This window comes from Bombus vancouverensis, unplaced genomic scaffold, assembly GCF_051014615.1.
Source record: "Bombus vancouverensis nearcticus unplaced genomic scaffold, iyBomVanc1_principal scaffold0060, whole genome shotgun sequence".
NCBI lineage: Eukaryota > Metazoa > Arthropoda > Insecta > Hymenoptera > Apidae > Bombus > Bombus vancouverensis.
In genome coordinates this window covers 172,886-244,974 of record NW_027468951.1, presented here as the reverse complement: position 1 = coordinate 244,974, position 72,089 = coordinate 172,886, and the positions used below count along the sequence as shown (strand labels likewise).

General features: G+C 39.1%; 1 protein-coding gene, 1 long non-coding RNA gene and 1 other non-coding gene across 3 annotated transcripts; 1 reads left to right on the top strand and 2 right to left on the bottom strand.

Moving 5' to 3' along the window:
• Positions 1 to 12,030: 12,030 nt before the first annotated feature.
• On the top strand, positions 12,031 to 71,416 carry LOC143304855 (uncharacterized). The gene is made up of 2 exons (XR_013061486.1): positions 12,031 to 12,207; positions 70,362 to 71,416. It is a non-coding gene; the product is annotated as an uncharacterized LOC143304855 (long non-coding RNA).
• On the bottom strand, positions 38,498 to 38,604 carry LOC117165257 (U6 spliceosomal RNA). The gene has a single exon (XR_004465858.2). It is a non-coding gene; the product is annotated as a U6 spliceosomal RNA (small nuclear RNA).
• On the bottom strand, positions 59,556 to 63,499 carry LOC143304856 (translation machinery-associated protein 16 homolog). The gene is made up of 4 exons (XM_076627329.1): positions 63,226 to 63,499; positions 60,381 to 60,472; positions 60,119 to 60,263; positions 59,556 to 60,034 (listed from the first exon to the last, which is right to left on the bottom strand). The coding sequence occupies exons 1-4, from the start codon at positions 63,268 to 63,270 to the stop codon at positions 60,017 to 60,019; spliced, it is 300 nt and encodes a 99-aa protein (XP_076483444.1). The 5' UTR covers positions 63,271 to 63,499; the 3' UTR covers positions 59,556 to 60,016.
• Positions 71,417 to 72,089: the final 673 nt, after the last annotated feature.

Here is a 72,089-nt window from a genome sequence, read left to right as displayed (position 1 = left end):
GGAAATTGGCGTTGTTGCTAATTGGTCAATCTCCATATCGGTGGTTAGAAAAAGATGCTAGCCGCCCTTGAGGGAAAGTTGCTAGTGGGAGACGCCGCTCGTTGAAAAATAGGTCTCCCCTATTTTCCCGTAGGTGGGACAAAGACTGTTTGTCTGTTTGAAGGACTTTAGTTGACTAAATCTTAAGATTTATAACGGGCCTTCAGGCTAGCCGAACATGTACTGCGGAGACGCATCGACATCTGGCAATCATCTTACTCGAAGAATAGGGTCTGCGTGTGGCGAGCTACGGGACAGAGACCGTTGGAATGCTTACTGTCGAGTGTTACAACTATTTCCTTTTTAAGGAGAGCTATAGAATTATTCCATGCCTTTGTTAGACAAAGCGTTTATCCCGTGATCGCGGCTACGTTCGGCGACTGACTGTCGCCTCGAACCCAAGCTCATTATCACAACCCTCGAACAATTACAATCGGATTGAATAACTACAATTGTTCAATTACAGCTATAGTAGACTCTAGGTTACAATATTGCAGGATTATCAAAAATTCCAAAGGCTCCGATGTTCTTTCATCTCCGACACATATATTGTTCCTAATCCTAGGACTACGATTCCTAATATTTGTAGTGTGGATATGCCATATTCCTTCAGTGAATTTATGCGTCGCTCAAATTGAAGGGTACTGATTTGTGTTTGTAATGCATCGAGGTTGGCTTTATATCGATTAAAATCGTGAGTTACCTTTGGAGCTGTTTCTAATATTTTCTCTAATATTGGAACATCTGTTTCTTCGAAGCTGTATATACTATTCTTAAATTTGGTTTCGTAAGAGATATTTTTACGCGATCCTCCTATTTTCATGATATTATGATCGTATGTGATTATGCACCCGGTTTTACTGCTAATTAAGCTTGGTTGTCTAATTTCTAGGATTTTATGTGTCTTACATAACACGTCGATTTGTACATTTTTCGCAGGAATAATAATATAATGGTTTTCCTGTTTTGATGTCTAAGGTATATGAGATATAATTATCCTTTCGCTGCATTCCCACGGTCACCGTGACACTGACGACCTTTCTCGGACACCGTGCACTATTTTGGCACGGCGGCACGTTCAGTGGGATTGCCGCGCCGAAGAGGCCGTCCGTAGCGAAAGGGCTAGTACACTTTGCCAATGATCTTCCGGAAATGCTCGCGTTTATAACACGCTCGACTATTGAGCACACGATGGACATAGAAAATGAAATGCATTATTACAATTATTGGAAAGATGCCGTCAGAAATACTAATGTCCTGATTCTAAAACAGTCTCTTATGTTCGGAAGTATATGTCATAAAATTGCTTATGAAAATCCTCGCGTATTTATTCTTTTGGACGAAACGTAAATGAAACGACTTTTACAGCTTACAATTTTTTATGTACAGTAAAATGAGTAAAATTGAATATTTATATATTTGTCGGGTTATCATTAGGATTTAAGGCGCGTAATTTGGCTTCAGGTTCCCCCGATGAATTTCCTAACGAAGATGTCGGCTGATCGTTGTAAGGAAGAACTCTCATTTCATCATAAAATTGGTCCTCCGTCTTGATATTATTTGCGAGCGTTAGTCGTCGAAAGCGTTGATCTTGTGAGCTTGGCATATAAAGGGCAAAGGCATTGATTACTTCGGGCATCGTTAGATCTTGCAACTTCATCTGCAATATGGAACGGAGGCGACTACCATAAGCTCCTGGGGTTTCGGTCTCCGACGGTCGTTCTCTGGATATCCTTATTAACGCCGAGGCGGCTGTCTCTCTGCCACCAAAACGCGAAAGGAATTGTTCCTTAAACGTTGGCCAGGAAAGCTTTCCACCGCGCACTATTTGTGAAAGCCAATGCGCAGCAGACCCCTTTAGGGCGCGATTTAGAGCAGAAAGTAACGCACTATCTTGTATCGGGTAGTCTTTCAAAATCACATCTGTATATGAGCACCACGCGGATGGATCAGCGCCCGTGCCTTCAGGGTCAAAACGTGGTAACGTTACATCCTTAGGTTCCGTACTCGGTCTTTGCTCCCTCGGCTGAGTAATCCGGTCCATGATTTTCATGAGTTGTTCCAAGGTGACACATGGGCTTGATCCCACTTCTGATATCGGGTTATCATTAGGATTTAAGGCGCGTAACAATTCTTCGTTTGAATTAGCCATTGTTTTACGAAACAGAGAATATATTTACGCGAATAAACAAGATTTTACAAAATATTATGAATAATGAGTTTAATAAATGATAAGATTAACAAACGATAAGTTTAACTAATAATTAGATTAAAGAATAATAAGTTTAACGAACAATAAGAGGAACGAATAATATGTCTTACGAATAATAAATTTAACGAATAATGAGATTAACGATTGATAGGTTTTACGAATAATGAATTTAATTAACGCTATTAACAATGTTCCGGGGTTCAAACGAATCCACGGTCAATGGGATAACTCTTTACTATGCGTAGAATAATTTTAAACACAAAAATACGATTGCTGAGACACTCGGTAAATTGCTCGATGTATCACTTTCCAAGGCGATCACACGAATGAATATCTGATGAAAATCTTTTTCGCTATACGACTGCATTTGTTTGTTATATGCCCGCTGGAGGCATCGAGAAGGTTCCAATCGTCGTTGCTAGGCAGTTTCTGTCAAAAGTTTGTTGTATACTCTTTGGAAACATCGAGAAAGATCCAAACGCCGTTACTAGGCAGTTTCTGTCTGGAGATTGATTCCTAATACAACGTGTGTCCCATTATATCGACATCTCTAAAGTACAATTCTATGTGATTTCTAGGGAGAACAATACAACCGATCCATACCTTCGTCAGGCAAAACGTTTATCCCGTGACCGTGGCTACGTTCGGCGACCAGTTGTCACCTCGAACCCATTTTCGCTTTCACAAATATCAAACAATTACAAATGACAATTGCTTAATTACAGTTATGATAAAATCTAGGCTAAAGCATTAGAAGGCTTCCTCAAAATTGCAAAAGGAAGGCTCCAGTTTTCCTTTCACCTCCGACATATTATTTTAGTGCAGTAGTGATAGTACAATTTTTGTCTATCACAAAATGTACATAAAATATTTCGCATATTTCTGCATATTTCTGCATATTTTTGCATATTTTTTTTATTTAAGTATAAATTAATATTTCAAAACATAAGTAAAGCTAATAATAAGTGAGTTATCGTGTGCCCATATCTTTCATAACAAAATAACTCTGATACATAGATACTTGTTGACACGTTTTCAAACTCTTCTGCTAGTTATATTTTTCTCACTTTTATACACCTTTTTACACTTCTATTAGTTACCATATATACTGCTGCGAATAATTATAAACTCAACCCTATATTCAAATTTTTTATGATACTAAAACAAAAGTTGAAAGGATCGTTTGTATAATTTTATATTATAATATAAAACAAATCTGAAGATAGAACAAACAAAAATTGTCTTCTTTCTGGAAAAAATTAAATTTTCTCTTAAAATTGTGTTTTTGGCTGTGAAACAATATAAATTCAATGTTAATTTTGTTATCCTTTTATTTAATATTTAGTGGATGTTCCCTTATTTTTTATTTCTTCTATGAATCTGTGAGGTACACTATGCACTGATTTATTTAAAAAACAGGAGAGGTATTATCCAAACAAATTATTGCTTTTTTTTAGAATTTAATGTATATATTAATTTACATTATGCTGCTTTTGTAACATTCATGCTGCTTTTACGAGCCAATAATCATCTGGAAAATTGAAACCACTAGCTGTTCTTGCATACAATAAAGTGTAGTATAGATTATTCGAATTAAGTGGTTTCTTATGCCACTACAATCAGAAAAGCACTCAAACGGAAACTTGGCATTCAGCTTCTTTTGGGAATTACAGAAAAACGCTTTAACAGTTTATAAGACTACGACAAAGAAGAATACAAACATCAGAAAATTTAGAGAATTATTAGTTATGAAATTATTAAGGCTGACTGCTTATGTAATGAAATCTTCTATTTAACGTAGATATCATAATATTGTCATCCGAAAAAGTGCTTCTGGACTGTTGAAGTTATCTGATAGAGGAACGCATGGATAAATTTATAATAGAAATATATATTGAAGTAAGCTGAAGTAGAGGTATAGTATATGCTGATCCAGATCCTCACTCTAGCAGTGATACAGTATAATAAAATATAATAGGGAGCAGGTTGATACATTGACAGCAAAGGACATTACCAAAAAATTAACCTTGGTGTGTAACTCTAGCTGAAAGTTACAAGAAACAGCAATAAAGGTCTACTTATAGCTCTTTTGTTTCTAGACCTTGTGACCCAAAAACAACATTTATATTCAAGGACACAATAATATGGACCTCTCCTTTTCGTTAACATTTTTGCTTCACTAAGTTCTATTTTCACCGTAACAGCGGTGTCCAGGTCACGAGTATACAAAAGAAAAAGATATAGATTTTTTCTAGAAGTAAATACTTCATCATGGACAAAACATTACATTGAAAATAATTTTTAAATAAACCATGTTTCTATATTACTTTTATAACAGTTTAATAGTCTTATTATTGTTGAGAATTGTGGATCTTAGTCGCCGAAATAAACGTATAGCAACACTCACATTACACGTAGAAATGATATTAAAATAGTTTCATATTTATTTAATATGTGATTTACAAGATATTCGTAGATACACACTGAACGTGTCTCAGTACTCTTTTTGTCTCACCATCATTTTCTCCGTTCTTTTGTTCTACGAGACGCTGCGCACGCACATCCTCCCACACACACTCATACTCACATATATGTGTCACTATTACGCGGCTAATTTGTGTGTAACACACAAAATTACACATATCTCAAAAATTATATCCTGTGAAATATCCTTCCAAATAACTTTCCCACTAACTTATCTCGTAAGTACTTAAATAAGCGTTGTTCGGGATTTTGATGGTAGGGAACACGTCACTCGCATACGAAGAATTATCCACTAAACTGATAGCAATTGAGGCGAGTTTTGTCCGTATAAAAAGTATTGGTGGAGTAGATGGGATAAAGAATATTCTTTCAACCGACTAATGATTAGGAAAAAATGGGATCAGCATGGCGCAACAAATTCCAAGGAAAGCATGATGGCCGTATCAAGGGACGACAACACGACAATGCCAGTATTCGCCCTAAGTAGCCTCCTATCCACTCATAACAGCAAACGAAGTAATTCGTCATTCGACTTGCCGATATTTCTGACTCTGCCATTTATTTTCCGACTAGATTTAATACATTGTTACATTTCATTTTTGTTAGGGAAGTGATACATTTACACTGTACATGAGAGTGTGTGTGTAAGGGTTAGAGGGCGTCAAGGACTCAGTGGAGACAAAAGACTGTTGTCAGATGTTAGAAGAAAAACAATAGACAACGTTAGATCAGAAGGACGGTTTCAAGGTGGGACGACCGAAAGGTCAGAGTGTGCGAGTCGAAAAGTGTGTGTGTTGCGAGAGACAGAGCTAATCGAGTCGTCGAAGAGTAGAGTCGTTAGAGTTAATCGAAAAACCGAAGAGTAGAGTCGGTTGGCAACCAGCGTGCGTGCAAGACGTTCTTAGAGAGGAATATAGATGTATAACTGTTGTATGGAAATATAGCCAATAATTTGTATTCCCAAATCCTCGAATTTCCTTAACATGGTAGCAGAGCGTGGTTACTAGTTTTGCAAGATATTTAGTGCGTGGTTACGATCTTGCGAGTGAGTTTTCAGTAAAGAAAAAAAAGCTTTCAGAAAAAAAAAAAAATTTCGGGCACGTAGGAACGCTTGAGTAAGAAAAGAAAAAAAAGAAGTATCAATTAAAATGGAGAGATCGGAAATCATGATACCTATATTCGATGGTGAGGATTATGGAATGTGGAAGCAAAGAATCACGATGTTTCTCAAATATAAGGAATGCGAGGTTGTTACAACTAGAATGAAGAACGAAAGAGACGATGAAGACTGGGACAAAAAGGATTTGAAGGCGATTAATATAATTTATAGTGCAATATCGAACAGACAATTGGAGTATGTTAGGGAAGGAAAAACGGCGTATGATATAATAAAAAGGTTCGATGAAATGTACTTGAAAGAGTCGACGGCACTGCAGATCGTATGCAGAAGGAGATTGGAAAACATAAGACTGGAGAACTACAGTGATTCAGCATCATTCTTTAACGATTTCGAAAAATTAATCAATGAATTAAAAAGTGCGGGCGCACAAGTAAGTGAGAGGGAAAAGCTGAATTACATGCTGAATACGTTACCCGAAGAATACAGCTACATAGCGGACATAATAGACGCATTGAAAGAAGAGAATCAAACGGTAGCGTATGTGAAAAATAAAATAGAGATAGCAGAGAAGAAAAATAAATCCAATCGAGGAGAAAGGCAAACCAACGCCTTTTCTGCAAAAAAGGAAGGATGCTTCAGATGTGGAAGATTAGGACACTTTGCGAGAGAGTGTCAAAATGGCGTCCAAGCGGGAAGCAGTAACGGCTATTGGCATGGGCCAACACGTGGTCGAAACAGAGGAAGAGGGAACAAAGGCAATACGAGCAGAGGACGTGGAAACTTTCATCGTCAATCAACAACCGGCACGGGCGAGCATGGAAACTCAAGAGCAGGCATATGGATAGCAACGGCGCACGCAGCAAACAGCAGTGAGACGAATGAAATAAGTAAGAACGAAATAGTGTGGCTATTAGATAGCGGTTGTACCGATCACATAATTAATAATATAAATTATTTCGATAAATCTATCGACCTAAAAGAACCGGTAAATATATATTTAGGCGATAATAGACCGATAAAAGCGACAAAAGTTGGGAATGTTATAAGTTATTTTGAAGCATTCGGAAAACAAAATGAAATAAATATGAGGAAAGTATTTTACGCGAAAGAAATGTCCGCAAATTTGATTAGTTTAGGTAAACTAACAGACAATAAGAATACGGTTATTTCCAAAGGAAATATTGCGAAAGTAATAGATGAGGATAATAAACTTACAGCTGTAGCGTTCAAAGAAAATGGGACATATAGAATAAAAAGTATATTGAAAGGGAAGAAGCACTTAGTAAACAGCGCCGAACGTAGTGGTATGAGTAAAAAGGAAAGATGGCATAGGATGCTAGGACACGTAAATTTTAAATATTTAGAGTTTTTGGGTAAAGAGCAGCTAGTGACTGGCATACCGAATGAATTTGAAAAGGAATTTTTGAAATGTAGGGTGTGTATAGAAAGCAAAATGCATAACTTACCTTTCAAAAATAATCGAACTAAGGCTAGGGAAATAATGGAAATTATTCATACGGACGTATGTGGTCCCTTTAAGACCACCGGATTCAATGGAGAAAAATATTTCATTTCATTTATCGATGATTATAGTAAAATAGCTAGGATCTATTGTATAAAATCAAAAGATGAGGTCTTTGATTCTTTCGTACAGTTCGTAAATGAAGCCGAAAATTTAACGGGCAAAAGGTTAAAAATATTAAGATGCGATAATGGTAAAGAATATTTAAATAATCGAATTTATAAATTTGCTAGGGATTAAGGTATAAGAATAAATAATTGCCCAACATACGTACATGAATTAAACGGGACAGCGGAAAGGTATAATAGAACAGTGATGGACATGGCGCGTTGCTTGTTAGCGGAAGCGAAAGTACATAAAAGGTACTGGCCGGAAATAGTTTGTACAGCGGCATACTTGAAAAATCGAATATTAGCGAATACTATAGAAAGAAAGACACCTTTTGAAATATTCTTCGGGAGAAAACCAAGTGTTAAAAATCTACATCTATATGGAAGTAAAGTTTTTGTAAGAAGGCCAGAACAAAAAAGAGTTTCCAAATGGGACAAGAAGGCAGATATGGGAATTCTATTAGGATATAGTGAAGTAGGATACAGAGTCTTATTAGGTGGGAAAATAACAATAGCTAGACATGTAGAGGTCATAGAGACAGACACTAAATGTATAAGTTTTGAGGAAAATTCATTAGAGGCAGATAGAAATGATAGCGAAGATAACTATTCATTGGATGGTATGGATAAGGAAGAGTTAGAAGGTAGGAAAGATGAAAATAATAGTAGTATTGAAAGCTCAAACACTCCTAGGAGATCTACACGTATTAAGAAAACTCCAGTAAGGTATCCAGAAAAGGAAAATATTTGCGAGATTCATGCAAATTATTGTAAAGTAGATATCCCTCGTACATTTGAGGAGGCGATTTGTTGCGAAAATAATGAAGTTTGGAAACAGGCTATGGATAAGGAAATAGAATGTCTCTATAAGAATAAAACTTGGAAATTGGTAGAAAGGGTAAAAGGCAAAGAAGTATTAGATGTAAAATGGGTTTACACGAAAAAATCAGAGGACAGGTATAAGGCTAGATTAGTGGTAAGGGGATTTCAACAAAGAAACGTAGCCGATGACATATATTCTCCAGTGGCGAGTAATCAGACCTTTAAGATATTGCTATCATATTGTTGTCAAAATGGATTAATAATTGAGCAAATGGATGTAGAAACTGCCTTTTTAAATGGTGAAGTAACCTCGGAGGTATATGTAAATCAACCAAAGGGATATGCGGACGGAACGAATAGAGTTTGTAAATTATCGAAAGCGCTTTATGGGTTAAAAGAAAGTCCGAGGGACTGGTATGAGTGTTTTGATAAGTATGTGACGAGATTAGGTTTTAAAAAGAACAATATAGAGCTGTGCCTATATACTTATGGAGAGGGAGAAAATGTTGTTTATTTGTTAATATACGTAGACGATTTGTTGATTTGTAGTAAAAACAAAGGGAAGATACAAAGTGTAAAAAAAATTATTAACTGATAAATTTGAAATGAAAGATTTAGGTGAAGTAAAAGAATATCTTGGAATAAATATAGAGTATGATTATTTAAAAAATGAAATGAGATTAAGCCAAAAGAAATACATAGAATCATTAGCAAACAAATATAAATTACATAACAGCAAATTGTACTGTACACCTATGGAGACCAACTTAAAAATTGAAAAAGCTGAGATAAATAGAGAGGACATTGGATACAAGAATTTAATTGGCGCATTGCTGTATATTAGTGTAAATACCAGACCCGATATAAGTTATAGTGTGAATTATCTGAGTAGATTTCAAGATTGTTGTAACGAGACACATTTTAAATATGCCTTGCGAATATTGAAATATTTGTACCGGACTAGAGATTTAGGGCTACATTATAAAAGAAATGAAAAGTGCGAAACGATAGATTGTTATGTGGACGCTGATTGGGCAGGAGATCATATAGATAGGAAATCGACTTCTGGGTATGTAATTAGATTGTATGGAAATGTAATTGGATGGAAGTCTAAAAAACAAAGGTGTGTGACAAAAGCCTCGACGTATGCAGAGTATGTAGCTCTATCGGAAGCGGTGAGCGAAGTAATGACTATCAGAGAACTAATGAAAATCTTCGATGTAAATGTAGACGATAACCGTGTAAAAATCTATGAGGATAACTCTGGAGTAATGAGTATAGCAAAATACGGAACTTTTACAAAAAATTCTAAACACATCGAAGTTCATTACCACTACGTTCACGAGTACGTAAAGGAAAATAAGATAAACATAATAAAAGTAAGTACAGAAGAAAACACTGCGGATAATTTTACGAAGGCACTGTGTAGAGAGAAATTTGAAAGGTTTAGGTCATGGATGAATGTAAAATAAGAGAAATGTAAAGAAAGCGATAAATGTTAAATATTTTGTTAATTCGACAAGTATGTAAATAAAATTAAGTGTACAGTATAAATGTAAGGAGGCGTGTTAGGGAAGTGATACATTTACACTGTACATGAGAGTGTGTGTGTAAGGGTTAGAGGGCGTCAAGGACTTAGTGGAGACAAAAGACTGTTGCCAGATGTTAGAAGAATCTAGGCTAGTCGGTTGGCAACCAGCGTGCGTGCAAGACGTTCTTAGAGAGGAATATAGATGTATAACTGTTGTATGGGAAATATAGTCAATAATTTGTATTCCCAAATCCTCGAATTTCCTTAACAAAAACAAATACAATTTTCTTATTTTCTATCTTTTTTACTTTTATCGCAAGTTTGATTTCTATACATATAACTGTTTTCAATTTAAGGAGGAACTTATTTTCTTAAGGGCTTTTCATACAAATTTGAAAAATAACTGTTGTTTTTGATCCCTTATCTCTATCTTTATCCTTCTATTTTTGTGAGACTGTATCGGTTATTTATTCTTAATATTTAAAATCCGAAGTCTAATTATGTGCCGTATTAATTTTCTGTGAATAATTTAGAGATATGTAAAATCTTGCTATATATATATATACTGTTTGGTACCTATTAGAAGTGCGTTCGATCTAATGTGGAAAATTCTTAATTTTAATAAAATAGTTTCAAATTGCTAAGGCTGGGGCAAACTAAGAAGTTTCTGGAATATACAGGGTAGTAAGTCGCTTCGCAGATATGTGTACATCGGGACAATATGTTACATATGTAATCCCTTACACAGATTCATATTATCTTGTAAAATAATCATTCTTCTTTTAATATCAGTTGGTTTTTGTATTTTTATTTCATTTATCTCATAGGTTATAATTCCTTTAGGAAATTTTTGCAAAAATTTTCGCTGGAAATTTTCAGAAAACCTTATTCCTGAACAAAATTTGTTTTGTAATACGAACTGTCGCATTTAAATAAGAAAAATTCTATTTATTTAATTTTGTTATTAAGCTTGTTCATATCCAACTTCAAATTATCTGTAGCTTGTTTATAATTAATTAAGTTTGAAATGTTTGTTTGTTAGTTATTACAAAAGGGTCATAGCTAAGTTTTTGAGTTGTGCTCAGGTTATTATAACTTCAGTTATTATGCTCTGAGCGTCATGTTGTTTCTTAATAAAATTCTTTAGTCTCAATAATCAATTTTCTCTGTTCATAAAGATGGTGGTTGTTTATTTTAAGAATTTTGTTCTTAATTCCAAATATTGCGGACATTCTTTTATTATGCATTAGTTGGTATCCAATCTTCTTGGATAGGACGTATTGCATATTCCATTTTTATTTGTTTTATATTTTATCCTGTTTCCTAGACTCACTGCACAATCACGTTTGTCTCTCTGCTAATCTAACTTGTACTATTATTCTTTTAGTTATTAACAATAATTTCATATCTAAGCAACTCGCTTCAATTATGTTTTCTGAGTCGTTAGTATATTTATATACTTCACCGTTGATAATCCTGTAGATTATTCTATTCTCTCCGTTTATTACGCCCCAAGGCGTACACTATAGGCCGTGTTCCTAACCGTCGCAAACAGATCGTCTTACACGACCGTTGAGATATACACAAAGTAGCGATAAACGCATAGTTGTCGTCAAGCAGCGAGTTCCAGAAACATCTATTCGTCTTCGGTGCGTTATTTTATCCGCATAAAGAAAGAAGCTGGTATACGTGACCATAGGTGCGAACGGTGGCGTGATCCGAGCGTAGTGGGGGTCGTATCTCAGAGAACACAAAGGACAAAATGGAAGGGCAGTCAGTGGCAAATGAGAATTCAAACGGGATGCATCGAAGGGTTCAGACGAATAAAATCAAAGTCGCTTAGTCTAACGAATACATCGAGAAATATCATAAAATCGGGTCAAATTACTGTAACAAACTAATTGTATCATCGTTAAATCATTTGTGACGTATTCATTATAACTTTAAATATCGTTAAATATACACGTTTATATTAACCCTGTTAATTCAAAGTTAAAATCATTTGAACTATCTCTGTTATTCTAAACGAAACAGGGGAACGACTAATTCGCGGCGTCGATTATCATAATCGTAGCAAAAATTTACGTCTCCCGCTCACACGTTTCCCTCGCGATCGCGTCTCTACGCGAACGGTCGTTCTCGATTTGGTCCTTCGAGCCGGATCACGAGCATTGGACGATCATGTGAACAGAGATACAGCAGTAAATCATACCAGTGCCACATGATCACATCATCATCAGCATCGCAGCAACCGTTAGCGGCGAACCTCGCGCCAACAACTAGAGGGTCAACTTCCGCAAGGAAATGTCTTGCGCGTCAAATCAGACACACACGGTGACGAGCAACGTTTCAATTCGCGACAACAAGGTATGCTCGTTCATTGTATTGTCTTTACAATCCGCTATAACATTGAACACTGTTTATTTTTTATCAGCTTCATTCTAGAATATAAGGATACACAGCTATGAGATATGTCAAGTCATTCAACAAACCACTAGCTTTAATTTTGGATATTTTATTCTGGTAGAAATTTACAAAATTCCAATGAAGATATTAGAAATCCATCTTCAGGAATTTATGTCGCAAAAGTATTGATGATAAATTCTGTAGTAGGATTAAGATCCTGCATGGTTCCAAACCTGTTGCTAAAATCCATGTTGATGTAATCCTGATTTCCCCAAATTTTCATCTTTATTTTTACACTGCGATTTAAGGCAAGAAAAATGATTGAAAGTTTCTTTTGTTCTTGTTTCAAATCATTTTTCCTTCTTAAAAAGGATTTTAAGAAAGATAAAAAATATATTTTTCTCAAAGTATGATAGCGTTTGTGATAGATCATGTATGATCTTGTCCTTTCTTTGCAATGCTATATCTAATGTCCTTGAATGTTCCATATCTTTTCATTTACTTATACTCTCATCTTATTCTTCTGGTCTGAAGGTATAACTGTTACAGCTTTTAATGGTGTTTTGTTTTTATCTCTTGAATATATTCCGCTTCATTTATCACTTTTAATTTATCGTCATCCCTTCGAGTTCATCTATCTTATCTTGTAGTTTCAAGTTTTCTTCTTTTTTCTATCCATTTTATTTCCTTATCTCCTGTTATTTTTCTCTAGCTTAACATCTTGTATTAGGTGTAACTAAATATATTATTTGCCTTTCTTATCTCCTTTAATTTGTCTTTCATATTTCTCATTTCTTCTCAACGCGAGAATTGATTGTAATTTCGACAAATAAATAAAAAAAAAAAAAAAATTTCTCATTTCCCTAAACATATCTATCTTTTTCAGGATTTCAAATTTCATGCCTTTATTCCCTGTGTTCACAACTATATTTCCTTTGTTTATACTTGTTGTTATCTATTCTTTGTCTTTTGTTGCCATTTTGCTGTTTATGATGTGTTTTTCTAATTTTCCTCTTGTGTTTCTTTCCTCTGCCATTTTAGTTGTAACTGTCTACTTTCTTGAGCTTTCTTTGTTCCGTTGTAGTTTCCTATTATCTGTTTTATCTTTTTCTGTTTTTTTATTTATTTCACTGTTAGAATTTCTTGTTTCTTACAACATTTTATCGTATTGTCTTGTTCTTCTTTTATTACACTCTACATGTGGGATTCAGCCAACTGTGGATATTGACAACTGTATGTGGAAAGTAATGAAATAATTCTGGAAATCAATGTTTCTGAAATTTTCTTTCACATATTACTCTTTATGCCACATTTAAGTATAACTGTGAAATAAATTTTTATCTTTTCTTGTAAGTGTACTTTTACACATCGTTCCTGCTGATAGTAGTATAACAATATTTTATTGCACACACAAAAACTGGACTTATGCTGCAATAAAATGAAATTATAACACTAACTTTTGTTACAATGATTATAAAAAATTAAATAAACTGCGGAGGCCTATGCAGTAAATATGCAAAGTATATGCGATGTTATACCCGTTGAGTCCAACAAGAACTTCGGGATATTTTGTGGTGGTGTAATATGGTCCAGTGGCAGATAGCGCGGAGACAATGTATCTATGTGCTGAATCAAAAGTAAAACTTTTTTATTTCTAACTTTTCCAAAATTAAACTTTTACTAATATATTTGTGATGTTAGATTTACTTATTGATATGTATTTAATTATCATTTACTCGGTAAGCAAATATGCTCCAAATTATATCGTGCTTGGTCTTATCTGAATGAGAAAAGTGTGACAAATATGTTGGTAAATGATTTCATTTACTACAATGAATCAAAAATAAAAAGAATTTGATTTATGAGTTGAGGGTCTCAGCTTGTGGGAAGTTTTTAATGTTTGCGTAATGTACGCCTAGTATAGGTGCTCGCATAAACGTTGCACTTCATACTACCATTTATTGACTTACAATGTAACCATTCCTTAGACTATGAACTTACAAACTAGTATAGGCAGGCCCGATATTGTATTATGGATCGCTGACATTTTAGGAGGGGGAAGAAAGAGAATAAACGTATGAGATATATAATTACGTATATATGATTACACAATTGCAGGGAACATTTTCTTAATTTAACTGTGTTTGTATAACGTCAATTCACATCAGAGACCAGGCCACACACCGCGGGCAGGATGGCGCCCAGATGTCTGCACATCCTTGGCGCGTGCCCTCAGTAGTCCTAAGTACCCACCAGGGGTCTTGGAATTTTCATAGTTAAGGTCCTTCAGGCCAAGCGAGTATCTCTTGTCTTAGATTTCCTTTTACGTTTATTGTTTACTACGGGTAAACAGGGAAAGTAGGTTTTCCTCGCGTCTGCTATGTTGCGTTAGCAACTTTCTCACGAGGGCGGCTAAAACCCTTCCTGGTCCCCACCAACCGTCTTATTATCCAATCGGAGTGTGGCTGATGGAAGGAGAGTGAGAGAGTGCGTTTCGTCCCGGGACTACCGGTGGACTCGTCAGTAAGGCTATGCCCGGTAGTCCCTGCCTTAGACGTAGAGGGAGTCTCGCTAGGTGCGGTATTTATATCAATCGCTCGTATATTCGACCGCTAGCGAGTTAGACAGACAGACTCGTTGTCGTCGTAGCCCTCCAGTGTTGGCCGTTGGTACCCGCGGATCGCCCGGGAGGTGTTGCGCCGCGTTGATGCCTCGACCTGTCGGCGTCCTGTTGATACCGATCCGCCACAGGAGAAAGATGTCTACTACCCTCACTTCCTTAACCAAAATTATCATCAACAAGTCCGATAGTCCCGTGTCCTTAGACACACCCATCCCTAGCTTTCCCCAGACACAGTATCGTCAGTAAAACTTCACTTATTCCGTATCCTTAGAATAGTCAACATATCTTTACCGGTCTCTATCCTTATAACAGTCGCGTACTTAACGTATCAGTGTAACTAGGTTTTACATAAGGTGGTTGGAGTGAATTGTGATTTGTGTGTGTTAATTCAGTGTGTATTTCATTGTGATTGCTGAATTCATAATAAAGATTAATGAAAACAAAATTAATAGTTGCGTTACGACTCAGCTATTTTATTTTATCGTCTAACCCTCAAGTTTACGTGACATTTGCATTGTTCTTTTGTGATCTTTGCTTACAATCTTTGGTTCATTTACTAACTAAACATACGGTTTTCTTATTGCTATAATTTAATTTTCTACGGTGGTTATTTATCTTTATTGTCTTATTTATTTTTATCTTTATTGTCTTTGAGTGTCTTACTTAAATCTACGGTTGACAATTTATACATAAGTCTTATATTGCTATCCTTATGGTCTATGTCGCTATCGTACAGTATTTTTTATTATTACGTTTCTGCTGTAGTGATAGAATAATGCTAAGTTATTATTGTTTTGGATTAATTTCACGCTATCTAAACAGGTGAAGGATTCCGGGGGGAAATAACCTGTTTTTTGAACGTGTTTATGGTATAACGGGTTTGACTATAGATTGTGGGCGACGATGAAGTTTGTGATTATTTTGTGTATCTTTGACCAGTGGTCTGACTAATTTAAGAATGAAGAATCGATATGGATTAATTTGGGCTCTTCGTATAGCTTGTGATTTGCTATATTTGCTAAATTTCAATTCTGGCAATCTATATATTCCTAAACATGCTGTGATGTATTTTCTTTCAATGATTCTTAATTTTTCCGTGGCGTTGACACTTACATTGAAACAGATTTAACGACCATACATTAGAATGGTTGGTCTAATTAGTGTTTTGTAGCAGTGAAGTTTTATTGATCTGTGCGAATCTTTCGAGTAAGGTAGTCTTATGAGGTATAAGAAGAATTTATCTGCTTTCTATAACTGTGTCTTTATGTTGTCGTTGTGATTTAACCCGAAGTTTAGATGGACTCCGAAGCATCTAACTTTGTTTGCATCGGAAAATTTTCCGTTGATATTTTCTGTTGTATGGAAGAATATTTTCGAATTTATTCTCACGTCGTACTTTGCTTTTGAAGTTTTTGAAATATATGGACTGAACGAGATTGTTTCACATTTATGGGTGTAGATTCTTAGCTTCCGTGTTGGAAAGCGTAATTTTCTACTTTCTTGACTAGGTCTTGCAGCTGGATTTTTATTTGTCACGGTTTATTGTTTCTTGTTTTATTGTTTATTAACATATCATTTACGAATGCTATTGCTGATTTATTATTTTGATTGCCGTTCTTGTTCATGCCATACATTTATAATAGGACACTAAACATGGATATTGAACAGGATAGGCCGGTTTACCGTGTCTTACTGTAGATCTCGATGCGTTTGGTCCTTTTGCTTGATCCCTCTGAGAGGTAGAAGTATCTATCATTTTCTTTTTCATTTTTCCTTTATTAAACGTTCTTATTTGTTTCTACAAATACTTACATTTTTGTATCATTTGCTAATTACTATAGCATGGGGATTTCTGTGCTATTACCCATAATAAAAAAAAACAAAATAAAATAAGGAAGGTTTTTAACGTTTTAATTAGAATGTATGGGTGTGTGATTTGTTAATAATTGAGGATGAGTAAGGATAACTATTATCATTATTATTACCATTATCATTATCATCATCATCATCATTATTATTATTATTATTATTATTATTATTATTATTATCATCATCATCATTATCATTATCATTATCATTATTATTATTATTATTATTATTTTCTGTATCCCTTGGTTCTCCTGTTATTTCTCATTCTTCTATTACGTGTCTCAGGTCTTCTTCTTTCTTTTTACATAGGTTGCATCTTTTTTCTCCCTCTTCTTTCCAGTATTCCCTTGATTTAGTCTCGTTTCCACATCTGAATCTTGCTAATATTTTTCTGTCCTTCCACTTCATCCTCCCTTCTAAGTATTTTGCTAACTCTACTTTGGCGATTTTTCTATAATGTTTGTCATATTTTGATTCCCTTATCCTTTCCCCCCTCTCTTCTGCATCTCTCTTTCTCCTTTCTTCTATAATTTGGTCTAGTGTCATCTTTTCTTGCTCTTCTCTTACTTCCATCTGTGTCCCTCCATTTCTCATCCTTTCTAGTCCCTTCTTTCTCTTTCTTGCTCTTTTCCGTTATTGGCCATTTCCCCAGTTTCTCTCTCTTTCCTTTATGCACTTCTTTACTAGTTCCTTTTTTGACTCTATGGCTTTCCCTTCATACCTTGCTGCTCTTCCTAATACTTTTTCTTTGATTTCTGTTAGCTTACATTCTTCCATCGATATATAATTCGGTGTTGTCATATCTAAACCTAAGCTCCATTTCACATATCTTCTTTGTATTCTATCCAGCCTTTCTTCCATGTTCCAGCCTCATACCTATGCTCCAAACAGCGCCACGTTCTCTACCAGCGTTCCAAACATCTTCATTCTCCTCTTGTTGTCCTGTTTGGAAATTTTTTCTTCCACGCTCCATGTTTTCTTCATTGCTATTCTTGCTCTCTTTTTCCTGTCTTCTATGTGTTTCTCATCACTACCGTTTTTTCAGTAGTATGTACCCTAGGTATCTTATCTCGTCCACTTCTTCTAATTCTCGTTCTCCCCATTTCCATTTTCTTTGTCTCCTCTTGTTCTTTCGTTTTTTTCGAAAACTACACTCTTGGCCTTTTTCGTGCTCAGTTCCAATTCGGTTTCCTTTAAAAATATTTCGAATCTCTTTAGCATTTCCTTTAGCTTCTCCTCTCTATCAGCCATCAGCACAATATCGTCTGCATATGTCAATGACCATACCTTTCTTTCTCCTACCACTATGCCCCCCCCCCCGACTTGTCCTTTCCTTAATTCTTCTTCCAGCCCCGCCACGTAGATGTTAAATAACGTAGGGCTCAACGGGCATCCTTGTCTGACTCCCCTCACTGTCCAAAATTCTTTTGTGTTGTTATTCTTGATTCTTACCACATTCTTTGTTTCTGCGTATATCTCTTTAATCCTTCTGGTCAAGTTTTCGTTAATCCCCATTTTTCTCATTTTCTCCTCCAATTTCTTTCTGTTTAGCCTGTCGAACGCCGCTTTTAAGTCCGCAAAGCAGGCATGTAGTTTTTCTTTTCCTCTACTCAACTGTTTGTTTATGATATGGTTTATCACAAATACCGCGTCTTTCTTTTCTGAATCCGAATTGGCTCTCTTTCAGTTTGTTTTCAATCTCTGCCTTCAGTCGTTCGTGCAGTATCCCTGCACAGATCTTGTATGCTGTATCCATTAATGTTACTTTTCTGTAACCCTTCCCTGCTCTCTTGTCCCTCTTTTTATATATCGGACATATTTGCTCCTTTTTTCCAATCTTCTGCTATCCCCACCCCATTCCATATTTTCCTTAACAGAGCCCATAACGCTTCACCCACTTCCTTCGGTGCATACTTCCATACTTCATTTTCTAACCCGCCTTCCCCCATTGCTTTCTTCTCCTTCAAGTTTCTTAGTTTCTATATCACCTCTTCCTTCTCTATATATTATCTTCTCTCTCCTCCATTATTTTCTCTTCTGCTCGATGCTCCTCTTTTTTTTCCTGCCCTCTTTGTGCTCTGTTCCTTCTAAAATTTCCATAAAATGATTTTTCCACTCTTCCTCGCCTATTTCATAAAATCTTCATCTATATTCTCTCTTCTTCTTCTGTATTTATTTATGTATTTCCACGCTTCTTGTTCTGTTTTGATCTTCTTGATTTTCACCATTTCTTCTTCTTCGTATCTTTCCTGTCTTTGTTTGCACCTCTATTTGAATGCCTTTTTTCCTCCATAAGAGCTTCTCTACTGTATTTTCCTTTCATAAACTTTGTCACCTTCCTTCTCATCTCTCTTTTACTCTCTTTTCCTCTCTTTCTATTCCTTATCTTTACTTTCTTCTTTTGCATTGCTTCGTTTATCTTCTTGTTGATTTCTGTCCACATTTCCGCTACTGTTCTTCCGTTGCAGGTCCAGTCTTTACATTCGTCCAAGTATTTTTCCACACTTTTGTTTGTCCATTCCCTCTTCTCCTTCTCTTCTTCTTCCTTTTCCTCATTTTCTTTGTAATTCCGTCCCCCCCCCCTATTTCTATTTCTAACGGCATGTGGCCTGACTCTGTTCTTTTTCCTATTTTCATGTAAATTATTTCTTCTGTCGCCTCCTGATTGCCAATCACATAGTCTATTACTGAGTTTCCTCTCTCGCCAATATAGGTCCGCTCCTCTCCTTCTTTATCGCTGCCATTGATTATCTTTAGCAGTGTTCTTCCTTCCATGTTTATTGTCTTGTCTTTTGATCGTCTGTTTTTTTCTTTCCCTACGTCCTCGTTTATCGACGGGGTTCACAAAATGCAGTACGTCTTTCGCCGTTCGTGGCAGTGGATAGTCTCGGACAGATTCAATGCCGTCTCGACTGGAACGAATACTAGATTCATTAAAATTAGTTAGCCAAGATATGTAACTTCGCGGTATAAAAAAAGAAAATCTGTCTAAATGGAATTGTAAATCGTTTTATACAGCTAAATGAAAAATTTCTTCAAACATTCAAAAAATCAAAATATGTTCTTTAAGCGTTTCTGTAGCGACTAAAATATCATCTAAATATAATACGACTTTATTCTTTTTACCGAGATTGGTAAATACAAAATTAATATATCATTGAAAAACTCTAAAGGCTCTAAAGGCAATTTCAGGTGTGCGAACTGTACAAAAGATGTATATTTAATAGATGATTTTGAAACCCTTAGGTGATGAAAACCATTCTTTATGTAGTTTCGACCAATCACGGGGAGACGTAATCGCGAGGAGAGACGTCAACGAGAGTCGTAAATTCCCGTTACGATTATAGCAATCGACGCCACGAATTGACCGATCCCCTGATTTCCGTTGAGATAATAGGGGTAATTCAGTTTGTATAACACTGTGATTCACAGAATTGTAAATTATATATTTCCAACACTTAGATTACACTGTTGAGCATAGATAAATAGATAATCACTTATCGCACGAAGATAAGGTAGATGTGTACGTTAGAGCAGGGCTCTTATAATTGGATTTAGTGTATTAGTGGACGTAGCACTATAATATATTTAGTAGAGGAGATGTATGTTCGACAATACCGAGAACCGACTAAAATAGTTTACGTGAATTATGCTACTCTAGCGTTATGCTTAGACTGCCACGTTAGGCGTTAGCGTTAAACTGACTAGTTGACTTGACTCTCCCGATGTCGTAAGAGAACGAGGTGACTTTTCCAACAGTGTAGAAGAAGTGAAGTTGAGTGACGATGCTGTGTCGGAGGAAAGCTAGTGATGGGTGTGTCTAGCGCACGGTACCATCCGATTTGTTGATGACGATTTTGGCTAAGAGAGTGAGGGAAATAGGCTTCGTTGTTAATTGGTTAAACGACGGTTGGCGGACTAAGAAGGGTCTTAGCTGCCCTCGATAGAAAGTTGTTATTAGGAAGCATCGTACGTGGAAAAAGCCAACTCTCCGTTGGCAAGCCGTGGTAGATAACAGTCTAAAAGTGATTGAGAAAAATACATTTGTTGAGTCGGAAGGACCTTAGCAAGCAAATTACTCGGATTTATGACGGGTGCTTAAGGCTATTGAGAGTACGCCGTAAGGATGAGCAGTTTTTGTGTGGTATGAGTGCCCCTTTGTTTGCTTTTTCTCTTACTTGGAATTTTTGGCAGTGTTCTCTTTCTGTTGGGTCGATTTCACTTAACTTGGGTCTGAATAGTATGGTTTCGCATTTGCTTGTGTTGATTTTTAGTTTCCACGCGTGGTAATAGTCGTTTATTTTTTCGAAAAGTTCTTGCAGTTCAGTTTTTATTGTCTTAGTTTTGCGGCCTGTTACGTAGATGATTAGGTCATCTGCGAAGGCTATGGAGCGTTTGTGAGTGGATGTATTGAAATTAAAGAGGTTTAGCAAGTCACTATTGTAAATACTGAAAAGTAGCGGGGAATTTACTGTACCTTGTTGCAGACCATTTGTTATGGAGAATTCTTTGCTTGATGTGTTTGAACCTTCGGTCATTACGAATGTTCTGCTTGTGATCATGTCCCAGACTATTTTAATTAGATGGTTAGGAAGGTTTATCTTGATCAATTTGTATATGAGATCTGGGATCCAGACTGTGTCAAAAGCTTTTTCGAGGTCTATTAAGCAGGCGGCTACTCGTTGTTTTGCGTTTAGGGCCCAGCAGATGTCCGACGTAAGTTTGTTTATTGCGCGGATTGTGGAGTGGTTGTGCCTGAAGCCAAATTGATTTTCTGCGATTATGTCATTTTTTGTGCAGAAGGAAGTTAGGGGATTGTTTATGATTATTTCAAGTACTTTGCTTATGTTGGGGAGGAGACTTATGGGTCGTAGGTTTGCGGGCGATGAGCCGTCTTTGTCTTTTTTTGTAATAGCTATCAATTTGGCTTTTTTCCATTTTCTGGGGAAATATGTGTTGTTTAGAGCATTGTTGAAGAGTACTGTGTAGTACCATTTTATTTTGTTCGGTAGACGCTTGAGTAAAACGTTTGGGATGCCGTCGAAGCCGGAGGATTTTTTGTTGTTTAGTTTGGAGAAGATTGTGTTTGGTTGATTGTAATTTGTGAAGTAGTTTATTTCTGGATCTGGTTGTTTGGGGTTGTCTGCGGTGTTTTCGTTTGAGAATGTACAGACTGTTTTGTTTAGCGTTTTGTCTTGTTCCATTTCATTTTTAAGTTTGTTTCGGCGATGATAATTCTGTTTAGTTGATCTCGGCCCATGTGTTCGTTTTGTGTGTGTATTTTGGAAAAGTGGGTGCCGATGATGTCTAGTTTTTCTGTTGTTTTAGTTATTATGAAGTTACCCTCGATGTCTTTGGTGGTGTTGTGTATTGTTATACCTGCTTCTTGGATGAGGGAGGTTTCTTCTGGGGGCAATTTGAGAGGTGGGATGGATGGGGCTTTGTCCTTTTGGTCTGAAGATTTGATTTATTTGTGGGAACATGTTGGCTGAGTCGTTTTTAGAGATCTTTTTATTTTATTTGTCCAGTAATGGTTTATAGCGTTTGCGAATTCTTGTTCATTTGCGCTTTTATTTTGTATAGTAGGTACTTTAGGAATTCTAATTCTTCTCTTTTGTCGTAAGAGGCACCGGAAAATTGTCTTTCACCGTGATCTTATTTAATTCCCCGTAGATGACGCAGAGATGCATTTTTTATTCTTTTTCCGCACTAATACAACAAGGGATTGCGTATGGTGAATTGCTTGGTCTGATCATTTCTTTCTCGTACAAATCGTCCAAAATTGAAAAATCGGCCGATATGCCGACAGCAATGTCGCCGTTCGGCCCTCTTTACGGAGTGAGACTAGCCTTGCCGTCCGCCACGCTCGTGGGTAGACTCCCTCCCTCAGACATCTCGTGTAGAGGCGCCGAAGTTTGACAACGAGATGATGGCGTACGGTTTATCTCGCGCGACGTAACACGGTTTTTCGCTACATATAGCAAATTTCTTTTTATGATTAGTATTTTGGTTCATGCATACCTGAAATATAATTACGATGTAATTTTGTTAAATTGAAAATCGCGCTAGCCTGCCACAGATATTGGTGAATTATAATACAATTATTCAGTTTTTCTACAAACATTGTGGCCTTTTTCCTACTTAGTTCGGTAATTTTCAATTTTAAGGTGTTGAACAATTTCGTTTCGTTGTAATTTAAGATTTGTTAACGAGCACTTTTCACAAACTGACCGCTGTTACTTGTCTTTGGATCGTTGTTTTGTGAATTCGGTGAATGTAGGAATAAGAAAGAAGAGAAGCAATTGAGATACAACGAGATACCTTACAGATTTTATATCTAGACAAATAAAGTCAAAAGAAATATAATTTAACCAGTGTCTGGATCCATTTGGACTAGTCAGCAAATAACGGAAGTTGTTTAACTTAGTGTCATAAGAAGCCAAGGTATCTCTAAACGACGGATTTAGTATCAACATTCATTGTAACTTCAAAGAATTGTGTCGGACTTAGGCATGGTCTTCTGTGCAGTTGACCGAACGTTGCGCATTTCCAGAGTTTAGCTATCGTCCAATATCATTTTGATCGTGAGATTCTCAAAAATCCAATTAAATCGTTTTATAACAATGAAATAAAAAATATGAAAACTTCGTTTTTCTTATTTTGGCAATTTATGAGTAATTGCGTTATCGCTGGAGCAGACAAAGAAAACACCGGAAACAACTTGCAGTGATCAGTTCCGCGAAGTAGTGGGGATAACTCGTATCCGCTTAAAATTTGAAGAGACAAATTTTCGACTCTCTGAGCGACGTTTATTTCGTCAGGACTATCAATTGTCGTTTGAACGTTGTGTTTCGATCGTTCGCGGAGAGACGCGATCGCGAGATAGCACGTCAACGAGAGCTGTAAGTTCCCGTTACGATTAAATAATCGACGCCACGAACTGATCGATTCCCTTATTTCGATTAGGATAATAAGGGTAGTTCAATGAATTCCACAGAATTAACACAAATAAATTAACGTTTATTTTAACAAATTATCAACTAGGAAGACATAAAGAGAACAACAAAAAGAAATGTAACTACGTAATGCGCGATATAAGATATGTGTTGACTGTTCGGCTTCTTGAAACGTTCTGCACGCCTTTCGATTTTTTCCGTTTTTTCTGGAAGGCGACCCCCACTACGTTAGGATCACGCCACATTCTTTTACGCGAGGTAAAATAACGGCCACGAATCGACGTTTCTGGAGGTCGCCCTGCTTAATGAACCATGCGCTTGCCACTACAATGTTTGTTTGCCGGGCAGCCGCGACGATCCGTCTGCGACATTATAGTGCCGCGACCGACAGTTAAGAATATGATCTATGGCAAGCCGCATGGCGTAACACCATGAACTGACCGATCCCCTGATTTCCGCTGAGATAATAGGGGTGATTGAGTTTGTATAACACTGTGATTCACAGAATTATAAATTATATATTTCCTACACTTAGATTACACTGTCGAAGAGAAATAAATAGATGACAACTTGTCGCACGAAGATGCGATAGATATGTACGCTAGAGCAGGGCTCTTATAATGGAAGTTAATGTATTAATGGACGTAGCACTATAATATATTTAGGAGAGGAGATGTATGTTCGACAACACCGAGAACCGACAAAAGATTTGCGTGAAGTATGTGTAGACTGCTGCGTTAGGCGTTAGTTTTAGACTGACTGTCGCTCTTTTTCTAATACGGACGAAAAGTTCGATGTGGGTGTGCCCCTGTGCCTAAAGAACGCGGATTCGTTGTTCCCACTTTCGTTAGGAAAAGTGAGGGTAACGAACCGCGGTGTTGATTGGTAATGGTCTGCCCTACTGCTCGAAGGGATGAGTAGGAAGTCTCCTACCATCGTGGTGGATAGATAACCGTATTCGTGAAGAAAACCCAGCTTGTTTTATTAGAGGGCTATTCGGATTTTCCTAATGGGCGCATACCAGCTTTCTCCGTGTTTTAAGTGCGCCTAATAAACCCAAGGACGTCTCTAAAAACCGACTGTGTTTCGAGAATATTTTGAAGCTTTAGAAATTCTTCAAGACAAACGGATTGAAGACACATGGCGAAACAATACAGGGAAGTGAAGGTTACGGTGGGTCCTTAGGTTTATTGAGGGTCGAAGTGACGTTACGCAGGCCGGTTGTTGTCCGGTCGCGCGGGCTGGCGTACAGATGTTTTAGGCGGCGTAACACTTACCTTGAGGAAAAAGTGCTGTCGGGTGCCATTACTTCGCCTGCTCCGGTGATCGTCGGTGTTTTTACTTCTGGGTTTTTTACTTGAACTCGAATATAGTTAATTTCCAATTTTTTCTTTATTTGTCTTATCCAGATACACGCCTTACAATTTACTAATCTGATTAATACAGTAAATGCTATGCGAAATTTCTGAACGAAAGTAATAAAAGCACGATAGTACTGAGTACAAAGAATGATTAAAATAATAATGAGCCGTAATAACAAAGATCACAATAATAATGAGCACAATATGGTACGTAAAATTATAATAAAATACGCTCTGCTCTATGTTGCTACGCATTATTTATAATGCCATCCCCCACGGGGTGGTGGTCCACTGGGGGTACGCTTCCGTGGGAATCGGGATGTTGCAGTTTGGGTTTCTTGGAATCGTACGCGAGGGAATGTAAATTCCGTATTTCGACTTAGTTTCCATCGGTCCAGTGTTTCTGCTGAGCTAGCGTCTAGGAGGCTTGAAGCATTCCCTGCTGATCTAGTCTTTTTCGCGAGAAACTTCCCCCTGTTGTACCGTGGGAATTACCTGTGTTTCTTCGGCGCGTGCAAGGGCTGGCGGCTGCAGCATCATTATCATTTCGATGTTTGCTCGGGCAACACGCGCAATCCGCTACTCTCCCACAACAAGGACCTCCTCCTTCGAGTTATTTTGCGTAAGTTTGGTTTAGATGGATATTTGCATATTATGGTTGTTTTCGTGATTTTGATCCTTCTTCCTTTTTTTGTTGTTTCCCTAGGCTTGGGTGATCGACGTTCGAACAATGTTTGCGGAGGCATTTCCATCAGAGGTTCCTATGCAGACTTCTCTGGGGCGTATTTTGTCTTGTTTTTAGTCCGCTTGATTCGTCCTGTTTCGTTCTATTTAAACTATATTGTGTTGTTTCGGCGCAAGAGAAAGAGGGATTCCGAAGAACCCATGGGCGACTCGAGAAGACCCACCAAACGCATGCGGCGCTGTGATGAACCACAAGTACCAGAGTGGTCGGAGGAACTATTCGACATTGATGCCGAGGCCGTGGATTTCCCGTCGGAATAGAGCTTTGACAATCTTGTTACTGTCGATGAGAGTTTCTTCGATGCAGAGACCGTCGGATTGGAGTGGGAACCCCCTCTGGTTGAAGTCGTTGATACCGATCGTTGTGTAAAAGTCCGTTTTGCTAATGAAATTCCCGGAGAAGTTTTGGAGGCACATCTTCGTCACCATGCTTCTGGGAGAAAGGGAATTTCCCCTGTTGTGCGTTATTGGTGTATGCGTGAGTTCAGCGAACTTTGTCCTGGAGCTGCTCGCTTTGATTTCGATTTGGTGTAGTCGCTTCTATTTTGTGGGTTCGTTGTTTGACAACGTATATTCCTCTTCTTTAATATTTGTTGATGTTGGGGCATTGTTTTTGCTAAAGGAAGAGTGATTATCGTCAAATATTAAACAAAATGCATTTAGTACCGAAGCATTTCTTGGAAGATTTACTTTTACGTTTGCTTCCCTCCAAATAACTATTATGAGAATTGTCACAATCTTCATCAAGAGAGCCATTACTTTTTTTATTTCATATTGAAAAGTTTTTCGCCGGTAATCCTAGAAGTTCTGGACGGATGGAATATTTAAGTTGCGTGAAAGGTGAAGGAAGGTTGTGGAACGAAATGACATTTATATAATTCGACAAATATATATCGAATCGAAATGTAAATCGGAACGAATTTTCCGAGCAACCCAATACTAATTTCAAATGAACCTGTGATGCCTCCATCACATTTCCTGCTTTCATCACTCAAATTATCATATAATATTCGTTTGTTTTTCATTAGGGGTCTCCTGGGTATGAAAATTTACTTACTAATTTATGACTGTTATGTATTATATTATAATAATATATATTCTAGACTACTTGCATATCTGTTATGTATTTTTGCAATTGCAAAACTGGGTAGTATTAGAGAACTCAAGGGGAGACGAGTTAATACTTTGTCGATCCCAAAGATTGGGATCGAATATCATTAACACCGGCGCGTCGGTCAGGACGGAAATCACCTTTTGTCTTATCTTTTCGTGCCTATCCGTCCAAGTTATGTGTTTGCTACTAGAAGTGAGTGCATACAAGGGTTTCATTACTTGTGAAAATTTAGGAATAAATTTTCGGAAGTAAGAGGCCAAACCTATGAACTGCCTAAGCTGTGTGACGGTCGACGGTGCAGGTAAAGAATTTAAAGCTTGTATTTTTCCCGGATTTGGACGAACTTCTCCGTTACGAATTACATATCCCAAATAAAGTACCGACGTCTTCAGAAAGGAACATTTAGCGAAATGAAAAGAAAATCCGGCGTTTACGAGGGTGTTTAGTACAACGTGCAACCTTTCTAGAGCTTGGTCTATCGAGTCGGCAATTATTAGAACGTCGTCCAACTAAACAACGACATACGAATAAGCGAGGTCGCCTAAGGCTTTGAAAATGGCTCTCTGGAAAACGGCTGGTGCATTTTTCAATCCAAACGGCATCGTTACCTATTCTTATTGTTACGTTCTTGTTTGTTTTAAATCGATTCTAAACCGTTGAATTTGCAAAATTTTTTTTTTGTTTATGGTGATTTAATTTAATTTGATTTGATTTAATTTGAATTTAATAGGAAGGGAAAATTTAAATGATATGATTGTATTTAAGATATTGATTTAAGATTTCCGGTTAAGTTCTATTTCTAAAGTTTAAAAAATTCTTTTTTATCGAAACTTTCGATCTACACGGTAGTTGCTGCCACCAGAAATAGTCTAAGGACTATTTCGATTAGAGAAATTTCTTTAGATGGTTTATTAATGAATTAATTGCTCGTGGGTAGCGTTAACTAATATTCAAGGCTACTGATAGATAAATTCCACGCTTTCGGCTAACCTGCTATGTGCAGGGAAACTGGCACGGGAGAGGATTAAAGCTGGGTAAGATAAATATTTGTGCTTGTTGCACGGATTTTATTTGAATGTTGAATTATTTAGATTGTTACGTATATATATATATATATATATATATATATATATATATATATATATGTCGGATCAGGATTCGAATTTTGGGCGCGCGACGACTCTTCATGTGGACTAGCCATCGTTTCACAAAGCCGAGATTTTATTTACACGTATATACAGGTCTATCACTAAGCTTAACAAATAATAAGTACAACTAATAATAAGTCTAACAAACACTAAGCCTAATGAATAATACGATCTACGAATAATTAAATTAAATAATACTATTAGCAATGTTTGAGTTCAAACGAATCCACGGTCACCGGGATAACTCCTTACTAAGCGAAACTAACTTAGACGCAAATGCGATCCTCGAAAACGCTCGATGTATCACTCTCCAAGGCAATCGCAAGAATGCCAGCCTCGTGGAGATTTTTCTCCCTGTACGATTGCATTTTGTTTTCTATCCCCGTTTGGAAGCATCGAGAAGGTTCCAAACGCCGTTGCTAGGCACACTCGTTGGAAGCATCGAGAGAGTTCCAAACGCCGTTGCTAGACAGTTTCTGCCTGGAGTTTTGGTTACTAAATACAATGTATGTCCCATTGCATCGGCACCTCCGAGGCAACATCACACGTGGCTCGGCCCGCTCTCGAGGCCGCATGCCGCCACAACCACACTTCTCGGAAAACACATACAACCACTCCAGACCTCCGTTAGATAAAACATCCATCCCGTGACCGTGGCTACGTTCAGCGACCGATTGTCACCTCGAACCCAATCTCGCTTATTACAAATCTTAAACAATTACAACTATAATAAAATCTAGGCCAAGGTACTAGAGGATGTTCCCAAAATTTCCAAGGAAGGGCTTCGGCTTTCCTTTCATCTCCGACATATATATGTGTGTATGTATATGTGTATATTAGTTAGTTAGAGGAGGTAGAACAAGAATTTTCGCGTTGATGGATTAGATAAGAATGTGAATTTTCGTTGTTTGATATAAATTTATTCCTACGTTTGCCTTCTTCTTCTCTTTTAATTTCGCTATAGTAGTTTGTCGTTAGAACCAAAGCTCAGTTCATTTACTACGATGGTTTCTATTGCCACAATTTTCTTGCCCTTCGAGTTTAATAATCGAGAATGATTCCAACGATCCTCTCTGTGTGGGGTTCGTGTGGTTTCGCAAGCCTTGCCCGTAGACGGGTAGTATTTTACCAACAGTGGGAGGAGGAATGCGAAGATCGATGGGTGTTTTCGATAATCGAAAACACCGTTTGCACAAGCCAACACAGCGAACGATCCTTTGGTTAAATTTTCGAAGGGAAATTGTTCTGCTATTTCTCTCTTACAATCGCATGCAATGATGGCAAGAATATCGGTAAATAGCAATGCCGGTATTGCTCTTAATTTTCGATTGGCCCTGACGATGTATTTAATGGTCCTCTCTGTGCGGGACTTGTGTGATTTCGCAAGCCTTGCCCAAAGACTGGCAATGTTTTGCCAACAATGGGAGGAGGAATGCGAAGATCAGTGGGTGTTTGAGTAGCTGAAAACACCGTTCGCACAAGCCGACACAGCGGACAACCCCTTTGTTTAAAGTTTAAACAATGATTCTATCTTCAAAACCGTTCGCGAAAATAAAACGAGATCGATGATAGGAAGTTCTAATTCGATTCTCGAGGGCAACGAAATTATCAGAGAAGAAGGAAATTTTCAAAATTAATTTTCTTACCTTGAGGAGTAGGTGCTGTCTGGCGCCATTACCTTAGCTGCTCCGGTGGTCGTCGATGTTTTTGTTGGGTTTATTACTTGAACTCGAATATAGTTTACTATCAACGTTTACTTTATTTATCTATTTCGATACAGACTGAACAATTTACTAACTGGATTAATACCGCAATTACAATGCCCGTTTCGGTCTAAGCGATGAAACGAGGACTTCAAAGATAAAATTTTCTTTTTACTTAGTCGCGGCTCTCTTTTCTTGACCGAAAAACTAAAGACCCCGAAACGCAAAATACTATACAAAATTTTTAAACGCAATGATGAGCGCAATAACGAACGTAGTAACAATGAACACAAAGAGTGAACAAAATAATAATGAACCGTAATAACAATGATCACTAAGAATGAATACAAAAATAATGAGCACAATATGGTACGTAAATTATAATGAGCACAAAGAATGATTAAAATAATAATGATTAAAATAATAAACATGCGCTATGTTGCTACGCTTATTTATAATGCCATCCCCCACGGAGTGGTGGTCCACTGGGGCTTCACTTCCGTGGGAATCGGGATGTTGCAGTTTGGGTTTCCTGAAATCGTACGTGAGACTGTCTTCTCATATCTATGATTCTTACCTCTGAATGAAAATCGACGCATCATAATAGTGTGATGCTGGTAGTGAACATCTTAAGAGAATCTTAATTAGCCTAGGCCCTGTTTTTAATATTTGATTTCATTCGACTGCATGTGGCCTTCTTTCATCTACTGCCCGTCGGTTTTTCGTAATCGCCACGCAAGCACGTGTTGCCGTACGGGTATATGTGTCGCTATCGAGTTTTACTGCCTCGGCTCCCATTGTTGGCATAACATACGGTCAGCGTTACAGTTACGTAATTATTTCATTCTAACCACTTCTAGTTAATTATGATTGCGACAATACATCATGTGGTGTCTTCACAAGAGATACCCTGCTTTCTCCCATGGGTTATTTACATTTTCCATTTCTGCTGCTATATTTTTATTGATTGTAGTATAATTTGACATTAATTGATGTACGGTACAAGGAGAAATGAGAACATTCTCCCATGAGAATATTATATGTTTTACCAGTTTATATTTTTTAAATGTTATATTTTATAAATTATATACATGCAGAAGAGATATGAAAGTTATAGAAGGAAATCTAAATAGAATCTTGTTATATTTTTTATTGATTACTATTAAGGTGTTTTGAAAGCAAAATGATAGCTTATACGCAATATTTTATTGTTTTACTTCTCATTAAATTATGCAAGTAAATCAGTTAGTCAATCAAAGTAAGACTATATATACATTACAAATAACTGTAACGTCTTAAAAATTACAAAATTCATTAATGGATATTGAAACATGGTAACATAATCCTTAGAAAGGTCTGTGAAATATAACACAAGGGTGAGCAAAGAGCAATCGCCGGTATCAACGAATGCCAAAGGATATGCCAAAATAGTAGGTCTTATTAAACGATCTTTTATTAAACGATCAACGCTTTTGCAACGATGTAAACATTTGAAACATCCAACATTGAAACGCTGGATATTTCTCGCCTCTCGCCGTAGAGAAAAGCTATAGAAATTACGAAAGTACGTATGCAGTGTAGGAAGTATCGAAGAAAGGATGTATTTAGTGATGGAAAATAATTTGACTCGAATGCGTTAGATGTTCCTAGGAATCATGCAGTACTAAACCATTATTCAGATAAAAGAAAAGGAGAAGAAAAGTGGAAAGATTAGAAATGATATACTTGCGTTGCGAACTTTGGGACGGAAACGGAAAGAAGATGCGCATGATACGTTTAGAATATGAACATGTTGGGTAGTGGAAAAATGACACTTATAGATATATAGAAGGAAAAAAATAATAACGGATGGATTCTTTCGTTCGTGCACTTAAATCAGATGATCATGTGGTTAGTATGAATTTCTGTAATAACGTCATTGGAAGAAATGGAGTTAATTATTCCTGCGCGATATAAAACGCAGCATACGCCAACCTCCTAATTATGGACATTTTCATCACTTTATAGACGAATATATTTGTATGATTTGAATGTACAACTATCTGTAAAGAAATTACATGTAGAATTTTAGCATGTTTCTCTTGGCATAAAAATTGTGCAATATGATCAAGCAACAGTGATATAAAATAATATCACGTTGCAGTTTATCTGAACGAAAAAACGAAATATTTACTTGTATAATATTCACAAATAAAACTATGCAATTACCAGAGATATCGCAATCGATCGAAAATGTTGCACGATTCAAAACAGTTTCTTAAAAAAAGTTGAAAGAAGTGTTGGTTTATTAGATCATGTGAAACAAGAAAGTATTCGCATAATGACAACTCCGAGGCTCTACTTCCTAGGATTATAGGATTTGGAGGTGCAGTTCTACCCCAGAAATGCTTGTAGAGCCTCTTCACCTCCCTCGCCTCTGGCGGTTGCCTGCCTGGTTCTAAATGAGCCAAGTCATTGTTAACAATTACATCGGCCAACATCCTTGGACACATTTTAAAGATCTCCTGACAGCATGCGTTGTCCCAAGATGACGGCATGCAGATAGGTTGTGTTCGCGTCGCTTCGTACACTGTCCGTGTGTACAAACAGTACGCCACGAATGTAATCCAGATGTCTTCACGTGGGCAGACGCCACCCGCCACCCGCCACGAATGCAAGCATGGTTTTGCAACCCTTGAAAACGCAAAAGCCTGAATTAGGGGCAGAGTGGTCAACCCCTAAAGATACTAATATAAGCGCTACACCGATAAAGCAAAACAGCCCAGAAATCAAGAAGCGGTCTGATGAAGAGAAGGAGGATACTAAAGAAGAATCGCGGCCAATACCCGACATAAGGGAACGAGCTAGCGATATGGAAAAGAGGGTCCTACCATTCTGCCACGACCCGAGCAACAAAGTTAACAAGGGCAAACCGCAACGATAATGCGTTACTTTAAGGATATGAGAGGATTTGTGGAGAATCTCCTGCTCCACAACTGTCATCTAGCCGGAAGGCTAGAACAAGCTAAAAGCTAAGAATAAGGAAACTGCGATATTAAGCGCTGTGAGTAAGTCGCTGGAAGCCAGCAAGCGGCTTAAAACGGCCGTTAAGAAAACAACGAAGGCCGAGCCAAAACAGCTCTCGTACGCGGAAAAAGTGAAGATTGCCAGCAATAAAGCGGACAAATGGCGGTAAAACCACCGAGAAATGTGGTTATAATCCGGTCGGAAGTTGAGGATGGTGAAATAAGAACCAGCGGAGAAGCGCGCGACGCGCTATTCGCGCTAGTAATCCCCCGTAAAGGGGGAATACAAGTCACAGCAGTTGAAAAAATAAGCGACACCGGCCTAATCGTGGAAACGACGAAGGACTGAAGCCGGAAGGACTGAAAGCGTTCACAGAGAATGTACAGAATACACACATAACGTACGGATATTCGGAGAAAAAATAAAATAATCAGATGACTCATGCGAAAAATCGTTCTTCACATAAGTGGATGAATATCTGAAAAATATTCGAAATTCGAACATCTTACACATGTTCGCACATTTATCGAGAAGTGAGTTGTGTATTATACAATTTTTCTAGATGTATATGTTTTTTTGTCACATAAATGTTATTAGGCCAGTTGCTGAACAGGAGCATAAAGATTCATCACTTTGAGCAGAGGCATATGCTTGTACGAGTTTAAAATAATCTTCTTACCATAGTTACGCTATAAATTATAATACAATTTGTATATTGTATTTGTATTCAACAGTACATCTCAACTGAACAAATGTATTGCGTAACAACTATTTATCACTAAAGCGAAGATGTCTAACCCAATCGAATTTTATTGTCAATGTTAGTATTATTTTAGAAATGATATAAATAGTAAAAATGAAAAGTAAACAACTTTTAATTCTCTGATAATTTAATAAGAGGAGCATCTAACGCTCCTTTTCTCTCGATCTGTTTAGCAATAATTTTATTCACTAATTTTTCGAGAGCTTCAAATATGATCTCACTGCGCTCAAGACTGTCAATAGACAACGTGCAGAGAAAACTTTGATGCCTCATCTGTGAAGTGCTGTCAAAAAGGCTTTAAGTGAAAACATACATACATGCCTGTATGAAAACTGCAACTGCTCATGAATTCAATTTCGACTCGGATTTGAGAATCCTATAAGATATCATTTTAAACTATACTAAATATATAGAGTACGCTGTCCCGCGTATCCTGAAGATATCTTTAAAATGACGGTCCTACCAAATTAAATTCAGACTGTTTTCTGAAACTGCTTAATCAAATGATGCATTGATTTATTTATAGTAGTAAATCTGGGCATCAGAAATTTGCTCCGTCCATTTGAAAGTCCATCGAACTCGGTCTATTTATCACCGTTACGAAACATATATACTCTAGTAGGAACATTCCTAACACGATAATGCTTAGAGGAAAGCACGCCAGAATCGCTGTCTCTCAAATCCATTCAATGAATAAGAGACGAATGAAGATGCGTATTATAGTTATATGCAAGTATCCGTAAAGTGGTGTGAGACGTTCGAACAGGTTTGTTCGATGAAAATCAGCTACATACTCTGTTCCGGGTGAAGAAATGAGCTGCAAGTGGAAAAAGGTGAAAAGGGAAGGGGAAATAAGGAGAATACAAAGAGTTGATGAATGTAAGGAATGGAAGCTGAATCTCAAAATAAAGAACAAGAAAAAACAAGCTACTTACGATAACACGATTGCTAGTCATCTGTTCTCGATGACGATTGCCTATACCACCGCCCTTGTTGAATATTTTAGCAGTTCTAGTATATTTGAGCATATTATATTTATATTTCGATGCACACTACCTCTTCGACCATTTATTTCCGTGATTATGACTGAAGAACAAACAGAAGATACTTATCGTAAATGAAATTTAAGCAAGAAGGAACTTTTTGCGATGTTAACTCCAAATGAGAAAATATGTATATATCAGTATGGATCATGACCTGCCTATTTTTACATTAAATGTTTTGAAAAGTTGTATTTCAAAGCATGGCATGGTTTTCGTCGAAGGAAATCGTTTCGTGGAAGGAAATAGTTTCAAATAGTGAAAGAGCAAAATTATATAACTCTGAAAGAATAATATAATTTAACATGAAAATATTAGAAAACTGAGTACATCGAAATATAATAGATATTTTACAAGGGAAGTAAAAATATAGGTAAATAAATATAAGTAAAAAAGTATAAGAAATCATTTATTTTTTCTAAAATATATTTTGTATGGCGCGTGCTATCATTTTGTTATCTCAACTTTATCTTCTATTTATATTTCTTTACATAATTTTCACAATATATTTATGAATTAGATGTATTTTCATAACCTACTACTAGCGTTCTACTAGCGAGTTTTCGCATGCTCAATGAGATATGTAGTATAGGAAGTGCATAAATATATATTTTTTATGTATCTTCAAACACGAACTAGAATATCGAGCATGTTATCATTTTCCTGTGGATTGTAAAATGATCAACCGTGGTTGATAAATTAACAAATTGTAAAAATTTGTCGATTTGTACTACGAGTGCGGAGTGCGAGTAGTAACGATAGTGAACACACAATTGAATACCCAAACGACAAAACTCCTGAGCTTTATACTTATTTTTACGTGGGTCCAAACTTTATCGATTCGATATAGGCTCCGACCGCTCTGGGTTATTTAAAATATATGTCGGGTTAAGATGGGAATTTTGGGCGCGTGACAACTCTTCGCGTGGACTAGCCAATGTATGTCCCATTGTATCGGCACCTCCGAGGTAACCTCACACGTGGCTAGGCCCGCTCTCGAGGCCGCATGCCGCCACAATCACACTTCTCGGAAAACCCATACAACCACTCGTCAGACCTCCGTTAGGCAAAACGTTTATCTCGTGACCGTGGCTACGTTCGGCGACCAATTGTCACCTCGAAGCCAATCTCGCTATCACTAATTTTAAACAATTACAGCTATAATAAAATCTAGGCTAAAGTACTAGAGGATGTTCCGAAAATTTCCAAGGAAAGGCTTCGGCTTTCCTTTCATCTCCGACATATAGGTAGAGAAATAGGAAAGGATAGGGGAAGACGTTTGGATATAGTGGATTTGAAGTACAATTTCATTCGCAAAATATAGCGAACCAAGAAAGAACCGTGGAAAGATTTGGACATTTGTGCGCTTCATGTGACGCTGGAGAGAAGAAAAGAAAAAAGAAACGAGAGGGAAGAGACCAAAAGAATGAAAAATGAAACCTTTCTTCACAAAAGACAGAAAAGATTCACTATGCATATTATTCGCTTCGCCTTATCGTTATCCACGTACGCACGCACGCACGCACGCACGCACATTCACGGTTTCACCTTATACACTTGTTGTGTACTATCGTATCATTTTACCAACCAGTAGCGGTTGAAAATCCTATGTACTGTCTACCTCTCACTCGGTCGCAGATACATCGTTGAAGCCAGTTTAGACTCTAGCTCTGTTTAGACTCTAGGATATCGCGCGGGAATATACGCGCTTTTTCTCATACCTATAGAAATGTTAACTCAAATTTGGCGAAATTACTTATAATATTTATATTGATATTTATTTGATCTATTAGAATCGTTTTTAGATTAATATTTATATAATATTCCATAATCCATACAATGATTTTCCTCAAGCAAATAATAATTTAATATTTTTTAAAAGTGTGATATCGTCCAAAACAATCGCTTCTGTGTAATGGAACATTGCAAAATTTACAGACAAAACATATTCTACTTCTTTTCTTTTTTAATTGTGCAAATTCTACATTGGGGTTTTGGGGCTTTTTTACTCCGACGACTAGACACTATGTTTATAAGTTTATGTTTTCCGAAATTTGATAGTCTTTGTGGGTGATCTAGTCTGGATGATCTGCTTGTCAACTCATAAGTGTTTGCTGTACTAGATATTTCTTCGTCGTTTTCCTTTGATCCACAATCTTCTATCCACGAAATTATCACTTTTTGCAGGAAATTTTTTATATGTATTCTTATTCTATGGCCCATAATCATTCCCGTTGGGGCCCCGGGAGCATCTCCTTTCGTCCCCTCGTAGTGGTGATCCCCACCGCTTGCCCTTCACCGTCGTTACTTCTGAGGTGATGGGCGTGATAGGTATTGAAGGAACACTCGAATATGTTTAACAATAAATATTTATTAACAAAATATATTCGGTGAGTATACTTGACGTAAAACTCGCGGTTATTAATTTCGGTTCGCGGTTCGCGGTTCGCGGTTCGCGGTTTGCGGTTCGCGGTTCGCGATTACAAGTTCGAACTCGGGTAGATTCGGGTAGATACGATTCGATATGCGCTACGAGTTCGGACGATGATTGCCTGAGATGTCGAGCAACTCGGATCAGTGATTGCTGCCAACTATCAACTATCAATTCGGACAGGCGTCTCGCGACTGACTTTCCGTCACGATGATGCTGGATAGGAAAAACTATGATGGGGTGTGTCTAAGGATACGAGATCATCGGATTCGTTTAGGAAAGCGTTGGTTCGGAAAGTGAGGGAAGTGGACGTCGTTGTTAATTGGCTAAATTTTGAGTTGGTGGTTGGAAAAGGATACTAACCATCCTTGAGAGAAAGATGCTAGTAGGAAGCGTCGTACGTGAGAAAAGCAGATTTCCCGTATCTTCCTGTAGTGGGCGGTAGGTATAGGGGCTGTTAAGACAAAGACCATTTGTCCCTCTGGAGGACCTTAGCTAAATTAATCCTAAGATTTGTAGCAGGTCCTTAGGTTAACTGAAAATATTCTGTAATAATGTATACGCATCTGGCAATCATCTTGTCCGAAGGATAGGGTCTTTGTGTAACGAGCCATGGGACAGAAACCGTTGGAAAGTTTGCTGTCGAGTGTCGCTACACTTCCTTCTGTTACTGCCCTCTTAGTACATTCCTTGGTTAGCCGTTCCACCGTCTCCTGGAGACGACTGACCTCACTCTCCAGAAAGCGCACCCTTCTCCGCAGGTATGCGCTGTCCGCGTGTTCATGTCCCTGAATCGGTTAGCTGTCCTTCTCGGTTCCTTCTCTTTCCTCCGATTCCGTCTTTATATCCTCTTTCCGCACGTCGTCGTCGCCAACGGCACTGTCGCGGATGCAGAGACGGCAGAGATCGGCGATTGTTGAGGCGACGGCGGAGGTGGTGACCACGTGCGCCGTTGGAGTTCAGCGTTAGACGCTCTCGCCCTCCGTGAGGCCAACCATGACCGGGTAATTTTCCGGTATGATCGCTTGCCGAGCGCGTTCACAACGGTCGTAGAGGAAGGACACGATGACATTTCGTCGTCGAATCTCACCCTGCCGCCGCCACCGTACCGCGAAAGCAGCCCATCCGACGAAGATCCCGGGCCGCTGATAGTTACATCCGGACCCTCTGACCTTCCCCGAGACTCCTCTGGTTGCACGTCCTCTTCACCAGACGCATGAACACGCCCGGGGGCCTGATGGTCCACCCCCGGACGGCCACGATTGCTCGATGGCGACGCAGCGGGGCTCGCTTTACAACCCGCGGCTGCACCGGTACTGAGGTATCTTTTCCCTGCGCCGTAAACGTTACTGCCTTTTTTGTCTGCCATATCCATCCTCCGCAAAATTCTCTGCACCGGATCTGCAAACTGGCGGGTGCCAAAGGCACCGACGAGCCACTTTCCCAGGGCATAGTCCTACGCCCTGAAAACCCATACCCGCCTCGTGTTTCCCGAAAGTGTGGATCGCTTCACGATTTTGCGTGTCATACTTGCGCAGGGGTCATGCTAATCTTCTATGTATCGTTCCAATTTTAGTATATGTAATGCCGAAGCAAGTACTCCCCAATTTCTACCTGATGGAACAATAACCATAAGGAATGTCTCGATTTGAAGGTGTTTTAGGCCACTTAACGGCTTTAGCGGTAAATCCAGAAGCCTCGTTTTATGACCGTTCCTTAGGATTATTGCGACCCGTATAATTATATGTCGGAGATGAAAGGAAAACCGGAGCCTTCCCTTTGCAACTTTTGGGAAAGTTTTCTAATGCTTTAGCCTAGATTTTATCATAGCTGTAATTAAGCAATTGTTGTCATTTGTAATTGTTTGATATTTGTGATTGCGAAAGTGGGTTCGAGGTGACAACTGGTCGCCGAACGTAGCCAGGGTCACGGGATAAACGTTTTGCCTGACGAAGGCAAATCGTTTGTATCGGTTATATTGTTCTCCCTAGAAATCACATAGAATTGTACTTTGGAGATGTCGATATAATGGTACACACGTTGTATTAGGAATCAATCTCCAGACAGAAACTGCCTAGCAACGGCGTTTGGATCTTTTTCGATGTTTCCAAGGAGTATATAACAAACTTTTGACAGATATTGCCTAGCAACAACGATTGGAACCTTCTCGATGTTTCCAGCGAGAATATAACAAACAAATGCAGTCGTATTACGAAAAAGATTTTAGTCAGGGATTGATTCGTGTGATCGCCTTGGAAAGTGATACATCGAGTAATTTTTCCGAGTGATTCAGCAAACGTATTTTTTTGTGTTATAAAATTGTTTAAAGTTTTCCCGTTGACCGTGGATTCGTTTGAACCCCGGATCATTGTTTATAGCGTAAATTAAATTCAATATTTGTAAATTTATCAATCGTTAATTTTCATTATTCGTTAAATTAGTAAATCGTAAGATATATTATTCGTTTCTTTATTGTTCGATAAAACTTATTATTCTTTAATCTATTTAATAATTTAATTTATCATTTGTTAATCAATCATATCATTTACAAAATTCATTATTCATAATATTTGTAAAACCTTGTTTATTCGTGTAAATATATTCTCTGTTTTGTAAAACAATGGCTAATTCAAATGAAGAAACATTACGTGATTCAAATCTTAATAATAACCCGACATATATATACAGTTACGTGCAAAAGTTTTTGATAACATCGTTTTACGATAGAAATCTTATAATATAATGGAGTTAACTTGCTCTTTGTCGTAAAATATTGTTGATATCTTGTAGCTATGCCTTTCGCAAGGATAATAGCAGCAACGTGGCCGGTTTTCTTTAGAGCATTATTTTGGCCAGGCCAGGTCAGAATTTCTTTGTCTTTGAAGATAACTAGTGTCTAATAAGACATTTTCTGAGCGCCGACGTTGACATGCGAATGACATCTCATTGTCCGAGCTTCTCTGAGGCACCGCGATCTCTTCCCAAATTCATTGCCGGAATGACGAGACCTCTTGGAATGATCCACACCTCTTGAAGTCGCCCTAAGGTTGGACTCGCCACCGTCGCCTGGAAGTGATTAACCTCATTTTCGAGGATACGCATCGTTTCACGCAGAAGCGCGTATATTCTAACCGGTCGTACTTTATGGGATGGCTACCTGAGCCTATGAACATAGGTAGCCTTCAGGCCTTTAGAAGGAGTGACAGCTGCACCTCCTCTATCTCCCGCATAATCTCAGCGCCAATGTCGGTAGTTATTCGGACAATTATAGCGCTCTTGACATTGGATACCTGTTCAGAGTCGTCCCCAGAAAGGATAATATGACGACTTAAACTTGTTTTATTAGTTATCAAATGTCCATATCGTAAATTATTATGATTAGTTTATTAATGATAAATTGATTAAACAGATGTTAATTAAACAGAAAACAGTGGTTATTATACATGACCCAATTGCAATAAACGTATAATAATTAGAACAATTAGATAATTAATTAACAATTTTCGTCAACTCAAATTCAACTCTCTTTTAACAACGCTGACAACACTATCTTGACAACGCAATCCGCACTCTCGGACTTCTCAATTTATACTCCTGTTAATTCGTTTATCGTCCCCTAGCATCCCCTTGTCTTTTGTCATAGCCCCAGTACGCATATGCTGAGCAACCGCTTGTTTATAATTCACACCTAGGCAACCGCTTGTTTACGATCCGCACAACACCCCTTAGGCCCCTCGTTCATGATACTACATTCGGCCGTACCTGACAATCACATCTGCCCTCGGATGTGCTCATCATCACTAATGTCACCCTCACCTCTGACTTCAACAACGTCCCACCATTTCATGCGATTAGCCGCCGTGGTTGTTGTTCGTGGCCCTTCGTGTTCGCCCTCTCGTTGTACCACATAGCAGTCATTCCGCAAGACTTTTACCACGCGGTACGGCCCAAGGAACTGCGACTGCAACTTCGGACCAGGACCTGCGTCCTCTCGATCGCCACTAAATCTCCTGTCTTATACGCTGTTGCCTCTTTACGTCTCTTGTTAAACGTCCGTCTGTTTTTAGCTTGAATTTCCTCGATCCGTTTTTTTGCCTTTACGCGTAGCTGATCTCGCTCCTCCTAGAACATCACGGCCCACTCGTCTTCGATCAGCTGCGCGCATTCTCATCCGCGTTCCAAACAAGAGTTGGAACGGGGTAACATTCGTACTTCTGCTGGTGGTTGCGTTCAAATACCTTTGCGCTATCTCTAGGTGTAACCACTTGTCTGGTGTTGGCGCAGACAAATTCGTCAATAGGGGAATAAGCGTCCGTTTCACTCTTTCTACTTGTGTATTGTAGTCCAGCCGTGCTGTATACCTTTCTCATTCCAATAATCCTCAAAGGCAACGGCTGTGAATATCGTCCCGCGATTCGAGATTATTCTTCTCGAATTTCCGAAACCTACAGACTGCTTCCTCAAATGGCGAATAACTTCCGCAGAACTTGTTGATTTTGTGGAATACAACTGAGGTGGTATGGTGATAGCTGCGTAAGAAACTACTCTTGGTGTTTTTAACGAACAATAGTTTATTTAGAACTAATCAACAATCAGAGTTAACAATTAACAATTAACAATTACACTTAACAGACAACTGGTAAACAACTAACAAATAATGATAGACACCGAGAGATCATTTGACGCGTTGCTATGCAAATAGTACCGAGGAGTTACACATTTAATGGCGTAAGACAGACTGCCTGCCCTTTTGTTTCGGAACGCGCAGATTCTTCCCTTCGTAGCCCATCGATATCCCCCACTAGCGTGCATTCATTAGATGTGCCGCCAGTGCTGGCACGTGTATGCTCTTCCGAGAATTCGGCGGAAAGAGTGTGAAGATATCGATGGCACATTGGGCACGTCGGTGATGCGCTTTAGCGGCGTCGCGCTTTGCATCCGGAGCCGTTGAAAAGTTCCGTGGCCCGTGCCGCCACACAACCAAACGAACTTTGTAAAGGCATCAATCGCCACGAAGATATACCGGTACCTTTTCTTCGTAGATGGCAATGGTCCAAGATGATCGACACGATAAGTGTCAAATGACAACTCCTCCTTGTCAAATAGGGTTCAGGAACTCCTCTCGTTTTCCTTATTTTTTCTCCGCAAGGATACAATCGATGCAACTCTGCACTACCTTATCCACCTTCTCGCGCATGCCCACAAACCGATAGTCCCTTTTTAATAACGCTTCCGTTTTAGTGATGCCCAAATGGCCGTGTTCGTGAGCTCGTCGAACCACTTGAGTCTGCATTGACTTTGGCACGCCCAGCAATGGTATCTCCTTTATTTCTTTGTACAAAACTTCGTCCTTTGAAACGTATTCGCCAGCTTCGTGCTGTTCGATGTTGTCCCGGATCTACCGCAGATTATCCTCTTGCAAATGCGGCTTCCTTAGCCGTGCAACAATCCTTTGTTCGTCCTCGTCTAGCAGCATGACCATGAGCAACGGATTTCGACTTAGCGCGTCGATGTGCACTATGCTCCTCCCTGGCCTAATTGAATTGCTCTAAAAGAATTGCCCACTTCGCAACACGCTCTGGTCCTTCTTCTCCTCCTTCCTTCCCTTTTTCTCCTGACCTCCATCTCCCTTTCTTTAGAAAGCCGGCAATTCATCGCCTTTGTGCAGAAATCATAAAACCTATTCCAAAACCGCTCCTCCGCGGCCATCTTCTCAACGGCCCGGTTCTCCAATTTAAAGTCTTCACCGATCGCGACCTCCAACTCCGTTCTCTCCTCCGTCCATCTAGGGCACCAAAAGAGCACATGTTCGGCGTCATCCACCACCGCACCACAATCCCAACAACTGGTGTGCGACTCTTTGCCGATCCTATGACGGTACCAGTTAAAGATACCGTGTTACGTAAGGATCTGCATCTGTATGGTAGTTAATCTTCCTCTTTCTTTTGTAGAAGATCAGCGGATCTTCTACCAGTCTCGTAGTTCAATTGTGGGGGTTGTGGAACGCCCACTCCAATCTCCACCTGTCCTCTGCCTCCGTCTCCAAATCCTTCATTTCTTCTTACCCAACATGTGCCATTTCTTCAGGGCTCTCGTTGATCCGCCTCTTCACTCCATACTGCTTCCACCGCAACCATGCCTTGATGTAAATCGGCATGCTACCGATAAGCACACACAGACCCCCATGTGATACCGTACGGTAGGCGGTAGACATACGGATCAACGCCGCCCTTTATGCCCTTCTCATGATCGTCCTATTTGTTTCTCTTCCCAGGGAGGAGGCCCATATCGGTGCGCCATATAGAACCACAGACTCCCAGATACCATAATACAGTCTCCTGACTAAATCGTTGGGCCCGCTGACGTCTGGGAGTAGGCTCCGTATGGCGCCCAAGAACTGTTCCGCTTTATCACAAACTGCTTTGAGGTGGGGGAGAATCCCCTAGCACTATCCAACACTACCCCTAAGTACTTCACAACACGGCTAGTGGAAATCTCGCCCCCATCCCCCACGTCGAAGTTAAAAATCGTCGGTATCCTCTTCCTTGTTAAGAGGATAACCTCCGTCTTCTCCCTGGCCAGGTGCACTCCAGTCTCCCAGCACCACCTAGTGGCCAAGGCTATGATCGCCTTTATCTTCTCATCGACGCCGTGGAACCCTCAGAGCTTGAGTAGAACCGCCAGATCGTCGGCGAACGCTACTGCTTCGGTATCCTTCTCCCGGTCCAGCGCCTCCAGCACCTCGTCATACACGAGATTCCACAGTAACGGTCCTAAGACCGATCCCTGCGGAACCCCCGCGTAGACGTTCCTCCCTACGACACCGTCACGACAGTGTACCAGTATTCTCCTCTCAGCCAGATAGTCCGCTAACAACTCCTGTAGCCGTCCCGGTAGCCGTCTTCTTCGATCCTCCTCCATTATCCTCCCCCACCTTAGAGTGTAGAAGGCGTTCTTCACATCAAGGGCGACCAGAACACACGCCAGGCCCTTCCTTCTGCACTCTTCAGCAACCGCGACTGTCCTATCCAGGGCTTCAAGAGTCCCCCTCCTTTATGAAGAAAGCCATACTGGTCCCTATGAAAGGGATCCAGACCAACGCTCCTCTCGATGAGCATTTTCAGCGTGTGCTTCCACACCTTTCTCAACGCCGACAGTATGCTAATCGGCCTATACGCCGATGACGTCGCAGGATCTTTGCCAGGCTTGGGTATTAGTACCACCCTAGCCTATTTCCATACCGCCGGTATTTTTCCATAGGTATTTATTCCGTTGAGCACTGTCAGGAGAACGCTAGGCTTTTGCTCCGCCAATAATCTCACTACAGTGCCAGGAATCCCAGCCGCCTTCCTGGAATCGCATTTCCCAACGGCCATCCTCATGTCTACATCCTCGATGCCTAACCCTCCTTCTTCGCCAGGTAGGATCGATGTCTCTTCCTGTGCAGTTCGCTTCTTCCAACTCTCCTCCTTGCTACGCCCGATCGCCCTTTTCAGCCGCCTCCTAGCATCCTTGAATTCGGCCACCAGGACCTCGGCATCATCCTTGCGGGCCGCCACCGCTCGCTGGGCTCTTTTCCTAGCTCTTAGAGTTCGCTCCTTAACGTAGCGAGCTCATCGCTCCACCAATAGTTGGCGCTCCTCTTCGCACTCGCCGGGTATCTCCTCTTCAAGTCCACGGCACACGTATGCTCCAGACTCATGTGCAGCCCTTCGCCGCATGCCGTCTCGTCAAATTCAAAACCATTTTCGTCATAGACTCCGTCATATTTGTTTAAAAAACCCTCTACATCCATCTCTTTTGTCAAGTATTTAAAGGCGCCACCCTCCACTCGCTTAATATTATCCCTAAACTTATGCTCAATATAAAAATGGTCAGAGGCTGAGTACCAACCTAGGACCCTACTCCCCCTCCAACTCAGCCTTATTCGTCTATTAACACTAAGTATATCCGGGAAACTAGTCCTTTCATTTCTCAGAAAGGAATAGTTTCCCGTCGTCCTAATAGGTATAAGCTCGTTCCTCGTTGTAACGTCCAGCAGACATGTTCCCCTACGGTCCGTCTTAGATCCCCCCCCCCCCCACCGAGGATTTCGCATTAAAGTCACCGGCAACCATAATCGCCGGTGCTCTTTTTCTCCCCTCCTTTATGATCCCTTCCAGTTGCTTCAAATAATCGTTGAACTGGCCCTTACTCTTATTAGGGGAACAATACCCACTGAAGCAAAATACGTCACAAACCCTGAACCCTACAATCCCTACATTTCTTATCGGGGTCTCGCTTGCCGCATGTTTTCCATTAAACAGCGTGACCCATATCGATGCATCCCCACCCTCGTCATTAAACCAAAATGGCAACTGCCTATAGGGCTCGGAGATGACCACAATGTCCACCCTGCTTTCGCATACGCACTGCATCATTAGACCTTGCGCAAGCCTGCATCTATTTAGATTTATTTGTAGAACCCTAACTGGGCCCCCGTCTATTCCTAACACCTAAACGCTCCATAGGGCACGCCAACGAACCCGTTACATGCCTTGCATTTATGCCACCATGTTTCAGACACATTGCGCATCTCGGCTCTTTATCACAATCTCTCATTATATGCTCAGTGCTGCCGCTCCTCCTACACGACTCCCTGCCATGACATGCAACAGTACACCCTGCCGCCACATGCCCCAACATGTGGCACCTATAACAACGCCGAATATTAGCTAACTGCCTTACAGAAGCTATCGTTAACCCCGTTCTCAGCCTCCTCTCTCTCGTCACTAGGCACTCCACTCGCTGGGCGGACCACCACCGCCTCTTGCGTGCCCCATGGTGCCGCTTTTATAGATTTGACTTCTATATCCGCATTCTCCTCAATTGCCCACTGCGACCTGATCTCGTCCACCAGCTCTTCTTTGCTGGTGAGGGGATCGATGTTCCTTATTTGTAGGGTCGCCCTGTTCACCAGAGCGGCCACCTTCGTACTATCACTCAAGGCGGCTCTCAATTTGGCCGCCTCCTCGCTAACCACCACCGTCCTATCGAATTCAATTAGGCCCGCTCTCGTCCTACGGACCCCCGTGGCTCCCTCCAATGAACTCCTCACCTCCATTATCCTCTTATAAACATGAAGCCATTCGCAACCTTCCCTTCCTCCACCTTAATTAGAATGGCTTCCTTCCTTCTCCTGTTCCTTGGTACGTCTCTCTCTTCGGCACCAACCTGCCGTTTATTTCCCGGACGCACCATCGGGGTAGCTTGCTCTAAGGGAGCTTTCTTCTTCCTCTTCCTTTTTTCTACCCTCATCCACCCTTCGGAGTCCTCGCTGAAGTCATCCCTTATCGCTCTGTTCTCCCTCCCACACGCCTCGGCGTATGTGACCTCTCCTCTTCGGGGCCTCTTATACTCCCCAACTCTCATAATTTCAGCCGGCGATACTATCTTTCTTTTTGGGTATCCGCCCTTAGCTATCGTCACTTCTCTCTTCATCTCTGCCCTGTCTGCCCTTTTTTAACCTCGACAGGCCCTTTCCTTCTCCTTCTTCCTGTTTCCTTGTGATCCCCACACTGCTCCAAGGAAGACAGGATGCTTTTCATCAGGTTGCCATGTCAGCACATGCCCTGTCACGATCAATCCTTCGAAAACTGCGTTTATGAATTTCTGGAAAACAGCTGGTGAATTGCATAATTCGAACGGCACACTAATAAATTCATACTGTAGGAACAGTAAATGCTGTATATTTCCTGCTACTTTCTCCGACAGGAACACGAAAGAATCTATTCTTGGGGTCCAACGTACTGAATACTATCGATCCCTGTGACAAATCTAATTGATCCTCGATCAAGGGTAGCGGGTATCTGTCTTTCACTACCTTTCGATTCAGTCGCCTATAGTCGACGCAAATTCTAGTTGAACCATCTTTTTTTCCATCAACGCGATCCGGCTTGCATAGTCGGAATGTGACTGGCGTATTATTCCGTCATTCAGCCACATTTTGATCTGACCGTTGACTTCGACCTTATCTTGCGGGGATAACCTTCGCGGTCTTTCATAACCGGGAAGATCATCTTGTAATATTAGATTCATTTTAACCCCTACTTCGAGCGTTTTCTGCGGCTTATAATTTCGAATCAGATTCTCTATCGCCTGCTTATATTGTATATTCGTGATATGGGACAAATCTACCTCATGCCTCCCCCACTCCCAACTTTAGCACCCAAATACCTGAAGGCTCTTTCTGGGATTCTTCCGGGTATCCTTAATTTACCAATTTTTATTGCCGGGTCTTTAATAAACCAGGTGTCTTTTTCGCTATTACCTGGAACATTTGACTTTTCTCTGCTGATATTTTCATGCCCCGACCTCTCCAGGTATTTCTGAAGCTCGTCTATCTGGCTTTGTGCCGCCCTCGTATTTTCACCAAGCAAGACGATATCGTCTGCGAAGACCAACACAGAGACTTTGTTCCCTTCATTTATATTAATGCCACCGATATTCTTTTCGATTACTTCAAGCAGCGGTTCGAGACACAAGTAAAATAGCAGCGGTCATAAAGGATCACCCTGCTTGACTCCTCTGAGAATTTCTACCTCGACCCCTATATTATTATTCGCTTTGATCGTAGTTTTACATCCTTTGTACATTTCATTTATAATTTCAATTATAGGGGTCGGAACGCCTTTTCTCGCCAGACATGGTTTTATAGCTGAATGGGGTATAGTATCGAAGGCCTTAGAGATGTCCAATATTGTGAAACTTCCCCTTCGATTTCTTTTACTATAATTTAAGGCTGCGTTCATTAGGTCAATATTGATTTTACATCCACTTTCGGATGTAAATCCTTTGTGCCTTTCTTGAGAATTGTGGATCTTTGAAGCCGAAATAATGTTATAGGAACATTAAATTTATATTGACAGTTATTACTAAAATAATGATATATTTATTACATGGACGATTCTATATATATTTATCGATACACACTTGCACGCGTCTCAGCACCTTCTACACACGACTCTTCATCGACGACTCTTAACCGACTGACTGTTTACATTCCTTTGTTTCGAGACGCTGCGCACACACACATACTTCCACACACTGATATATATGTCGGAGATGAAATGAAAACCGGAGCCTTCCCTATGCAATTTTGAGGAAGCCTTTTAATGCTTTAGCCCAGATCTTATCATAACTGTAATTAAGTAATTGTCATCTGTAATTGTTTGACATTTGTGAAAAGCGAAAGTGGGTTCGAGGTGACAACTGGTCGCTGAACGTAGCCACGGTCACGGGATAAACGTTTTGCCTGACGAAGGTGTGGATCGGTTGTATTGTTCTCCCTAGAAATCACATAGAATTGTACTTTAGAGATGTCGATATAATGGGACACACGTTGTATGAGGAATCAATCTCCAGACAGAAACTGCCTAGCAACGGCGTTTGGATCTTTCTCGATGTTTCCAAGGAGTATATAACAAACTTCTGACAGATATTGCCTAGCAACAACGATTGGAACCTTCTCGATGTTTCCAGCGAGAATATAACAAACAAATGCAGTCGTATTACGAAAAAGATTTTAATCAGAGAGGCATTCGTGTGATCGCCTTGGAAAGTGATACATCGAGTAATTTTTTTTCCGAGTGATTCAGCAAACGTATTTTTTTTGTGTTATAAAAATTGTTTAAAGTTTTCCCGTTGACCGTGGATTCGTTTGAACCCCGGATCATTGTTTATAGCGTAAATTAAATTCAATATTTGTAAATTTATCAATCGTTAATTTTCATTATTCGTTAAAATTAGTAAATCGTAAGATATATTATTCGTTTCTTTTATTGTTCGATAAAACTTATTATTCTTTAATCTAATTAATAATTTAATTTATCATTTGTTAATCAATCATATCATTTACAAAATTCATTATTCATAATATTTGTAAAACCTTGTTTATTCGTGTAAATATATTCTCTGTTTTGTAAAACAATGGCGAATTCAAACGAAGAATCGTTACGTGCCTTAAATCCTAATGATAACCCGACATCAGAAGTGGGATCAAGCCCATGTGTCACTTTGGAACAACTCATGAAAATCATGGACCGGATAACTCAGCCAAGGGAGCAAAGACCGAGTACGGAACCTAAGGATGTAACGTTACCACGTTTTGACCCTGAAGGCACGGGTTTATATGCTAAGCTCACAAGATCAACGCTTTCAACGATTAACGTTCGCAAATAATATCAAGGCGGAGGAACAATTTTATGATGAAATGAGAGCTCTTCCTTACAACGATCTGCCGGCAACTTTGTTAGGAAATACATCGGAAGAACCTGAAGTTAAACGACGCAAGTTATCGCATTACCGGGTGAAGAATCATTATTGTGGTACTCTTGGACACAAAATAACGGAGTGTCGCAAGAGGATGCGTAGTGAACAGCGGAAGGATACAAAGGATACAAAGGATACACAACACCAGGAAAGAAACCGTCCAGCTTCATCGTCCAAGGTGGTTTGCTTCAAGTGTCGTGCGGAGGGTCATATCGCACCTGATTGTCCACAACTGCAGAACAGAAAATCCGGCTTCAAGAATGAACGTCGAGTCGACTCCTGTGTGGTAGAGCCTCCAGCTGGTAAATTAAGTCATCTGGGTGAGTCGTACCCATTTTATTTCGATTCCGGAGCCGAATGCTCATTAATCAAAGAATCCGTAGCTTCGAAATTTTCTGGCAAACGAACGACTGATGTAGTAATAATGCGAGGCATAGGGAATACTTGTGTTAACAGTACATCTCAGATTTTATCCACTGTATGTATTAACGGTTTTACATTGGAGATAACTTTTCATGCCCTTTCTGATAATTACTTAAAATACGATATCATGATTGGTCGTGAAATTTTGAGCCAAGGTTTTGACGTGAATGTTACACGAAACAGTGTCGATATTTGTAAGACAAAAATAGTTAACGCTTGTAGCAGAGTCGCGGAAGATGTGATCAACATTAATGAGGTCGACACTGATGTAGTTGGTAACGATAAAGATCGATTGATTTCTGTTCTCGAGAAATACAAAGAGTCATTTATTACGGATTTTCCGCGGAATCGTGTAAGTACGGGTCAATTAGAAATTCGTTTAATTGATCCTAACGTTACCGTTCAACGAAGTCCTTATAGACTCATTGAGGAGGAGCGGGGAATAGTTCGAGAGAGGATAGGTGAACTGATCCGAGCAAAAATCATAAGACCGAGTAATTCACCATTCGCAAGCCCTATATTACTTGTTAAAAAAAAGAACGGTTCAGATAGATTATGTGTAGATTACCAAGCATTAAATAAAAACACCGTCGCGGATCGGTACCCTCTTCCTCTCATAGCTGACCAGATCACGAGACTGAGAGGGGCGAAATACTTTATAAGCCTGGATATAGCCAGCGGGTTTCATCAAATTCCTATTCACCCGAATTCGACTGAATATATCGCGTTCGTTACTCCTGATGGTCAATATGAATACATGACGATGCCGTTTGGATTGAAGAATGCACCGTCTCCTTTTCAGAGGGCCATTTTCAATGCCTTAGGTGATCTTGCTTATTCGTATGTTGTCGTTTATTAGGATGATGTTTTAATTATTGCCGATACGATAGATCAGGCGTTAGAAAGATTAAACACCGTCCTAGATACCCTCGTAAACGCCGGATTCTCTTTTAACTTTTTTAAATGTTCAGTCTTGAAGACGTCAGTACTTTATCTGGGTTATGTGATTCATAACGGAGAAGTCCGACCAAACCCAGGTAAAGTACAAGCCTTGAGCTCTTTGCCCGCACCAACGACTGTTACACAGCTCCGCCAATTCATTGGTTTAGCTTCTTACTTTCGAAAATTTGTTACTAAATTCTCACAGGTAATGAAATCTTTGTATGCTCTCACTTCCGGTAGCAAGAACATAAATTGGACGGATAAACATGAAAAAATTAGGCAAAAAGTAATTTCTATTCTGACCAATGAGCCGGTGCTAATGATTTTTGACTCCAAATTTCCAATAGAACTACATACGGATGCTAGTTCCGAAGGATTTGGGGCTATCCTAATGCATAGGGTCGAAGGTAAAAATAGAGTAGTTGAGTATTATAGCAAGCGGACTAGCCCTGCGGAATCTAGATATCATTCTTATGAGTTAGAAACGCTGGCAGTGGTAAACGCCATCAAGCATTTTCGTCACTATCTGCACGGTCTGGAATTTCTTGTTGTCACTGATTGTAATTCTCTGAAGGCATCCAGTGACAAGGTACATTTAAATGACAGGGTTTACAGATGGTGGGCTTACCTGCAAACTTTTACCTTTGACATTATGTATCGGGAAGGCAAACGAATGGCCCATGTAGATTTCTTTTCGAGAAATCCCGTAGATCTGGATCATCGTACGATCAACAAAATTGTAGAGAAAGAAATCAATCTATCTGAAATCTCCGATGATTGGTTGTTAGCAGAACAACGTCGCGACCCACAAATCTCTGAGATCGTCCGTAAGTTGCAAAATGAAGAGCTCGCGGAAGATATTGCGAATACGTATGAATTACGGTCTGGTACACTCCATCGGAAAATACAGAGAAAAGGTAGAACTCTTTGCTTGCCCATTGTCCCAAGGGGTTTGAGGTGGTCCGTCATTAATCATGTGCATCAGTCCATTATGCACTTAGGTTGGGATAAAACGCTTGAGAAACTATACGAGTATTACTGGTTTGAAGGAATGGCGAAATATGTTCGCAAATTCGTTGAGAACTGTCATGCTTGTCGAGTTTCGAAGGCTAGTTCAGGTAAAGTACAAGCTGAACTACATCCCATACCTAAGACCAGCATACCCTGGCATACGGCACACATGGATATAACGGGTAAATTAAGTGGTAAGAGTGACTCGAAGGAGTATATCATTGTTTTGGTTGATGCTTTCACAAAATTTGTATACCTGCATCATACTCGTAAATTAGATTCCTTTAATACCATTATAGCACTTAAGTCCGCTATATTTTTATTCGGCAATCCCTGCCGGGTAATAGCGGACCAAGGAAGGTGTTTTACGGGTAAAGATTTCCAAAATTTCTGCCAGAATAGACATATTAAACTTCACTTAATAGCAACTGGTGCGAGTAGGGCCAATGGACAGGTAGAGCGTGTTATGAGTACGCTGAAAAATATGTTAACGACGGTGGAAACGACCGGGCGATCTTGGCAAGACGCGATTGGGGAGATACAACTAGCTTTGAATTGCACTACCAATCGTGCAACCAAATCAAGTCCTCTGGAATTATTAATTGGGAAGGCAGCTAGGCCCTACGGTTTATTGTTGCCTGATAATATTGAGGAAGGGAAGTAGACATCTTCAATGTAAGGCAACAAGCGATACGGAACATAGAGACTTGCGCCAGTTATGATAAAGACAGGTTTGACAAAACGAAAGCGAAGATAGTTAGGTTTAATCTCGGTGACTTTGTGTTACGTAAGAACGAGGAGAGAAACCAAACAAAGCTAGATCCGAAATTCAAGGGTCCATTCGTGATAACGGAAGTTTTAGAGGGGGATAGATATATTTTAAAAACTCTAGATGGCAAACGGTCATATAAGGATAGACACGACAAGTTGAGAAAGATGCCAGATGGTTGTATTCCTGCTGAGTTGGATGTCTGCGGTGATGACAGCGACGGTGATAATAACGATGCGAGCACATTGATCTCTGGGAATCATTAACGCCGCATTGTGGTCATAGTAATATACCCAGTGTAGTGTATGCGCCTTTTATAATTCTCCCAGTGTAGTGTGTGCGCCTTATATAATTCTCCCAGTGTAGTGTGTGCGCCTTATATAATTCTCCCAGTGTAGTGTATGCGCCTTTTATAATACTCCCAGTGTAGTGCTTGTATTTTTATAATATCCTCACTGGTGCCTTGCGCTTTCTATAATATCCTCACTGGTGCCCTGCGCTTTCTATAATATCCTCACTGGTGCCTTGCGCTTATTATAATATCCTCACTGGTGCCCTGTGCTTTCTATAATATCCTCACTGGTGTCTTGTGCTTTTTGTTATGCATTCAACGTGGTTATGTGATTCAACAAACTGAGATCTTTGTGTGGAGTCGAAAATGATCTGTTGTGTCATTGCGGTCTGACTGGTGATTTACGGAGTGCAACTGGCACTTTGAATACAAACTATAACACTAATTTGAGTTCTTTTTCATTTCCTTGCTTGTCAAATTTTTGAACAGAGCTTTGTTGCTGAATTGGACCCTTGACTTATTTGGAACACCTAATCGAATGGTAAATAATATCAGTTACACCGAGTCTAATGTTAAAACTCTGTATTTTAGCTGCACACGAGGACGTGTGATAGTCAGTATGGCCGTGTCGGAGATGAAATAAAAACCGGAGCCTTCCCTATGCAATTTTGAGGAAGCCTTTTAATGCTTTAGCCCAGATCTTATCATAACTGTAATTAAGTAATTGTCATCTATAATTGTTTGACATTTGTGAAAAGCGAAAGTGGGTTCGAGGTGACAACTGGTCGCTGAACGTAGCCACGGTCACGGGATAAACGTTTTGCCTGACGAAGGTGTGGATCGGTTGTATTGTTCTCCCTAGAAATCACATAGAATTGTACTTTAGAGATGTCGATATAATGGGACACACGTTGTATGAGGAATCAATCTCCAGACAGAAACTGCCTAGCAACGGCGTTTGGATCTTTCTCGATGTTTCCAAGGAGTATATAACAAACTTCTGACAGATATTGCCTAGCAACAACGATTGGAACCTTCTCGATGTTTCCAGCGAGAATATAACAAACAAATGCAGTCGTATTACGAAAAAGATTTTAATCAGAGATTCATTCGTGTGATCGCCTTGGAAAGTGATACATCGAGTAATTTTTTCCGAGTGATTCAGCAAACGTATTTTTTTTGTGTTATAAAATTGTTTAAAGTTTTCCCGTTGACCGTGGATTCGTTTGAACCCCGGATCATTGTTTATAGCGTAAATTAAATTCAATATTTGTAAATTTATCAATCGTTAATTTTTATTATTCGTTAAATTAGTAAATCGTAAGATATATTATTCGTTTCTTTTATTGTTCGATAAAACTTATTATTCTTTAATCTAATTAATAATTTAATTTATCATTTGTTAATCAATCGTATCATTTACAAAATTCATTATTCATAATATTTGTAAAACCTTGTTTATTCGTGTAAATATATTCTCTGTTTTGTAAAACAATGGCTAATTCAAACGAAGAATCGTTACGCGCCTTAAATCCTAATGATAACCCGACATATACATATAAGTATTTCTACTACGCACTTAACTCAGTCCAGCACAGAAAATTACATATATCTCAACACACCTCCTTAATTTTTTGTGCTGCATATTTATAGTGGGTCTCGTTGTAACTGTTTTGAAATCGACTTTAATTTACACTATAGCTAACGTCTAATCTTGTTCCAGTACTAATATATAACAAAGCTCCTATGAGATTTCTATATCTTATATCGTCTAAAGCTGATTGTGCGGGTTCTAAACTTAAGTTTTGTTCCATTGGTGTAAAATATAATTTACTGTTTTCTATATTATAATGTTTCGCTAATGACTCTATATACCTACTTTGATGCAGTTTCATCTCACACTTCTTATTATCGTATTCAATGTTTATTCCTAAGTAAGTCTTTACTTCACCCAAGTCCTTCATCAAAAATTTGTTTTACAATTTTTTTTTTTAATTTCATCGATTTTTCTTATGTTTTTTCCACATATTAATAAGTCGTCTACGAATAGAATTAAATATATAACATCATCGCTCTCATACTTCATATACAGACAATAATCACTCTTACTTCTTTGAAATCCTAATTTTTTCATATATTCGTCGAAACATTCATACCAAGCTCTTGAACTTTCACGCAATCCATATAACGCTTTTGATAATTTACATACTTTCTCGCTTTTATCGTCGTAACCTATAGGTTGTTTTACAAATACTTCCGATTTTATAGTTCCGTTTAAGAAAGCTGTTTCTACATCCATTTGCATAATCGTCAAACCATATTGACAACAATAAGATAGTAATAACTTCAACGTTTGCATTTTTGCTACTGGAGAGTATAAATCTTCCAGTACTTCTTTTTGTTGGAAGCCTCGAACAACTAGTCGCGCTTTCTTACGATTATCAGATTTATTCGTATATATCCATTTCAAGTCTAATACTTTTTTGTCTTTTGGTTTTTCTACTAATTGCCAGGTCTTATTTTTCATTAAACTATTCATTTCTCGATCCATTGCTTCTTTACATGAACCGCTGTCATCTCCACTTAAAGCTTCTTCATAGGTTTGAGGGCTGTGTGCACTAACTATATTCACATAAATGAAATATGAGCTCGTTTGACCATATCTTTGAGGTTTCTTTCTTTCCCGTCCTTACCTTCTCAAATTACTTTCTGTGTCCTCAAGTTTTTCTTCTGATTCGTTACTTAAATTTCTCTCCTTTTTTATTGCAACCTGCTCGACCTTTTCGTTTACATCCGAATGTTCGTCAAAAACCTTTTCTGTCTCATTGCCTGGTCCATCTTCTCCTCGAAATCCTACTAAATTATCATCTTCACCTATAAATTCTACGTGTCTTGCAATTACAATTTTATTATTAACTAGTATCCTATATCCATTGTTTTCATAACCTACAGGTATCCCAGTGTCCGCTTTTTTGTCCCATTTCGAATTTCTTTTAACTTCGGGTATTCTTACGAAAACTCTACTTCCGTACAATCTTAAATTATTTATATTCGGTTTCCTTTTTAAAAATATTTCAAATGGTGTTTTATTTTCATATGTGTTTGTAACGGTTCTATTTTTTAAGTACGCCGCGCCTCTAACTATTTCCGGCCAATATTTAATATTCAGCTTTGAATCATGTAATAAGCATCTAGCGGAATTCATGATTGTTCTATTGTAGCGCTCAGCTGTTCCATTTAACTCGTGAACATAAGGTGGGCATGGTTCTACGACAATTCCCTTTTCCCTAGTTAGATTGTACATGCTTTTGTTCATATATTCTTTTCCATTATCGTATCTTAATCTCTTTATCTTTTTACCAGTAAGATTTTCGACTTTGTTTATGTAATCAAGGAAGCAATTGTAAACTTCACCTTTTGATTTCAAAGTATAAATCAATGCACACTTACTGTAGTCATCTATAAATGTCAAGAAATATTTGGTTCCATCAAACCCGGTATTATTATGAGGTCCATTTAAATCGGTATGTACTAATTCTAAAATCTCGCGTGCTCTTCTACGGTTATTTTGGAAGGGTACATTTCTACATTTTTAGCATGAGATTCTTGCCTTTCAATGTAACTACTTATCTTATATAAACCATGATCTTTGAATGCTATCCCTATCAACTTTCTGTATTTGTTATATATCTTTAAAGTATTTCCTGCTGAGACTATCTTATTTTCATTCATTACTCTCGCATAGCTAATTAAGTTATTATCCGTTTCTTTCACGTAAAATACGTTAGACATTGTAATTTTAATCCTCCTTTTGTTTACTTCAAAGTAAGTTAAAATTTTTCCGACTTTTGTTCCTTTTAGAATTCTACCGTCTCCTAACTTCACATTTATCGGGTTTTTTAAATTTTCGTACTCAACAAAATAAGAGTCATTATTTATAATGTGATCTGAACATCCACTATCCAATATCCAATCTATTTTTCGCGTATCGCTAGTACATACCGTAATTTCATTTTTATTATTTTCGCGCTCTACTCTCGTTAGGTGACTTGCCTCGTAGTAGCGTTGTTGCCGGCCTCTGCTTTGTCCTCGTTGGCCGTATCCTCGTCTTCTTTGGCCAAAACTTCGTCCGCCGCGACCCCTATTCTACTGCGGCTGATACGCACCTCCTTGCTGTTGCGTTCTTCCATTGTTTGCGCCATTGTTTCCGCCTCTATACGTGTTTGTGCAATTCTTTGCCATGTGACCGTACTTTCCACAGCCATAGCACTTTATGTCCTTTTTTTCGGCTGTAAATACATTTGACTTTGTTCTATCACTTTCTTTCTTGCTACGCGTTTCCCACATTATAATTTTATTTTTCAAAAATTCACAAGTCCGATCACTTTCTTTCACTGAGTCGATTAAGTCACCAACATAGCTCAACGATTCTGGTAGTGCTTTCAGCATGTAGTCGAGTTTTTCACGTTCGCTTACATTTGCACCGGCACTCTTTAATTCATTGAAATTTTTTTCAAATTCCGTGAAAAATGAATTTGATTCTTCAAAGTCTTTCAACCTCATCATGTCTAGTCTACTTCTTATACAAATTTGCACTGCTGTTGATTCCTTCATATACATCTCATCAAACTTTTGCATTATTTTTAAAGCAGTGTCTTGATCACCAACAAATTCTAATTGCTCATTCGTTATACTACTATAGATGTAGTTCATCGCTCATTGATTCTTTTCATTCCACTTATCTTGCGCATCCGTGTCCATTTTCTCTCGTGTAGCCGGTTCATAACATTTTTTACACTTTAGATACATTAATATTCTTTTCTTCCACATTCTGTAATCGCGTCCATCGAATATTTGAACCTTAATTTCGTCGTCCCTTGGCATCTTGATTCGTTTTCTATATTCACACTTTTTTTTTTTTCAAAAAATAATTCTCTTTATTATCCAAAATCTTTGTATTTGTTCTACCAATAGCCTTTTTATCTCTTCAGAATTTATTTCCAATTTTTTATTCCTTTTTATAAATCGACTTTTATACATTCGCTCCCGGTTACACGTGGTTCCATAACCTTAAATCTCGGCAACCACGATCTTCTACCATGTTGAGAATTGTGGATCTTTGAAGCCGAAATAATGTTATAGGAACATTAAATTTATATTGACAGTTATTACTAAAATAATGATATATTTATTACATGGACGATTCTATATATATTTATCGATACACACTTGCACGCGTCTCAGCACCTTCTACACCCGACTCTTCATCGACGACTCTTAACCGACTGACTGTTTACATTCCTTTGTTTCGAGACGCTGCGCACACACACATACTTCCACACACTGATATATACATATAAGTATTTCTACTACTTAACTCAGTCCAGCACAGAAAATTACACATATCTCAACAGCCTTATATTTTGATCTATACCCCGTCTTAGCCGCCCATCGAGGATTAATGAGAAAATGCGGCCTAGAATTGGGCCGATCGTAATTGGTCGCCAGTTCTCGACCATATTTCCATCTTTATTAGCCTTTGGTATTAAGGCTGTCCTATTTTCCTTCCATGCGGTCGGAAAATAGGAACTATACCATAATATATTTGTCGGAGATGAAAGAACACCGGAGCCTTTGGAATTTTGGATAATCCCGCAACATTGTAACCTAGAGTCTACTATAGCTGTAATTGAACAATTGTAGTTATTCAATCCGATTGTAATTGTTCGAGAGTTGTGATAATGAGCTTGGGCTCGAGGCGACAGTCAGTCGCCGAACGTAGCCGCGGTCACAGGATGAACGCTTTCTCTAACAAAGGCATGGAATAATTCTATAGCTCTCCTTAAGAAGGAAATAGTTGTAACACTCGACAGTAAACATTCCAATGGTCCCTGTCCCGTAGCTCGCCACACGCAGACCCTGTTCTTCGAGTAAGATGATCGAGTAAGATCGATCGTATATATATATGTAACTATGCACTAAATTTGAAACGTATGCGATGTATTGAAAGTTTTAAAAGTTTCTTTCAAGTTTCAGATATTTAATCTAAATTAGAGATATATTAGTAAAACATGAAATGAAATATATATATTTACATTATAATTTTTAAACATATTCGTATTTTTAAACATCATTAAGTAAATTTCTAAATAATTAAGAATATACTGCTTCTTATTAAATAGGTACGAAATGTTTTTATTAGCGAGAAGCTATTAAAAGTGATGGTTGACAAATTGTATCGATATACCACAAGTTGACGAAGTATACCAGTAATAATTTAACAAAGCAAATTCTTCACTGCGATCTTCGAGAGAAATTCCTTGGAATTGGAATTGTTGTAACGAACGCAGCTGCATTTATAACATGCGACATAAGTAAACTCTTTTATATACTAAGCTATTTGATTAATGCTAAGTATGTAAGAAATCTAAAAAGCTTTTAAAATCGTATATTTATCATTGTACTATTGATTTTCCTACCATTTCGTAATGTACAACTTTGAGAGTAATTACTATATCTTCGTTCTTAAATAATGGAGCAGCTAGCGAAAAAAATGAAGGAAAGGCGGAGGAACGATGCAGAATAATCATAACGTGCACGTGATTCATCTGCATGTTTCAGTTTTGTTGTATATTTCACAATCGAACATTTTCTTTTCTCTTCTATCGTACTCTTGTATCTTGTGACGTGACTGTTTCTCGTGGGAGATAAGAGCAAGACGAAATGCGGTTTCTAGCATTTCGCAAACAAAAAACTGTTCGCTTTTCTTCTGTTTTCTTGTTTTTAAATAGAGATGAAAGATAAAAAGACATATCTACAGAATTTATTCTATTTCCATTACACTATTTTCATCTAAATCAATTGGCTTGCTGAATAAATTCTTCTTGTTTACAGGCATAGCTAATAGAGATTTGGATAGTCTAATATGGCTTATTTTCATTCTTTTTCTTAGCTCTAATACTTTCTTTAAATCTTTCTCGCCAAACCTTATAAATTTAAAATTATTCGCACACTGTAATTCATTATTCCAATTCAATAACATTTCACACTGAGTTGCATTTAAAATATCAGAAATTTCTGAAAAATAAAGGAGGGTTTGTACATCAGGATATATTGAAAATAAATTTGGCTGTAATTCTTCAGCTATTCCACGTGTATGATATTCTCCTAGTTCTTTCTACTCTAATTATATGTTCCCTCCTAGCATGCTGTCTACTCCTGTTGCTACCTATAGACCTTTTAATAGTAATTTCTTCCATTTCTTCATCATTTCTTGCTACATACCTTTGGATCAAATATAGAACTATAACTAATCACATCTTTAATGTACAATCTCTGTATCATCATGTGTATACATTTTTGTTTTACCTCCGTTTCTAACAAACTTGCAGTTATCTCTGGAGTATAGGGACACACGCCTGGAATCATATTGTTTCTGATCCACGATATTTTCTCTCCTATTGAATTCTGTTTTATCAAGCAGGACATTTCTGCCTTCTGTCTATTTGATATTCTGAAACAAAACACATTGTCCATTTCCTTCTTTATTACACAAAAGTATTATATAATCATATAAAATAAATGAAATGTACATAACAAAATCACATAATTTAATAGTAATTGTATTTACTTTTTGGCTTTTTTCGTAATAGCGATAGACTTTCTGCTATTTGGATGTATCATTTTCTTTGGCTTCAGGAATTCTTTTCTCATTGCAGTGGCCTATAAAAGACAACAAAATAAATTAGTTAAAATATTATCATGGCTATGAATTATTTCGATTATCCTAATCATCAAAACTCCAACTCAGGCTATCCGTTTACTCAATGTATAATCATGCACAGGCGAATCGTCGACAGTATCACACGCTTAGAAGCACTAATAGAGTAGACAAAACATCCTACATGCCACAGCTATCGAAAAAATAACCAGATAGCAACGGATAGGCGCCTCTGATATACACCCGACGATAACCGCTTCAGAGGGACTAAAACCTCAGTACAAGAAGTCTCCCAAATCAGCGTTCTATACCTCTTTGTTATAACACTCTGAACCATCACTCTGTTGGATTCATACAATAAATTTTACCACTATATCTAAAGTTTAATTCTTTAACTTATTTGTGAAACGTTCGAACTGCGACTCGAGGAGATCACCGGTGATTTGTCAATTTCGTGATTTGTTGTGTCTCGTATATGATAACAGCAACGACGGCGACGCCTATCGATAGTAAAAGTAATATCGAAGTATACCTTCCTACCATGACATTTCCGGGCTAACAAACTTCAAAATTGGTTTCTTTTGTTTCAAGATATTTTTAGCTATTTTTTTTTTAATCTTATAATGATAACCTATTTTAAAATGTGCAATGTTTGATAAATGTACATTAGTAAAATTTCATACGAAGAAAGTTTTTGGGAATCCGTATTATATCCAGCGAGCAGAAAACGAAGACTTGACGGAAGTTGACAACAATGGAGATAAAAGTCTTTATCGTAATATTGTTTTTATTGATTTTAACGTCAGATGGAACGGGTTTCGACAGAAAACGATCCACCAAATTTCAAAGAGGTAACGAGCAAACTTCGAGTAAAAACGAGCAGAAGTCAACACCCGATTATTATTATTACTGCGACTCAACAGAGTTTGGAGTAGTATTATACAAAAGATTCCGTATTTGCGTTCTTGTTCGCCGTGCGACATGATAGAAATTGATTTCTCTTCCGCTTGTATCAGATGCGGGATGTTGGTTGATCCTTTTTCACCGGTCTCGATTATCCTATTTCTCTTTATTCGCCTATTTTTTAAACACAAATATAGATTTTTTACGATTATTTATATTGTTCATGACATCATTTGACGAATTCTTCGAGAACTTCGCAAGGGAACCAAGACATAAATGATATTTAAAATGTTTATAGCAGTTCTGAAGTAAAGAGAAGCGATATTAGTTTGAAATGATGGATCATTTCAATGACTTTATTATTTATTGCCTTAATAGCTATCTACATATTATTTTAGTTGCGTTTTTCTTTTGGATCGGAAATGACTATCCTGTGTTTCGTCAATAATTTGTCTTGCTTCTCTTGGTGCATTTCTAAAAGTAGTATTGACATAAATGAATTTTTTACTGCAAGAGTCAACATCACTTTTTTTCGACTTCTCTTTTAGGTTACAAGAGTACAAAGCTATATATAGGCCAAAACATGTATGTATTTTTCGATAAAAGATAAATTTTTATTCAAAACCTACGAGACTGCACGCAGATATTTCAAATTGCAGCGAATATTATCACGAATACTTCGCGTTAAACATGTTATATCTTTTAACATTTTCAGAGACGCGTAAACATCTGCAAGCTATTTATCACTTTATTCGATTGCATATTGTAGCGGCATATGAGTCATAGGACGATGCGAATCGAGAGTAACTCATGTTGTTGTTTTGCCTCGGGGCATTGATACCGTCTCGAGGTACGAAACTTGATAATAAACAAACTCCGGACAGAACAATATCGCCGCTACGCGCAACCGTCAACCGAAGTCGAATTTAAATTCGTTAGAGGGAGATCGTTAGAAGAGTACTGCCGATAGTTTTAAATACATTTGACTACACCAAATATCAACTCGTCTCATCACTATATACAGCAACGCGTTTAATCAACCTCCACATAATCGAGAAATGATTTCAAATTTGACCCACGTTTCTATCGACTTCGCTTTCTTCTTTATTTTGGAAGAAATGCACATTCACTATTTATCAGCTAAGCGAACTCGAAACGAATGAAAATTCCCAACCACCACGTAGACCAAAGCCTATCAGCCTTTTCCGAACCTGTAGGTTACAACGAGATTCTTAATTAATTAATTCGTTTCTTACAGGCTACAGAGTCTGAGAATAAAGAATTTTTTGACCGTTTTGTTACGACCTATGTTAAAACCACATCATAGGAATAAGATAATAATACAGATCGTAATCATTATATATCGGCACATACTATCAATTTGATTGTGCAATTAAATAACATAATATCAAAAGTAATCAAATGTTGGGATACTTTTGCGCGATAGTGTATATGTGTAAAATAATATGATTCCATAAATTCATTCACAATAAATCAAAAACAATGTTGTGTTGCTTATTCTAGTAAACAATCCAACCATTTAACTGTAAGATATTTGGAAAGTTCATGTAACAAGCATACAATATGCCACCCGGAAGGTACCAACTACGTTCCTCTATGAAATTAGTACAAATGTTTCAAGACTTATATATTATTAACATTTCACGCAACGTTTTTATAAGATACGTTAATCCGTAGAAATGACCCGTCGCAGTAAATTTATACATAGATCAGAGTTAGAAAATAGAAAAGAACGATATTTTCTCTGAGTATACGAAGTTAAAATGGTGTTGGACGCAAATTAATTGGTTGGAAAGAGGCGCCTTGAAGCGTACTAAAAGAGGTAGCTTACCTCGTTGAAATACCATGGAACGAAACCCTGTTGGGCAATGGGCATTCTGCTGTAGCCTGGAATTCCTTTTGCTTCCGTATTCTTCTTCTGTTTTCCGTGGTTTTTGTTACAACACTCGCGACGTTTTCATTCAAACGAACACACAACGCATAAACGGAGAAAAACAAACGTTGAAGGTTGCGTCGCGTCACGCGAATCACTGACGCTACACTTATACGTTGGAAACAGGAACGAAACCGACGCAGGTGCAACACGGGGCCCGTGAAATGTAAACTATCGAACTACGTATAATAGCACACGAAAGTATTTCTATTGTTTGTATGTGTGTGTGTGTGTGTGTGTGTGTGTGTGTGTGTGTGTGTGTGTGTGTGTGTGTGTGTGTGTGTGTGTGTGTGTGTGTGTGTTCATATATATATTATAAATTGGTATTTTCCATTTTAATTGGAATTATTTATCACAGACATTTTACCGAGCATTCATTTTATAAATCTTATACATATATATGTCGGATCAGAATTCGAATTTTGGGCGCGCGACGACTCTTCATGTGGACTAGCCATCGTTTCACAAAGCCGAGATTTTATTTACACGTATATACAGGTCTATCACTAAGCTTAACAAATAATAAGTACAACTAATAATAAGTCTAACAAACACTAAGCCTAATGAATAATACGATCTACGAATAATTAAATTAAATAATACTATTAGCAATGTTTGAGTTCAAACGAATCCACGGTCACCGGGATAACTCCTTACTAAGCGAAACTAACTTAGACGCAAATGCGATCCTCGAAAACGCTCGATGTATCACTCTCCAAGGCAATCGCAAGAATGCCAGCCTCGTGGAGATTTTTCTCCCTGTACGATTGCATTTTGTTTTCTATCCCCGTTTGGAAGCATCGAGAAGGTTCCAAACGCCGTTGCTAGGCACACTCGTTGGAAGCATCGAGAGAGTTCCAAACGCCGTTGCTAGGCAGTTTCTGCCTGGAGTTTTGGTTACTAAATACAATGTATGTCCCATTGCATCGGCACCTCCGAGGCAACATCACACGTGGCTCGGCCCGCTCTCGAGGCCGCATGCCGCCACAACCACACTTCTCGGAAAACACATACAACCACTCCAGACCTCCGTTAGATAAAACATCCATCCCGTGACCGTGGCTACGTTCAGCGACCGATTGTCACCTCGAACCCAATCTCGCTTATTACAAATCTTAAACAATTACAACTATAATAAAATCTAGGCTAAGGTACTAGAGGATGTTCCCAAAATCTCCAAGGAAGGGCTTCGGCTTTCCTTTCATCTCCGACACGGCCATCCTGACTATCACACGTCCTCGGGTGTACCTTCGTCAACAAAACAAAAGGAAACAAGATTAGTGTCATTGTGATTAGCATTCAAAGTGCCAGTTGCATTCTGCGTGCTTTCAGTCGGGTCGTAATGACATGACGGACCATTCTCGATTTCACACCCAAATGGGTCTCATCCTTCGAATCGCACATACTCTCAAAGTTCGTTACATAACCAGCTTCGTAACACGATCGCTGTCAACACTAGACCGCCTCCAGCCTCGTGACATTGTCACTGTCGGTACTAGACCAGCTCCAGCTTCGTGACATCGTCGCTGTCGGTACTAGACCAGCTCCAAATCCGTGACATTGTCGCTGTCGGTACTAGACCAGCTCCAACCTCGTGACATTGTCGCTATCGGTACTAAACCAGCTTCAACCTCGTGGCATTGTCGCTGTCGGTACTAAACCGGCTCCCAGCTTCGTGACATCGTCGCTGTCGGTACTAAACCGGCTCCCAGCTTCGTGACATCGTCGCTGTCGGTACTAAACCGGCTCCCAGCTTCGTGACATCGTCGCTGTCGGTACTAAACCGGCTCCCAGCTTCGTGACATCGTCGCTCCCAGTGCCTGACCGCACTGAACTCCGTCCCATGGCCGCACCTGGGCTCATATAATTCTACGATCCTCTGGGATCGGGGTACTCGCATCGCCATGGTCACTGTTCTCGTCATCACAACAGACATCCAACTCCGCAGGAATGCGACTATCCGGCATTTTCCTTAACCTGTCATGACTGTACTTGTATGACCTTTTCCCATCCAGTGTTTTCAAGGTATATCGGTCTCCTCCCAGGACCTCCGATATCACAAACGGACCCCTGAATTTTGGATCCAATTTTGTCTGGTTCCTTTCTTCATTTTGGCGTAGTACCAAATCACCAGGATTAAACCTAACTACTTTAGCTTTGGTTTTATCGAATCTCTCTTTGTCATACCTAGCACTAGTTTCCATCTCTTTTATTGCCTGTTGTCTTACACTGGAGATATCTATTTCTTTTTCCTCGATGTTATCAGGTAGTAATAAGTCATACGGTCTTGCTGCTCTACCAATCAATAACTCTAAAGGACTCGATTTGGTTACGCGGTTGATGGTGCAATTCAAGGCCAATTGCATCTCCCCGATCGCGTCTTGCCATGAACGCCCGGTCGTTTCTACCGTTGTGAACATATTTTTTAACGTGCTCATAACACGCTCTACTTGCCCATTGGCCCTACTTGCACCGGTCGCGATCAAATGAACTTTGATTTGTTTGCTTGCACAGAATTCTTGAAACTCCCGGCCCGTGAAACATCTACCCTGATCTGCTATTATTCGACAGGGACTACCGAACAAAAACACGGCGGACTTAAGTGCCTTGATAACGCTAAGCGAATCCAATTTGCGTGTGTGATGTAAGTGCACGAATTTCGTAAAGGCATCGATCAAGACGACGACATACTCTTTCGAGTCATTCTTGCCACTCAGCTTGCCCGTTATGTCCATATGCACCGTATGCCACGGTATGCCGGTCTTAGGTATAGGATGCAGTTCAGCCTGTATTTTACCTGAACTAGCCTTCGAAACTCTACAAGCATGACAGTTCTCGACAAACTTGCGAACATACTTCGCCATTCCCTCGAACCAATAATACTCATAGAGCTTCTCGAGCGTTTTATCCCATCCTAAGTGCATAATTGACTGATGCACATGGTTGATGACGGACCATCTAAAACCTCTCGGAACAATGGGTAAGCAAAGGGTTCTGCCCTTTCGTTGTACTTTACGGTAAAGTGTACCGGATCGCAGTTCGTAGGTATTCGCGATATCTTCCGCGAGCTCTTCGTTCTGTAATTTATTAACGATTTCGGAGATTTGCGGATCGCGACGTTGTTCCGCTAATAGCCAGTCTTCGGAGATCTCGGCCAGATTAATCTCTTTCTCTGCGACCTTGTCTATCATACGGCGATTCAAGTCTACGGGGTTTCGCGAAAAGAAATCTACGTGGGCCATTCGTTTACCCTCTCGATACATGATGTCAAAATCGAATGTTTGCAAATAAGCCCACCACCTATAAACCCGGTCGTTTAAGTTTACTTTGTTGCTGGAGGCTTTCAAAGAATTACAGTCGGTAACTACTAAGAATTTCCGTCCATGTAAGTAGTGTCGGAAATGCTTAACGGCGCTTACTACTGCTAGTGTCTCCAGTTCGTACGAATGATACCTAGATTCCGCGGGACTGGTCCTTTTACTATAATATTCGATGACTCTGTTTTCCTTTTCGACTCTATGCATTAAAATAGCTCCATACCCCTCCGAACTAGCGTCGGTATGTAACTCTATGGGCCGATTGGGATCAAATATCATTAACACCGGCGCGTCGGTCAGAACGGAAATTATCTGTTGTCTTATCTTTTCGTGCCTGTCCGTCCAAGTTATGTGCTTGTTACTAGAAGTGAGTGCGTACAAGGGTTTCATCACTTGCGAAAATTTAGGAATAAATTTTCGGAAGTAAGAGGCCAAACCTATAAACTGCCTAAGCTGTGTGACGGTCGACGGTGCAGGTAAAGAATTCAAAGCTCGTATTTTTCCCGGGTTTGGACGAACTTCTCCGTTACGAATTACATATCCCAAATAAAGTACCGACGTCTTCAGAAAAGAACATTTAGCGAAATTGAAAGAAAATCCGGCGTTTACGAGAGTGTTTAGTACAGTGTGCAACCTTTCTAGAGCTTGATCTATTGAGTCGGCGATTATTAGAACGTCGTCCAAATAAACAACGACATACGAATAAGCGAGGTCGCCTAAGGCCTTGAAAATGGCTCTCTGGAAAACGGCTGGTGCATTTTTCAACCCAAACGGCATCGTCACGTATTCGTATTGACCGTCGGGGGTAACGAACGCAGTATATTCCGTCGAGTTAGGGTGAATGGGGATCTGGTGAAATCCGCTAGCCATGTCCAGGCTAATGAAGTATCTCGCACTCTGCAATCTCGCGATTTGGTCAGCAATAAGGGGTAAGGGATACCGATCCGCGACCGTATTTTTATTCAGCGCTCGAAAGTCTACGCACAATCTGTCTGAGCCGTCCTTCTTCTTCACGAGTATTATAGGGCTCGCGAACGGCGAATTACTAGGTTTTACAATTTGTGCTTTAATTAACTCGTCTATCCTCTCGCGTACTATTCTTCGCTCTTCCACGCTAAGCCTGTAAGGGCTTCTCTGCACGGTGACGTTGGGATCGATTAGCCGTATTTCCAACTGGCCCGTACTGACGCGAGTACGCGGGAAACCCGTAATGAATGATTCTTTGAATTTTTCGAGAACAGAGATTAATCGATCTTTATAGTTACCGATCACATCAGTGTCAACCTCGTTAATGTTGACCGCATCTTCTGCGACTTTACCACAAGCGTTAACGACCTTTGTTTTACAAATAACGAGGCTATCTTGCGCGATATTTACGTCGAATCCCTGGCTCAAAATCTCGCGACCAATCATGATGTCGTATTTTAGGTAATCGTCAGCAAGGACATGAAAAACTATCTCCAATGTAAGATCGTTAATACGAACAGTGGACAAAATCTGAAGTGTACTCTTAATACAAGTATTCCCGATTCCCCGCATCACTACCACATCGGTTATTCTTTTGCCCGAAAATTTCGAGGCTAGGGACTCTTTGATTAACGAACACTCGGCCCCAGAATCAAAGTAAAATGGATACGACTCACCCAGATGGCTTAATCTACCAGCCGGAGCTTCTACTACACAGGAGTCGATCCGGCGTTCGTCAATGGAATCGTAGTTTCTTTTCCGCGATGATGGGCAATTAGGCGCGATATGTCCCTCCTCGTGGCATTTGAAGCAGGTCACCTTCGACGATGCGGCTGGTCGTTTTTCCTTCGGGTTTCGTATATCCTGCTCCTTCCCCGTTTGTGTTTGCAGGCGACACTCCGTTCTCCTATGTCCGTGAGCACCACAGCGGTAGCACTTAATCCGAGGAACTGATAGCCTGCTGCGTTTAGCTTCAGGTTCCGTTAGTGAATTTCTTGGCGAAAATGTCGGCTGATCGTTGTAAGGGAGAATCCTCATTTCATCATGAAATTGGTCCTCCGTCCTGATATTATTCGCGAGCGTTAGTCGCCGAAAGCGTCGATCTTGTGAACTCAGCATATAAAGGGCGAGGGCATTGATCACTTCGGGCATCGTTAGATCTTGCAACTTCATCTGCAGCATGGAGCGGAGGCGACTACCGTACGCTCCCGGAGATTCAGTCTCCGACGGTCGTTCTCTGGATATCCTTATTAACGCCGAAGCGGCTGTCTCTCTGCCACCAAAACGCGAAAGAAATTGTTCCTTAAACGTTGGCCAGGTAAGCTTTCCACCGCGCACCATTTGTGAAAGCCAATGCGCAGCAGAACCCCTTAGGGCGCGATTTAGAGCGGAAAGTAACGCACTCTCTTGCATCGGGTGGTCTTTCAAAATCAGATCAGCATGAGAGCACCACGCGGATGGATCGGCGCCCGCGCCTTCGGGGTCAAAACGTGGTAACGTTGCATCCTTAGATTCCGTACTCGGTCGTTGCTCCCCCGGTTTGCGCGCTAGCGTCTGAATTAACTCGCGTATAAGGTCCATTTGCCCTTGTAGCACTTTAAACGGTTCTGATCCCACTTCTGATGTCGGATCAGGATTCGAATTTTGGGCGCGCGACGACTCTTCATGTGGACTAGCCATCGTTTCACAAAGCCGAGATTTTATTTACACGTATATACAGGTCTATCACTAAGCTTAACAAATAATAAGTACAACTAATAATAAGTCTAACAAACACTAAGCCTAATGAATAATACGATCTACGAATAATTAAATTAAATAATACTATTAGCAATGTTTGAGTTCAAACGAATCCACGGTCACCGGGATAACTCCTTACTAAGCGAAACTAACTTAGACGCAAATGCGATCCTCGAAAACGCTCGATGTATCACTCTCCAAGGCAATCGCAAGAATGCCAGCCTCGTGGAGATTTTTCTCCCTGTACGATTGCATTTTGTTTTCTATCCCCGTTTGGAAGCATCGAGAAGGTTCCAAACGCCGTTGCTAGGCACACTCGTTGGAAGCATCGAGAGAGTTCCAAACGCCGTTGCTAGGCAGTTTCTGCCTGGAGTTTTGGTTACTAAATACAATGTATGTCCCATTGCATCGGCACCTCCGAGGCAACATCACACGTGGCTCGGCCCGCTCTCGAGGCCGCATGCCGCCACAACCACACTTCTCGGAAAACACATACAACCACTCCAGACCTCCGTTAGATAAAACATCCATCCCGTGACCGTGGCTACGTTCAGCGACCGATTGTCACCTCGAACCCAATCTCGCTTATTACAAATCTTAAACAATTACAACTATAATAAAATCTAGGCTAAGGTACTAGAGGATGTTCCCAAAATCTCCAAGGAAGGGCTTCGGCTTTCCTTTCATCTCCGACATATATATATATATATATATATATATATATATATATATATATATATAAAATGAATGCTCGGTAAAATGTCTGTGATAAATAATTCCAATTAAAATGGAAAAATTTTTAATTGCATTGCTTCGACTATACATATACATATACTTAATGTGACTTACTTTATATGAGAAAAATTCTGTTTGTCAATTCGATATCGAGAGCTGATAATGCTAACATACGATGAAACGATAACAGAAGAATCCGAATATTCAGAATTTTTCACGATATATGTTAAATAATATTATGAAATAAATTAAATAATTACCCCGCATTGCTTCCAGCGTACGTGCTCACGATTCTCGGCGAAACCGAATATGGCAGCAGGAAATCAACCAATCACAACTTCGGAAGAAAGTAAAGCGCGGGAAGAAATCGCGGCATCCAGCTTCCTGCGAATCTATTCTCGATCTCGATGTAAGCAGTAATCTTTCGATAATCGTTTTGCAAAATGGCGTGCCTTAAACGAAGTGTATAGTAAAATTCGTATTTGAGAGACGCATAAATAAACGATATCAGGCTATTTCCCGCGAGAAATTCACGTTCGGTTGCAACATAACATGTCACGTATGTATTTTCGTCGAAAACTGATTTCGAGGGACGTGTATATGTACGTATCAAGTTACTTGGCGAAAGTTCAACGACAGACTGTGACTTTAAAACAGTAAGTATGTAAGGCTATGTTTATTGTCCGAGAATTGGAAGAATCTGTCATGTTTTGTTTACGTCGGCTGTAATGGAGTGGTGTTTTTGTCTTGTGGTAACTGAATGTCTCAAACAACAAACTCGAGATTTCAATCGATCTTCGAAAAGAAGTCATACCCATTGGCCTTGGGTGAGTTGTGATTTCATTAACTTTTTAATTCATAATTGATAACATAAGGTTATTGTAAGACCGATGAAAATATGGATAGCAACCAATTGCAATTGAATATCTGGCCTGTCTTGCACTATTGAAATTTTGCAAGTCACTAAAGTTACCAGCATTAATATGTTCCCTTGCACAAGTTTGACGATAAAACAAATGAAATTTTACTAATTGCAAGTTATTTGATTATTCTATTTAACGAAAAATTATAAAATCATAAAATAGAATTCTATATAACCTGTAAATCGTAACTTGTCAATCTACTAGTACATATATTATAAATTGGTAAACTTTTGTGTGTGGGGGAGGGGGTGCTAGATGTAACACTGATGCGACATTTTGAAAAAATATTTAATTATAATCATGAAAGGCGTTATTGAAATATTGAATTTTTATTAATGTTCCTTGCAACTTCGAGTTTGCGTACTATATTTAAAATGTACATAAGATATAAAGTATATTGACAAGTAACAGTCACAAAATTGTTTCAAATGAGGATAATCATCCTAATATCAACTTATCAATTGTGATCTGATAAACAAGAATTCAAAATACAGTTAAACTGTGTTCTACATACAATAATCTTTTTCAGATGAGATTTAAATATATGAACATATTGTGATATATTGTCCATAATAACATGAATAATATAAAGTTTCGTATTACATATACTCTATTTTTTAATATATTCTGCATATCTCATTTTATGACAACAGACAAGCAAACTATATTCCCATTATAAGCTTCGCTCTAATTTCGCATCGTTTCACCTGAATATATCGTGAAATTTCATCCCGTCAAAATTTTGCGTCAATCTTTTTTATCTTAAAGGATTAAAGACAGTTGCAAAACGCCACGGTGTTTCGGGGTTTGTTTAAATTTCCGCCAAATGAAAAAGAAGTTTCGCGAAAAATGGTAGTTACTAACGGCACGTCTGGTTACAATTTTCGTTTACAATACTTTTGGCGAGTAAATATGACGTACTGGGTCGATACTAAGTAGTCGGTTGTCCCTGAAATTTGAACTGTTGAGAACGAGGTAATAACAGGGCGACTGGTTTGTTGCTGTGTAACGTATACACGTTTCTGAATAGTTTTCTACTTTAAATGAAATTAACTGCTACCCGACGGAGTTTCGACGTAGC

What these genes read in the sequence shown, in the direction of transcription:
- LOC143304856 (XM_076627329.1), bottom strand. Translation starts at nt 63,270, where the DNA reads ATGCCCATTGCCCAACAGGGTTTCGTTCCATGGTATTTCAACGAG. An exon ending in TTCCATGGTATTTCAACGAG is followed by an intron (nt 60,473 to 63,225) that starts GTAAGCTACCTC and finishes TGTCTTTTATAG; the next exon opens with GCCACTGCAATGAGAAAAGA. An exon ending in ATTACGAAAAAAGCCAAAAA is followed by an intron (nt 60,264 to 60,380) that starts GTAAATACAATT and finishes GTTTTGTTTCAG; the next exon opens with AATATCAAATAGACAGAAGG.